Consider the following 72089-nt stretch of genomic DNA (forward strand, 5'->3'; position numbering starts at 1 on the left):
GGTTTATTAATCTTATCAAGAAAATCTTCTTCAAGATTAAATTTATCTGGTAATTGTGGGAATTTTTCTTTAGAAAATTCTGGGAGTTTAAATATTGGATGTTTCTCCATACTGGTGCTAGTTGTAGCTTTTGAAGGAGCTATTTGTTTACTAGTATCTTTTACCAATTGGTTTGATACTACATGTAATAACTGGTTTGTATAATTACTTTGCTAAATCAATTTGTTAACTCTCTGATATCCATGAAATTTCAAATGCATCAAACACCCTTAAAAAGCATAAAAATCTATTGGGAACACATGACAAAATCATGAAACTATGAACTTAGAATTGTCATGTGTGTACTTACTGTAACTAAATTGACACATGAGAAGCCCAATCTTCAAGTCGTCTTGAAAGATTTTCAGGACCTGTCAATGCTCCAAAATCTGTTTTTGGCGATTTGTATTGTTCAAGATACTCATGATCTCAGAACTGCAAATGAAAGTAGCTTTGTAGTCAGAGTGACAAAGTCGTGAAATTTTGATAAAACCACATACGAATACAACCCATCACTTTCATATACCCATACCCATTCAATTACCAGAACCAAAAAGGTAGGGCCCATGTACGATTATCTTTTGAGATTGATAAGAAAAAACATGATTTTGTTCTCCAACCACAATCATATATATATATATATATACAATTGAAGCGCACTAACAGGGTGAAGAGGATAAACAGTACATCAGTGACAACATTTGATACCAAAATGGAGAAATTCTTTTTTATCAGGACAAAAATAGAGAAATTCTAAAGAACAATCCAGAAATAAAGGGCAACATAAAACGCAAAAATAAATAAATAAGGAGAATCAATTGCTATAATGATCTCAACTCAATTCACACAATTAACCAATCCAAATTAAGAACAACAAGTTTTTTGGAACAATTTTCTATTATATCAAAAATGGAAAATGGAACTTAATACGTAGATCTGAAACTGTCTGATAAAAATATACTAAAAGATAACATGGATTCGCTATTGATGAGAATAGATCTCCAGAAGAAGTAGAGAAGAAATATTAGAAAGAGAAGAAGAGAAGATTGGGGAAGAAGAAAGAGTCGAGAATAAGAAGAAATTGCACCTGATTTTTTCTTAATTGAGTTTCTCTCTCCTCTGACAACTTATAACTAACTGCTGATGACGTGGCAAGAACCTGACCATTGTAGCTCATTAATTCCTTTCTAATCTCAGCCGTTCGTTTCAAAAGTTAGTTAATAATACTCCTTGCTTACCCAATATCGAACCCGGCTGGCAGCATACTTATCCCATACTAGTCCTTTATTATTTCTACTAATTCTACTACTTTAATTACTAATATAGTGAGATCATGACATACCCTCCTCCATCAAAACATCCTTGACCTTAAGGATGGGAATCAAAAACCTAGAAATTTGGCCTGAAGGTATTGATAGTCTTCCCAAGTGGCATCCTCAGGTGGCAAATTGGACCACTACACTAGCACCTTAACCGTAGCCACATTTTTTTTCTTTACCAACTGCCTTTGGAGAATGGCTACTGGATGGACAAGGAATTGACCATCATCACCAGTAGCGGGTAACTCAGACTGCACCACCACTCTAGTGCCCACCTTCTTTTTTAGCAAGGAAACATGAAAAACCGGATGCACCTTAGAACTAGGAGGCAATGCTAAATTGTAGGAAACCTTCCCAATCCTTTCTAACACCTGGTAAGGACCATAATACTTAGAACTGAGTTTGAGATTCCTCCTTAATGCAATGGAAGTCTGTCTATAAGGTTGTAGCTTCAAGTAAACTATATCACCAACTATAAACTCCCTGTCAGTCCTCATTTGATCAGCATAATACTTCATTCTTTCTTGAGCCTTACTTAGATGGTCTTTAAGTAGTTGTTGCATTTGTTGCCTCAACATGACAATATCCTCAGCTGCTGGGACTATGGTTTCAAGCAAGGGTCCCAGAGATAGTTGAGGTGGAGAGTAACCATACAAGGCTTCAAAAGGAGTGCATTGCAGGCTAGTATGGAAATTAGTGTTGTACCACCACTCAGCAGCTGACAACCATTGTTTCCACTTAGTTGGTCTATTAGAAATCATACACCTTAAGTAATTTTGCAAGCATTTGTTTACTCTTTCAGTTTGTCCATCACTTTGTGGGTGGTAAGCTGTGTTGTAGTGAAGTTGAGTTCCCAATAGTTTGAACAAAGCTTGCCAAAAGTTGCTAAGAAATATCTTGTCCCTATCAGTGACAATTGACTCAGGAGTTCCATGTAAGATATGCACCCTTTTCCAGAACTTTTCAACCACAGTAACAACAGTAAAGGGGTGGGACAAGGCTATAAAATGTGCATACTTAGTCATTCTATCTACCGCCACTAAGATTACCTCTTTGTTCTTGGATTTATGCAACCCTTCAATGAAGTCTATGCTGATGTGACTCCAGGCCTGATTAGGAATAGGAAGGGGTTGCAACAATCCTGGATAAGCTGCATTGTCATCCTTAATCCTCACACACACATCACAGCTTTCCACAAATTCAATCACAATCTGCTTCATTTTGGGCCAATAAAACAGTTGAGATAGTCTTTTAAAAGTTCCTAACTGACCAGAATGACCACCTAATGGGGAGTCATGAAAGGTGGAGATCATCTGTTGTCTAAGATTTGCAGTATCACCAATATAAACCTTCCCCTTTCTCCTCAGAACACCAGATGTATAATGCCACATACTGGGTCCTTATAAGTCCACAGTAAGTTGAGCAATCAATTCTTTAGCTTGGAGATCATTTGTATAGCTTTCAGTAACCTCATGCATCCAAGTTGGAACTGAAACACTAATAGCCAACAATTGTCCTTGACTCAAAAGAGGCTTGTTCATCCCATCTTCATGTTGCCTAGAAAGGGCATCTGCCACTCTATTCTCTGCCCCTTTCTTGTATTGGACTTTATAATCTAGTCCAAGCAGATTTGTAAGTCCTTTTTGCAGTATAGCTGAAGTCACCTTCTATTCTAACAAGTACTTCAAGCTGTAATGGTCAGTCCTGACAATGAAGTTTTTGTACTGTAGGTAATGTCTCCACTTATCTACTGCACTGAGACAAGCCATGTATTCTTCTCATAAATTGACTTACCCCTATGTTTTGGTGCCAAAACCTTGCTAAAGAAGGCAACGGGTCTCTCTTCTTGCGTTAAACCAGCCCCAATTCCTCCATTACTAGCATCAGTCTCCTCTATAAACTCCTTAGAATAGTAAGGTAAGACCAAAACTGGGGTGGTTATCATTTCCCTTTTAAGAGCTGTGAAAGCCAATTCAGCTTCATCATTCCACCTAAAAGCATCCTTCTTTAAAAGATCAGTCAATGGTCTACAGATGGTGCCATAACCAGCAACATACTTTCTATAGTACCCAGTTAACCCCAAAAAACCCCTCAGACTCTTGATTGAAACTGGTTTAGGCCAATCAACCGTGGCTTGTATCTTGGAAGGATCAGTAAAAACTCCTTCCTTGATGATCACATAACCTAAATATTCCACTTGTTTCTGACCAAAAGAACACTTTGACTTCTTAGCTAAGAGTGAGTGAGTCCTTAGCAATTCAAACACAACAACCATATGAGCAACATGTTCCTCTAAGGATACACTGTATATAAGTATATCATCAAAGAAAACCAGCACAAACTTCCTCAGATAAGGCTGAAAGATCTGATTCATCAAGGCTTGAAATGTTGCAGGGGCATTTGTTAACCCAAATGGCATTACCCTAAACTCATAATGTCCCATGTGAGTCCTGAAAGCTGTTTTGTAGAAATCATCCTTCTTCATCCTGATCTGGTGGTAACCTGCTGTTGACACCCAATTTTGTCCCGCCTCTCCTCCGAAATACATATTTGCGCTTCTAATATTTTCAAAAAAATAAAATAAAATAATAATATATATTATGTTTACTATATTTATTAGTCTCTTATCAATAACAGCATTTTATTATTCTGTTACAACTATTATTATTATTATTATTATTAATAACTATTATTATTATTATTATTCTTAAATTATCATTATTACTAATTGTCATTAATTATTATTATTCTTGTTATCACCATTATCATCAGCATTATCATTATTACCATTATCATTATTGTTATTATTATTAGCAGTATTACTACCGCTATTTAGTTGCTGCTATTATTTGGTATTATTGAAAATTGCATTTCTCAGCGTCTTACCAACTTCCGCATACACATCGCATTTATTTCGCACATTTAAAACGATAGCGTTTATTTGTTATTAAATATTATCGCACGGTCATTGCAACATCATATAATTCTATTATCCGGACCTTTTATAATCACATATTTCCGTATTAGGTGATATTCTGGCACCCTTAGTACATCGTTAATCAAAATGGGTCTCTTATTCAAATTTAGAAGCCAAACTATTTCTTGCACTCGATCCGTATTTTGACTTACCGGACCCCAAATCAAAGTCCGATTAACTCCTGATATTTTTTGGACTAGACCATATTTTTATCTCAATTTTTGGACCGGTCCATGTTTTAATTCACTCGTCCATCCTTTTAATATCCAGTCTAAAAATTGACCCGGTCCACAAATGGACCGGGTCCGATCCATTTTTTCATCCAAATAAGGGAAAAGGTTTCCTCTTCATTTCTTCATTTTCCACCGCCGCTCGAACCCTCCCCCTTCCCCTTTTCTCGTTCTCCGCCGCACCACCCACCTCTGTCGCCATCGCCCACCTCTATCACCGCCGCTTCCGTCTCTCCCCCTACACCACTGCGATCCCATCCTCCCCTGTTCCCCACGTTACCCCCACTGCTTTTCTTTCATCGTCACCCCATACCTCTGACATCCCACTCCCTTCGCTTCCCCTCACGCTCTCCACCATACCTTGTCCCCCACTACGTTCTCTCCATCACCGTGTCACCCATACCCCTGTCACACCCATGCTTCTGCCATCGCACCTCTCCTGTCCCCCCGCTCCTCTCTCTCCTCCTCAAAAACGAAAAAAACCTAGCCTCAGATGGAGAGAAAGGGGGAGCTATAAATAATCGTTCCAAGCAGAAATATGGGAGGTTTTTTTTTTGGAAGAGAAATCTCGGTGACAAAGGTTTTTTTTAGGAATTTCCCAAAAGACTGATACCTTTCTTGAATCGCGAGAATACCATCTAAAAAATACAAGTTTAGCTGTTTGAAACCCTCTAAAATCTAGTGTTCAGCAATAGGACCAGTGGCTTGATATAGAGTCGAACCGTAAATCGCTCTTTCGTTTATTTTATCCCCTTTGGAATCTGTCGGATTCGAGTTTGTGTCGAGGTAGATTTCAAGTGTTCAAGCGGACATCAAAATTCGCGCCCTAGTTCGCTGCACCTGAAGAAGGTCAGTAAATTTCAGTTATTTCCTTTTATTTCAAGTTTTATATATTTGTGTGCTTATACGGTTGGGTCTGATGTTAACTTAGTTATTATGATCAAATGAATCATTATTATGCTCTGGCTTAGTTGAAATCTTGTTGGATGTTGCTATTGTTATTTAGTTTAAGGGGCTCGGTTTAGCCTGAATGTTGTTTGTTCGTATGCTGTTAAGCCAATCTAGTGAATAGCATAGATTCAGTTTGTGGTCTGCTAATTTGATTAGTCCTGTATTTTAGTTTGTAATCTGCTAATTATGTGTATGCGCTTGCCCTTTTAGTTGTTCTGCAGTGGCTTGTTTCATGCTTTGTTTTGTTTGGCCATAAGTTATTTAGCTTGTATCATGTTTAAGCATAGTTTGTATGCTCAATGATGATCGTTCGCAGATTAGTCTAGGTCTGCATTTATTTAGCTATGCCATATATGTCCAGCCTCGGCCAATCCCGCATCAGACAAACCTGTGATTCTGCCCAGCTATGATAACAACATTTTTTTAGGTTTATTTTTATTCTCCATACTGTTTTAGTAGTAGTCCTGCTGATACGATTGCATATGTTTATTCAGGTGCTTTCTTAGTGGTTCAATAAAGAATGCGGATGCATGTTTTTTTTTTATTTCAGTGTCTCTTTTCATACTAGTTTAGCACAGGCATATTGACCCTTTATACCTCTGTTTTGCTGGTTTGTTTAGAGCCTGTTTGACAGTGGTGTCATGATAAATCTCACTCAAAAAAATATGATAATAGCTTTCCTCATTCTCCAGACATTTATATATATCTACCACATCTGAATAAAGTTTACATGTATTCTGAAGCTCATTTTTGACTGACTGCTATTTAGAATGTTGATTGTATGTCCAAGTATGCACTCCCTGTTCGATCTGAATCTATTTTGCTCATTGCTGCATAATTATCACCTTTTAAAGGTGCCATATGAATCTGTCAAATATATATCATCTAGAATACTTGTGTGTCAGCCTTAAAATGTCATTAGTTGCCCTTTCCCTCTATATGAGATGGGGGCACTTGGTATGTATGCCTAGGTGCTATAGAAGACTTAAGAACTTATCTTAGACATGACTACTTGCATTTGATTAGTTCTGTTTGAAACCCGCTGACTTTGGTTTGGGTCACTTGTGTCATGTTGCACTTCTCCCCTTTCCTCTTGGTGTGTTCTTCTATTTCCAGGCATCTGGTATATATCATGTTAAACATGAATCCAGTGTGCGCATCTGGTTGATGTTTACTGGATATTGTGTCCCCATTTGTGGAGTGCCTTTTGTATATCTTAAAATAATGTCACAAGCATGTTAAACAAGTTGAAATCTGTATACTGCTTGAGTTTAGATATGAATTCGTGCGTAAATATATATAAGGTACACTAAATATGTACATATATAATCTATTGATTTGTTCTGAGTTATATTTTACATGTTTTTGACCTCATCCGTTGATCGCATCCTAATCCTTTTCTTTTTCATCTTATGCATGATTATCGCGGACGAGTCCAAGTGACTTGTCATCTCCCGCATTTGGCGTTGGGCTAAAAGCCCAACAAGGTTCCTCTCGTGTCCAGCTCTGTCCGTGGCAGCCATATAAAGAAAATTCATTGGGCCTAAGCCCAATCCTGTTCCAGCAGTTGGGCCTTAGATGGGCCAGATCCATTCTATCTTTTCCTTATCCCTCTCCCTTATTTCCTTGTTGTGTATTTTTATTTTGTCCTTTACAACTAACCCTGTCTTATTAATTTAGATAAATCTTAATGAATTAGTAGATTTAATTGTAGTAATGGGTAGTTAATTTAAAAAGGACTAATAATCAATTCCATAGATTCCATGTTTTCCCCTTTTTTTTTTTTATTTAAGAGGTATTTACAATACCCATAATAGTCATTTATAGAATAATTGATAGTATAAAATTCATATTTCTAATTAAAGTAGTCGTCTTCGTGTTGTCTTAGTTTTAAAGCGTCATTAATATACAAACAAATTCGGATATATCCTTAAAACTTAAAAGCATATATATTCTTAAACCTTAAAAATCAATTAAATACTTCATGGCTTGGTTCGTTTAAATGTTTATTAAACATTACAATGAATTCGCATCTTCTTTATTTATATGTTCAATTATCCTATTTTTTTATAAATCTCGTTTTATTGTGCTACTTCTTTTTTTAAAGTTGTTAACAATTATCATAAATTTTATTTCAAATAGCATTCTAAGATTTTCTTTTATATAAAGTATTGGTTTTATTTTAAATAGCCTTCTTATTCAGAGCATTAACAACATTTATAAGTATTACTAAATTAGCATTATTATATTTTTTTCAAAACCTTAAGCAACATTTATAAGTTTATTTTCAAACAGCATCTTGAAATTTTCTTTTATGTAAATTACCGGTCTCATTTTAAAAGCATCCCTTTTGTGCAAATTTATTCCAAAGTAACATTACTATACTCATTCAAAGCTCTAACAACATTGATAAGTCTCATTTTAAAAGCATCCCCTTTGTGCAAATTACTATATTTTGCAAGTTAGGCCAAATAAGCATTATTATATTTTTCCTTTGAAACCTTAGTAATATATGCAAACTATTTTTTTTCTTAAATTCAAACACAATGTTCAATCTGGATTAATTAATCTAAGTTTGGTCGGATAACCGTAAGTTAACGGATTCTAAAGGATGCCTAACCCCTTCCCTTTAGGATAATATAGAACCCTTACCTAGAATCACATTGGTTAAGCAGACTATTCACGGAGGTTTAGTTAGCTTTACGTTAGTTAATAATTAGGTGTCCTAATTCACCGTTAAAATTAATTAGGTGGCGACTCCTTAAAACAAAAAATAAATAGGAATCACCAATATGTTGTACTCCGCTCTAACCCGGTTAAAATGGGGTATAACAGCTTGGCGACTCCGCTGGGGAACTTCTAGGTTCTAACCATAACAAACTTAGGTTAATAATTAATTCGTTGGCTGTTTGACTGTTTTCTTTATGTTTGCTTTTATTATTGCCTTGTTTGTTTCCTTTATGTTATTTTAAATGATTGCTTTATTATGTGAAATTTTCTATGTAATAATATGTTACTGCTTTCCTTAAATTGGCATTCCGTTCATATTTCCTCCACTTCTGGAAAACTCACACTATCACACGTACACGCGAAGTGTGTTTTGCGCACCCGCGAATTTTTTTCGTAGAATTCAAATTTTAGGAAAGTTGGCGTATGCGCGGGGTGCCCGAGTAACGGGAACCGCGTAGCCTTCTCACTCGAGTAGTCCGCTCGGGAACCTTGTGTCATAGTAAGCCAAATCTCAGAAAACCCTAAGATAGAGCTAAGTTAAAACCCTTTTAAGGACATGCACGAGCCTAGGAGGCTTAATACCCAAGGTGTATTAAGTCCATTAGTAAACGTTACCAAAATGTCCAAGTGGGTTCATGACCCCAAGCGACGCTTATCATACTGGAAATCATATTCAGCTTTTCCTCTTCAGTAATACCATGCAACACCAACTTATTTCCCTTTCTACCAATTTTAACACAGTTTTTCTCATGATCAAACTTGGTGGGATTATGCTTCTTCATCCAGTCAGTGCCTAGAACAATATCACATCCTCCAAGTGGTATGATAAGCAAATCTTCTTGGAAGGGCCTGTCTTGCATCTTCCATTTGAACCCTTGACAATGAGAAGTGCACATGACATAGTTGCCATCTGCCACTGTCACTCTAACAAGAGGACAATAACTAGCTTGATACCCAGTTTCATTACTTGTTCACTAAACCTTACTATTAACTCCTCTTTAAATTCAGCCCAAACAATAGTGCGTCTACTCAACACTAAGGAATGATATCACATTTCAGCTATTCCCTCCAAATAAAGTGCAGCAGCTTCTACTTTTAGATTATCAGGACTTCTGTACAAATTGAAGTACCTTTCACACCTTACCTTCGAAAGTAGGCAGAATCCATTTGGGGATAGGAGCTTGAGCTGCACCTTGAGGCCTGTTTTATTCCTGGACCTGAGGCCTATTTGCACTCTCCTCTTGAGCAGGTATGGGCAATATCCCATCTCCTTGAGGTCTATTAGGCCTCTCCAATGCTATTAACCTCTCAAGTATCAATTCCAATGTTCCTTGGATACCCCTCTGAGTCTGTTGCAAGACTTGTTGACCAGCAGTCAACTCAGTTAACACTTTCTCATGTTAAGTTAGTTTAGCATCCATTGTTTGCAATCTAGTTCCCTCAGCCATTTCTCAACCCACACTCCGTATAATCAATTGCTATGATATTTGTAATGATCTCAACTCAATTCACACAATTAACCAATCCAAATGAAAAATAACAAGTTTTTTGGAACAATTTTCTATTATATCAAAAATGGAAAATGGAACTTAATATGTAGATCTGAAATTGTCTGATAAAAATATACTAAAAGATAACATGGATTCGCCATTGATGAGAATAGATCTGCAGAAGAAGTAGAGAGAGAAGAAGAAGAAATTGCACCTAATTTTTGTTTAATTGAATTTCTCTCTCCTTTGACAACTTATAACTACCTGCTGATGACGTGGCAAGATCCTGGCCATTGTAGCTCATTAATTCCTTTCTAATCTCAACCGTCCGTTTCAAAAGTTAGGTAATAATACTCCTTGCTTACCCAATATCGAACCCGGCTGGCAGCATACTTATCCCATACTAATCCTTTATTATTTCTACTAATTCTACTACTTTAATTACTAATATAGTGAGATTACATTGGGTTTGTTGTTGTTATTGTTATTGTTGTTGTTGTTATATCTGTATAGTAATACTCCCTCCGTCAGTGTTATTAAACGCGAGCGCCTTGTCGCCTATGTCGAGAGGGGAGGGGAGGCGAGGCAACCAGTTACCAAAAAGGCGAGAGAGGCGTCGCCTTTTTTTTTAAAATAAAAAAGAGGCTGAACTAAAACATAATTCTTTTTCTTTCTTCTCCTCTGCTTTCAGTCGATTGGAACTGGGCAGATTCTTTCTTTCTCTTTCTTCTTCTTGCGCAACTTCGTCAGTTCTTCCTTCCTCTGTTTTTGTCCTCTGTTTTCTTTCCTCTTCTGTTCAATTTTCTGCCCAGGAGCAATATACTTTTGAGAATCTGGGAATTCAAGAACTTGAAAATCTTGAAGAAAAATTAGAATAAAATTTTAGTATTGCTTGTCTTATGAATTATTGAGTCATTCAAGTTCTACTCTTTTAGTATCTACTAATCTACTTTTAATCTTTTAATTGAAATATTTGCTAATGTGGTATTGATATCGAGATTTTGATTATTTATATATGCAATTAAATATTTTAGATAATACATACCCCTTTAAAGGTTACGGATGTAGAATGTAATTTTGATAGAGAATCAAACGAGATAAGATTAGGAATGAAATTTTCAGGACAAAGTGGGAGTGGCTTCCGTGGAGAACGAGATGCGAAAGTGAGGCTAAAGGTCCGGGCATGTGAGGAGGAGTTGTGCACAGTGTCGGTGCCAGGATTTCCGCCGAGGGGTTCAAAATATAAAAAAGTAAACATACGAAGAAGCCTAAGGGGGTTCAACATCTACTATATATGCATAAAAAATAATTTTAACCTTATAAAAACATTATTTTTTTCCGCCGAGGGGGTTCGGATGAACACCCTCGGCTCTATGTGGCTCCGCCACTGGTTGTGCAGATGCCCCGATAAGGAGCTGTGAGAGGTTGACTGTAGTGGGCTTGAGGAGGGATAGGGGTGAGGTGATTATGCAGGATATGCCGTTACTTCAGCTCACTTAAGACATGACCCTTGATAGGAGGGTTTGGAGGCCCAGAGTTAGGGTAGATGATTAGTAGGTAGTCAGATGTATACTCAGAGTATTACTAGTATTATTCATGTATTCATTATTTTTAGATGTTGTTCGTTTAGCCTCAGTTATGTTATTATCTTGTTGTCGTTTTTGCTTTTTGCTACTGCCTCTGTTTATCGTTCTTTGAGCCGAACGTCTATCGGAAACAACCTCTCTATCTTTTCAAAGTAGGGATAAGGTCTACGCACACACTACCCTCCCCATACCACTTGTGGGATTACACTGGGTTTGTTGTTGTTATTGTTATTGTTGTTGTTGTCTTATCCGTATAGTAATACTCCCTCCGTCAGTGTTATTAAACGCGAGCGCCTTGTCGCCTATGTTGAGAGGGGAGGCGAGGCAACCAGTTACCAAAAAGGCGAGAGAGGCGTCGCCTTTTTTTTTTTTTTAAATAAAAAAGAGGTTGAACTAAAACATAATTCTTTTTCTTTCTTCTCCTCTGCTTTCAGTCGATTGGAACTGGGCAGATTCTTTCTTTTCTCTTTCTTCTTCTTGCGCAACTTCGTCAGTTCTTCCTTCCTCTGTTTTTGTCCTCTGTTTTCTTTCCTCTTTTGCCCAGTTTTTTCTCTTCAATTTTCTGCCCAGGAGCAATCTACTTTTGAGAATCTGGGAATTCAAGAACTTGAAAATCTTGAAGAAAAATTAGAATAAACTTTTAGTATTGCTTGTCTTATGAATTGTTGAGTCATTCAAGTTCTACTCTTTTAGTATCTACTAATCTACTTTTAATTGAAATATTTGCTAATGTGGTATGGCTATCGAGATTTTGATTATTTATATATGCAATTAAATATTTTAATTTTTTGGTATTAATTGGCGTCTCACTTCAAAAAAAGGCGAGGCAAGTCCTTGTCGCCTTTTGTCGCAGCGCGCCTTCCAAAACACTTCCGTCACAAAGTATCTGTCACTTTCACTTTTCCTTGACTAATCTTCAAATTTAAATTAAACTTTAGATATTAGGAAATTATATGAAAAGTAATATAAATTGCTATTCTTTTCATATCGATATGGTGAAAAAGTACATCCTAAATTGTAAGTGACATATTTGGGGACAGAGGGTGTAAGAGTTAAGAAGTATAATTTTGGACCCGTACAAGACTAAGAGGAAATGATTTACTTTCTGTTTGGTGTGCGTTGTCAATGAGAACTTTGTTGCAGTACTCTCTCAAGTTCTTTACGTTTAAAGATAAGACTATTTAGATACAGTGTGCATTTCGTTGCAAACTCCTAGCATCTTTTGAGATTGACGAAGAAAATCTTGATTAGTCATTAGTGTATCAGTTCGACTACATGGATTGGTGACTGTACTGCTGTGTCAAAAGTTATATGATGATGGAGCATGCGCAAAAATTTAACTGTATTAGACCACTCCTTTCCAGAGTTCAATTTGAAAGAAATTCTAGATCTCATAGGATAACGTGGGACCTAATGACCTATCGTAGCTCATTCCTCTGTTAATCACAATTTGAATTCCAAGTTTCCAACTATAGATTATATAGTGGCTGCACTTGTAATCATCCACATGTTTGTGTATATAATAGGATCGGAAGGGACTCTAAGGAAAGTCAAGGAAGTCTTACTACATAGCCTAACTTGCTTTTCTGATTTAGCTCTCTTTCTTCACTGCGTTTGTGTTTTGATAAAGTGTAGGCCCTCAACATCAAGAGTTTTTAGCAGTTATCAGCCAACCAAAATGACGACTACCAAATTGAGCATGAAGCTTTTGATTGACACCAAGGCTGGAAAAGTACTATTTGCTGAGGCTGAAAAGGATTGTGTTGATTTCCTCTTTTCACATTCTCTCATTGCCTGTGGGAACTATTATCAGTCTTCTTAAGGATAAAGGGATGAGGGGATCGTTGCCTAACCTCTACAAAAGTGTTGAGAGTATGAAGCACACCTATATTCAGTCGAAGGACATCCTTTTAAAACCAAAGTCTTCAGCTGGGATCTCTTCTGTTCCTTTTCTATTGCATAATGACGGTCCAACAGTACGAAAGACTTTTTATAGATGTGGAAATAGTTACCATTGCGGCCATTTCAACACTTATGTTACCGATGACCCTAGTGTTTTATGTCCAAGTTGTTGGAGCCGTATGACATGTCAGTTGACGTATGTTGCTCCAGCAGGAGTAAAGGAAGTTGTGGCAGCAACTGGGGGTTTTGTGAAAGAGATGGTAACCTACATAGTGATGGATGATTTGGTTGTTAAGCCCATGCCCACCATTTCTAGCATTGCCCTTCTCAACAAGTTTAATGTCAGGGATGTTGGTGTGCTGCAGGAGCAAGTAGTAAGTTTTGGAATGGATGAGGTAATCAATTATACTTGGAATTTAAAGAACTCTTATACCATCACTGTGTTTTTAATCTGTTGTAGCATGCTTTGCAGGTTTCTAATTTCATTTAAGTTGTTTTTTAGACGACCTAATAGGATTTGAGTTTGTTTTGCACTATTCATGTATTTGAAATAAACTCAGTAAACTATGCGCATGACTTTTCATACTTTTTTTTTGGTTTGGGTAAGTATTCCTACTTAATAAACTCCTACTACTATCGTTTTGCAGGTGCTGGAGTTGCTGAAGGCATCTTTTGAGTCGAAAACAGTTCTTACGAATGTTTTCATGAGCCGGGTAAAAGTGGAAACTTAGTCGTTACTCTTTCAACACAGGGGGGTTGGATTTTTCAGTTTATTAATTGCAATATTAGTAGGTTGATCTATTGTTAATGTGATTAAGTGCTACAGTTGTCTAGTTTTTCTTTTTGTTATATTTTTCTGCTTTTCATCTTAGATAGTATTTTCTACTTTCTAAATCTTTATTTATCTATCTATACTATCCTAGATATTCATTTACAAGATGCCGAAAATTCTCTCTTCTCTCCTCACAAATTTGAGGGGAATAATGAAGATTATGCAAAGTTCTTTGAATTGATCGAAGATGGCAAGCAACCGTTATATGAAGGGTGTGAGAAGTATTCCAAATTGTCCTTCCTAATTAAATTGTATCATATAAAATGTTTGTGTCGAATGACTGATAAAGCGATGAGTATGATATTAGAATTGTTAAAAGACGCCTTTCAAGATGCCAAGATTCCTGTTTCCTTTTATGAGGCCAAGAAAACCATAAACAAACTTACTCTTAATTATACCAAGATACATGCTTGCCCAAATGATTGTATGTTGTATTTTGGGGAAGACGAGGGCTTGCAAGAATGCAAAAGATGCAAGACATCTAGGTGGAAGAATAATAAAAAGAAACAACCTGCCAAGATTTTGCGTTACTTTCCACTAAAGCCAAGGTTGCAAAGATTGTTCATGTGTTCTAAAACTGCTGAGTCTATGAGATGGCATTCTGTAGGGGGTAACCAAGATGGAGTGATGAGGCATCCTAGGGATTCTCAGGCATGGAAAACATTTGACTTACTTCACCCTGAATTTGCTGTCGATCCTCGAAATGTACGATTAGCCCTATCTAGTGACGGTTTCAATCCTTTTGGAGCAATGGCAACAAATTATAGTATCTGGCCAGTGGTTCTTATCCCGTACAACCGTCCTCCTTGGGAGTGCATGAAACAAACTTCATTTATTCTCTCAATGATCATTCCAGGAAAGCAAATGCCAGGCAATGACATCGATGTATACTTACAACCCCTTATCCAAGAGTTGAGAGAATTGTGGTACGACGGAGTGCAGACATTAGATTCTTCAAAGAATGAAATTTTTAAAATGCGGGCAGCTCTGATGTGGACAATTAGTGATTTTCCTGCGCTTGGTAACTTGTCTGGATGGAACACATACACAAATTTTGCTTGCCCCACGTGTAACTTTGCTACAGATTCTTACAGATTGAAGCATAGTAGAAAGTGGTGTTTCATGGGTCATCGTCGTTTTCTTAGAATTGGCCATCGATTTAGATTGCAACGTACTCGTTTTAATGGGAAAATTGAGCAACGGGAGCCACCAATATTATTATCAGGGTCAGACATCTTGAAACAAGTAGAGGGCATTAATGTCATTTTTGGGAAAGTACCTGAATTGAATGATAATGGTAAAAGAACCCGAGGACAAACTGTTGTTGAAGATAGATCGAGACAATGGAGAAAGAAAAGCATATTTTTTGATCTTCCTTACTGGGAATCTAACTTGTTGCGTCATAATCTAGATGTTATGCACATTGAGAAGAATGTTTGTGACAATGTGATAAACACTTTACTTAATGATATTGGAAAATCAAAAGACAATCTTCATGCTCGGGAAGATCTTAGAGAAATGGGTATAAGGAAAGAACTTTGGGTTGATGAGAATGGAAAATATCCTCCATCTTTGTTTACTATATCAAATTCTAAGAAAGATGGATTCAAGAAAGATGTGTTTTTGCGTACTATAAAGAATGTCAAAATGCCTGATGGATACTCGAGTAACTTTTCAAGATGTGTCGACTTGAAACAACGGAAGTTGTTTGGAATGAAGAGTCATGATTGTCACATTCTCATGGAGCACTTGTTACCAATTGCCATACGTAATGTTTTACCTGACAAAGTGACTGCAGTGTTGATAGAGTTGAGTTCATTCTTTCGACAACTCTGTGCTAAAAGCTTAAGTCTCTCAGACCTTGACAGGCTTCGGTCTCGACATTTTCTCAACATGAATCACCTAGAAATGTTATTCCCTCCAGCGTTCTTTACAATCATGGTTCATTTAACTTCTCATCTAGTTGACGAAGCAAAACTTGGGGGACCAGTGCAGCATCGGTGGATGTATCCAACTGAGAGGTAAACAAAATTTTCTGCTCTTCTTTTTAGAGTTTCATACATTGGATCTTTCTCTATACATTCTGGTCAATTTATTTTTCAGTTTTGTGATCTTCTTTTTAGAGTTTCTTGAGAGTCATACATGGTTTCTTTCTCTGTTCATTCTGGTTGAATTTGTTTTTCAGTTTTGAGCTCTTTTTTTTTTTTAGTCATCACACCAAACCTCTCAGTATTTTGGATCATGGATTTTCAAACATACAACAACCATTTCTTCCTTTATTTAGACAAGGAACTGATCCACATTTTTCTCTTGTTGTTTTTATGGTTCTGTTTCATGACAATCTGGAAAGATGTTATATATGACTTTTATGATGGTCCTTGAGTTTCATATACTGGTTGTGTTTCTCACTTGTGTTTATTTTACATCACCATAATTGTCTCTGTTCTGTTCTTTCTGGTTGGATTTTCTTTCATTTTTCAAGGTACTAAATTGACCTTTTGTTTAGGTATTTAGGACACTGTAAGTCCTATGTGAGAAACATGTCACAACCAGAAGGTTCCATCGCTGAAGGATACCTAGCCGAGGAAGTTCTTACTTTTTGTTCCCAGTATATGAAGCCTCGGTTTTTCTTTAGGATTGATCAAGAAAGAGCAAAGAGTCATGTTGACAGTTCACTCAATAATAAGTGGAAGGAGTTCAGGCTAAAGCTATGGCGTGCGGCGTGGGATCCATTAAAGAGTAAAGAAGAAATCATCAGGAAAGTTCCAACAGGCATTCCCATGGACCAATGGGCATTGTTTGCTAATTATCGCCTGAAAGAAGAAACACAGGTACTTTAAGGTTTGGCACAGTTGGGTTGAATAGTATGGTTGAATTTTACAACTGGGTATTTGTTCTTATTGTTGTTTATTGATGTTTGAATTATATACAGTGTTATATTTCAATCTGAAAATTTTCCCCTCTTTTTTTGCTAGTTACTATTTATCTACTGCTCCCTATTTTTATTGTAGGCACTTTGCAAGAAGAATCAACAGAGTCGACAACAACAAAAGATTCCTCATACCAGTGGGGCTAAGAGTTTAGCTAGAATAAGGGCTGAGATGGTACTTCGATATAATGTGCTTAATGATACATTCTCTATATGGAATACGTTCTTAATCAATTACTAATATTTTACTTCTTGGAAATTTCAGGAAAACATGGGAAAAGAAGTTGATCGAGGCAAAGTGTGGATTGAGACTCATAGGAGGAAAGATGGGAATTATGTGAATGATGCAGCTAGGGAGGTTGGGGTAAGTATTAACTGACTCTGAATTGTTGCCCTTTTTTTTTTTTTTTTTTTTTGAAACTGCTATGGTAACCAGCAGTTTTGCCAACATAGAGAAGTCTAGCACTCTTTCATGACATTGGGTTGAATAGTATCCTCCATTTGTGATGCTTATTGTGGTTTTACCTTTCGTGTAAGAGAGAATTGAAGAAATTCGAAGTCAAAGATCAGAAGGTCTCACAGAAATTTCTCCTCATGATGCGCTTGGTGTGGTCTTTGGTCCGGAGCACCCTGGTCGAGTTCGAGGCTTAGGCATGGGTGTTGTTCCAACTGTGGCATTCAATAAGACATCAAGGCGAGGTGGTCGTTTTTATATGGGTTCGTCTAATGCTAGCGCTCCACCTCCACAATGGCAACAAGAGATGGCGGATATGAGATCACAATTGAATGCGCTAACAAACTTATATCGAATGAACATAGGGAATATCCCTGAGGAGTTTAATCACTTATTTCCGACTCCTCCACAGGTACAAGTACTTATTTTTTTGAGTAACCAAAAGCCTGCAATTCTGGAGGATTCTCCTTTTTTTCATTAATACTTATTTTGTGTGTCAAAAATATATAACTTTTTTGTTAAATGCTCTCTGGTTTTTTAGCTATGTATATGAATGTAAACTATGAAAATCTCTAATTCTTCGGAAAGAAATGAATAATGCAGAATAAAATCACATGGCAAATGTGAAGGTGATAGGAGAGACTCAACCCATATGTTCCTTACAATCATGTAATGTTGACAAAATCACTGGAGTATGTAAACTTTACTGGTGATTTAGTACTCATAATGTTTACCTAGTTTGTGTTAGGTAAGATTATATATTTTTGTAGTGACAGAAGTAAGAAGTATGTTGTGATCTATTACAGAAATAGAAGTTATATATTTTTGACATAATCCTTGGCTTGTTTGATTTTAAATTTAATTTGTAATTCTGACTAATATACAAATGGATTCTTGATTGAATAAGTAGCTACTGTGCATTCTCCAGTTAGTTTCAGTTCTGTCCCAAAGCTGCTATGAACTTGATAACACTTGTTTGATGACTTCTAGTGCTTGTTGGCTGAAAGTTTGAATATTGTTTTTAGCAGGCACAGGATTCAGGAAGCGCTCGGTCGCCAGTTGGACCAAGAAGATTCTCTGATAGAAGTAACTACGGCGATAGAGCGAGCGGTAATTAGTAATCATCTAGGATCAAAACTACTACGGGGATAGAGCGAGTGGCAATTAGTAATCATCATTAGGATCAAAACTATGTTTTTTGGGTATTTTTGATGAATAACTTTGAAACTCTAGCTTGAATTTGGATGTAATTTTGGGATACTTTTGTTTTAGATATTGAATATTTTGTTGATTTAAACCTTTCAAGTGTTAAAATTATTATGGTGTTTGATTTCATAAAACATGAAATTATTATGAATGGTGTTTGATTTCATAAGGTGCAAAAATCGGATCTAAATTTGGCAATACAGAATTGTCAGCTGCTTAGGGTGGCTAGCTGCCAAAATATTGTTTAATAAAATAACAAAATGGCAGTATTAAAAAGTGCACTGTTTAGCAGCATTATGGCGGTTTGAAACCGCCATAATTTTTCATAACACTAACAGCGGTTAAAAACCGCTACAATATACATATTATGGCGGTTTTCCGAAAACCGCGGTAATAGGATTAATGGCGGCAAGGATTGCGGCGGTATTGAAAACCGCCATTTAAGCTGGTTATGGCGGTTTTAAACCGCCGCTATACCCATTAAAAACCGCCGTAATCCTTCCGTTATTTTTGTAGTGAATTGATCTCAAAATGTGTAGAATTCAAGGAGTTTGCAATTAATAATACAGATACTAGTAGTAAAATTTAGTCCAAGGAAATCCACACTGTATCTGAATAGTCATACTACAATAAAATTTTCATTTCCAGCATCAAACAAAAAGTAATCAGTTTCTTTGAGTCTTATGGCCGCTGTGTAAATTTACTTGAATAAATTAATATAGATACTCTGTTAATCTAGGTAAGAGCTTTAAGAAAAAGATTGATTTTTTTTCTTTTCTAGAGGAACTCGGGTGGGTTGTTATAATTGGATCGAGTGATCATCATAACTCATTCAGAAGAAATGAAAGGGACCATGACCCAAACAATGGCGGGTAGAAACGTACGCGCATATGGTCAAAAACTTGGATGTAAAACGGAACAGGAAAAAAAAAGTAATTCTAGAACAGGGAGTGATTTTAAAGGAAAGGCAAAGAGTTGTAGGGTGAAACTTGGCGTGCAAAACATTCTCATATTAGTTGTCCACATTACTATAAATATCCGTTCCAAAATACTTGTCTATTTACAGAATCAAGATAGAATTAATTAAGTTTTTCCTACTTTACCCTTAAAATTAATTATTTTTTTAAGTAACTAATATTGATTAGAGTGTAATTAATTGGAGAGACATAAGGATAATGTAGTAAAAATACACTTTTATTTATGAATTCTTAAAGAGTGGGTAAAAGAAAAAGTGAACAAGTAGGATGGCCGGAGGGTGTATTAAAGGATCTGAAAACTGATTATTGATTAAACATAATTACTGATCTCTTATTGTTATTAAGGTCCTCGATCCAGTCAACTTTTTTCAAGTTGAAAGCTATGATTATGGCAAGATTAGGCATTAACCACTACGGATAGAGGTGGCAAATTAGCCTATGAACGCGTTCAATCCGTATTTTAATTAGCTCAATTCATTATGACCCGCCCAAATCAACTGAAAAGTGGGCTGATATGTAGACCAAATTAACCCATAGAAAACTTTATCAAAATAAAACAGTTTGTTTGAGGTATGTCATATAAAAATACTGCATAATAAAGAAAAAAAAGTGATTATCAGATAATTAAACAATATTTCTTAAATAAACAAAGAAATTAAAATTTGATAAAGATTTAGCGGGTTGTATAAAGACCGATTGTTTAGTTCATTTTGAAAAGTCCCTCCGTACTTTTGGATTTGAGCGTAATAATAAAAATAAGACGTGGAACATAAACTTTTTATATGAAAAAGAATTACAGTGGAAGTTCACGACATGCATATTGGAACTTCGAATTGGAACTTTAAATGACATATCCATTTTTTAAATATATATTAGAACTCTTTTCCTTCTCACATTTATAGCTTAAGACGTAACTTTGTTGCTGCTAATTCTATTCCTGGCACTCCTCTGTTTATTTCTTTTTATTCCATAAAGTCTTCTTGCTACAAATTCCATGCCACGTTTCTAACTTATTTTATTGTATATTGTCTGGGTTAGGCAGACCCGACCTGTATATATATCAACCAAAGGAAAAGACTTACTACTACAATTAGGAGTGTTATCCTTGCTAGTTGCCTCTATGTGAAGTGAAAGGGATAAATAGGCGTCCTCCAGCTTGCACAGTTGGTGTCCTTTATAAATGCTTCTTTCTTCCTCTTTTCTTCTTTTTGTTTTTTGCATACTTTCCTGCTTCATTTCTCTTATGGCATACGTGAATTGCATTTCTTTGCAACTTCTTATATTTCTTATTGTGTGTCCATTATAAATATTATGCCTACCATTTGTTGAATTACTACTATTTATTTGCTTTCACGTTTACTGGCATTTTCTTAGAAGGTCAATAACAGCTCAAGTTTTTCTTTAGCGGTAACATAATCACAAAAGTACAAAGCTAGAGGGGACATGGCAACCTTACCTCTAAAATTGCCTTGATTTCAAAACTCAAAAATATCATCAAAGCAGATTATCAAGTAAACTTTCCCTACTTTGACGACACCAAAAAATTTTGAGTCTTTTTCTTTGGTAAAAAACCAACCAAAGCAATCACAGTGAGTACACAGTATTACTGACATCATGCTGACAGAATATTGTTGAGCTCTTATAATTTGACAACGAATCAAACAACACACCAGATTAAGTCAATTTAATTGGCTCGACGCAATATGGAGTAATAATTTGCATGAGCTAGCTTTCTCATACTTCAAAATTGCCAAGATAACATACCAAAAACGTTTTCAAATAAGATAAAATAAAAGTTTGTATCGTAACTGAATCTACAAATCAAAACCAACGATAGAGGGAAATGAAACAAAAGTAAACAATTAAGAGGCAACTTCATAAACTGAAACATCCAATTCCATTAATATTTTCAAGAACTAGCTATTTCTCTGTTTTTATGGGGCTCAGGAAAACACTTGTCAGAACTGCTTTCGACTCAAAAGATGCTTTCAACAACTTCAGTGCCTGCAAAATGGTAGCGAATTTTCTCAAGTAAGAATATTGTCCAACAAATTAAATAAAAATTACGAAATGCACATAAGAACATATATATGTAACTGTTTCTAAAACAAGTGAAGTTATTTACCTCTTCCTTTCCAAACTGTACAACTTCCTCTTGCAGCACACTAACATCCTTGACATTAAAGTACTTGTTAAGACCGGTAATGCTAGATACGGCAGACATGGGCTTAACCACCAAGTCATCCATCACCATGTATACGGTGTCCTTCAGAAAACCCCCTTTGGCAACCTCAGCTCCCTTCACTACCGGCGGAGCAACATAACTCAACTTGCTTGACATATATCTCCCACAATTTGGGCAGATTACACTGTTATGAACGTCGGTAGTATAAAAGCAATTGGAAGAACATTTATAAAGAGTTGTAACATCGTTAAGCAATAAAGGAAGAGGAACTGAAGAAATTCTAACAGAAGACTTGGGTTCTAAAATTATTTCCTTCCACTGAATATAGGTGACATGCAGATTCTCTACGCTTCCGTAGAGGTTAGGCAAGCACCCATACATTCCTTTATCCTTGAGAAGCCTAATGAGAGTGCCCACTGACAATGAAAGAAGATGAAAGAGGAAATCAACACAATCCTTATCAACCTCAGCAAATAGAACTTTATTAGCTTTGGTGTCAATCAAAAGCTTCATGCTCAATTTAGTCTCAACAGTCGCCATTTCGGTTATCTGAAAATGAAGGGGCTTTAGTATTTTAAAACGCTCAGGCAATTCTTAAATGTTGATCCGGACCGACGCTTAAATAGTGTCGTTTGCTTCATCATCATACTTTTTAACACAGTAGTTTAACATTCTCCAATTAATTGCATGCAGATAGACGGTACACTAATCAAGTATCACTTCGCTGATCTCAAAAGTTTTAGAATTCAAGGAGATACAGTTTACGTAAAATTTCGTCCAAGGAGATGCACAATTTATCTGAATAGTCGTACTGCAATAATTCTGCACTTAACATGATAACACTCCCCTTCTTCTTTAACGAAAATTAATCTAAATAGTGATTTACCCAATCGTTAAACGAAAAATTGTTAGACTGATGTTTAATAATAATATGTACATAATTTATGTATATCGATCAAGAAAAATAAATAATACTAATTGAATTTGACCAACTATTTGGATAAAGACTGCTTTATTTCCGGTGGAGTTGATTCTAGGGGTGGGCGTTCGGTTTTTTCGGTTCGGTTTTTTCGGTTCGATTTTATCAAACTTCGGTTTGGCTATTTCGGGTTCGGTTTTTTGAAGGTGGACGCCGAACACCGAACCCAACTAGTTCGGTTCGATTCTTTCGGTTTCGGTCTTTTAAAGTTCGGTTCGGTTCGGTTTTGATTTTTTCAATTCGGTTTTTTTGATATGATATTAGAAGCGATTCCCTTGACACTAATTCATATTCTCAAAAGCAATATATAAAACATAAAACAGATAAATTGAAATTAAAATCAAACAAATAGGATATACAAGAATAGAAAACTATAACTACGATATAGGATTACTAGGTGTTATATACATACCGTAAGAATAATTAAGAAAACACATAAAGGACATACATTAATCCTAAAGACACATCCTAGTTGCCTTCCTTAACATATTTGATTTTCTCAACTGAAGTAGAAAATTAGGGATACAAATGCAAAAGAGGGCTTGTTACAATTGGGGTTTTTTTGTCTTTAAACTTAATGTGCCTGGACTATTTTAATCTTTTTGGGTAATGTATTAAATTTCGGTGTGTGTTCGGTTTTTCGGTTCGGTTTTATCAAACTTCGGTTCGGCTATTTCGGTTTCGGTTTTTTGAAGGTGGACACCAAACACCGAACCAAAATAGTTCGGTTCAGTTCGGTTTGCTAAAGTTTCGGTTCGATTCGGTTTTTCGGTTTCGGTATTTATGCCCAACCCTAGTTGATTCTGGTTTGTAGGTTAAGCTTTCCATTGCCAAAAAGTACTGTACTTAATGCTGTGCTTAATGTTCTCCTTCAGTTTCAATTTATTTGTCTAGTTTTTTATTTGGAAAGTAAAAGGAAAAATTAAATTTTATATTCTTAAATTAAAGATATATCCAACATACTAAAATGCCCTTTAATCTTGTGGTCTTAAACATATCACTAGTATACGTACCCGCGCGATGCGCGGATTGTCTCAAAGAAAAGAAGAAAAAAAAAGAGCGGAGGGAGATAATTGTAACAATCTTATCTGTAAGTTCTGATGATTTGGAATAGAGCTAACAAAACATAAGTGTACTCTTCTTAAACAATATATATTTAGGTACAACATAATTAATTGTAATATAAATGTGACTAAAGAACTTTATACAACAACGATATACCAGTGTAATCACACAAATAGGTGGGGCCTGGGGAAACAAAAGAACTTTATTTTGAAGCATAATAATTTTAACGTGGGTGAATTACTTTTTAGCATCAAAATTTGATGTCAAAGTGACCATAAATCATTTGATAAAGGAGAATGCACATAGACATGAGCATCATGCACTTACAACTGTAAACATTATATTATCCAATCAAATTAATTTGTGATCCGACATCTTGCAGTGAAATCTTCTTTATAGCATTGTGCAAAGCGCTTCTCTCAACTATATCATTGTCCAAAGAAATTTAAATTCAGAAGTTCACATATCAGAAAAAATTTATGCATGTAAAAATACTTATAGTTACAAAACAGCTATACGAAGAAGATATTGGGAGTACACAACTTTCACGTTATCTCTTCTATGTTTGTATGTAACTAATGTGTGAAATTGTTACAACAATCGTCTTAAACTGAAATTTTAAATTTTGGAGAAACTTAAACTTCACAGACTTCTATTTCGCCCTGAAAATATCCCTGAGCTTCCAATGCATCCTTTGTTGAAGTATTAAAAGAGGTAGTTAAAGATCTTTGCATAAAAGAAGATGATTTGCTTGATGAATTGTTCCTGTGATCATTATCTTCATTCGAATAATTGTAAGCGTAACAATCCCCATGTAAGACAACGCCAAAATCAAGTATTATTGAAAAGACCATATAGAAGTCAACATTTAGCACCAATAATGCCTAAGAAATAATGTCTAATAGCTCTATTGTACCCGTTTGCTGGTACTGTATGAATAACATCAGCAAGAGGAACATCTTCATTTACTTCTCCATATTGTGATGTTAGAAAATCATAAAAATCTCAAGCTATTGGATTAGACCAGTAGTGCTAAAAATTACACATGACTTCATATACATACTTATCACTAAACATTAATTATTTTCATATTTTTTAATTTATAATTTAATCATAGTAAATTATGATTTAGGTTTTCCCAGTAAGTGGTTTACTTATGGTCCAAACAATGTTATGTATTATCGTGATTCCAAATTTGTTTAATGTATAAATAGAGAAGTTTTTTTTATTATTTTATCATAAAATCTATTAATATTTTTAATAATTGTTAGTTTAGTATTATATGCAATAAGCATTTATTTATATTTTCTATTTGAGAAATTTTATTATATTTTATAATTTTATTTTGTTGCTTGGCATTTGTTTTGTTTTTCCATCTTTTATTTCAGTTACATGATCTTATTCATAGTATAACTTTTCTCTTGCCGGTTCAAAATACTTCTTCAATTCAAATTCAGTTAAGTATTATCTACTAAAAAATATTTTTGTATCTTTTTCTCTTTACCTAATTAAACATGTGAACATGATATATTCAGAGCTGCAGTAAATTGAAAAGGATGAATATTTCTCTTTACCTAATTAGAAAGGGAAAGACATGTTTGGGTTATCATGTTATGGAACATGTGATAATCGCACCACAAATCCTATTACATTCCATTACATATTGGTTTAAATTACCCCGTTAAAGAAATAAATCTTTGAGTGACAAAAGCTCCCATTCATTGGAAGGCAATACACAATTCAAATCATTATATTACATGTATCCTTTACAATATATGAAACTTTGGAAGGTGAAATTGCTACTTCAATTGGGCACCCAACCACATGATGTATATTTGTCGAGCATAGAATTATCTACTTTTAACTTTGCACCACATATGATGATAAGGCATAACATGTGAACGTGATATATTCAGAGTTGCAGTAAGTTGAAAAGGATGAATATTCTGTTGTTGTTCTAAAAAAAAAAAGAATTATTAGAGTCCATAGAAGTAAAAAATAAATGAGCTAAAGTCTATAGAAACAGAGAAATAACTTTTTTCTGCTCCGTAAATAGTCTGAAAAAGTAAAAAATGTATTAGGAATAATTGCAAGGCAACATCAATTTAAGCTAAATTAGAGAAAAATCAAATAACTTTATCTTTCATTTCTAATTCATCGTTATTTTTTTTTAATCTCAGTTACAAAGAACTCTTATTAGGTTTATATTACATCTTCAAATTTCAAATTAAAAACTGACCACATCTAATTCAAAGAGTTTATATTTTCATTCAAAATTTAAAATTAATCATATTAAATTCAAAATATTCATACAAAAATTTGGCTATGTGTTGTGTGTTCATTGCTGCATAAAGAAAGTTTTCTACTAATCTCGATTTTTATGAGTTAGCGTGCATTTTTTTTTTGCTTAATGGCGCAAAAGTTACAATGTTATGATAATATGACTTAATTTTATTAATAATCTTCTGAACAATTATTCTCTTAAATAAAAGAGGACAAAAGAGAATACAGATAAATACAATTTAAATTTGTCTTCAGCTTTTTAAACTTTTGGTAGTACTTCATACAAAATTTTTGCCTGTCAAATGTAAAACAAAAAATAATAGAATTTTCAAACCTCTATTTGATTTTTTTGTCATAAGTTTCCAAATCTATTACTATTAATTAACTTCAACTTATAAAAAGGGAGAAAAAAAACTACTATGTCCAATAGAACAGGAAATCGAGTGATTAGTGGTGCTGAAATTGCTTACTCCCATCATCCCATGCATGCCAAGGCACAATTAGTGGTGCTGAAATTGCTTACTCCCAAGCATGCCAAGGCACAAGTAGTGGTGCTGAAATTGCTTACTCCCATGCATGCCAGGGCACAAGTATAAAAGACATTTAAGTACTCTTAAGTGGACAGTAGATAAAATGGAAGTCATGTGAATATGAAAGAAAAAAAAATCAAAAAGAAGAATGAACAAAGTACACTATATGAATTACCCAGAAACCATATGCTGGAGGAGCCTTTAGTGAAGACTTCTCAGCCATTGCAATGCTGATATTATAATTAACCTCTGAAGTCATAATCTGGTGAATAAATTCATGGTTAGCAGTTAAGACATATAGTGCATAAAAGAAATCATTCTACTACAGGTTCTTACTATGTTAAAAGCCCCTAGCAGAGTGTTGCAGAAGCATCTTCATATGACAAAACAACATTCCCTATGTTATATCCTTTTTCATATGTATAACTTTATGCTCCATGGCCACGGGTCTTATATCATCGCCACCTACATATTAATGGAAAAGGAATTAAGCGTCATTCAAAGGCATGGACTAATAGCTAGTCACAAAAGTCAATAACTTCATTGTGACGATAAAAAGTCAGGGCAATATTTCTATGATAAACATAAAAATACCAAGTATCCAGACATGTTATCTTCTTGCTTCAAGTACTAATACCACAGACCAACATGGAATTGTGAAGTAAAAAAAAAAAAGTTAATGTACTACTAACGGAAAAGAAATAATCTTGAACATATAACCAAAAGAATTTACATATTACTTGTCCGATGCTTCCAAAAAGTTCTGGGAGTTCTTCAATGGTGACATGAGGAGTACTGCCATAACTACCTACTTCTTTTTACCATGGGAGAGAAGTTTCTCACTTTTTCCTTAGAAAGGGCTCTCATGAAGAGCCAACCATTCTATTCTATAACTTTTAAAGAAAAATGTTTTTTATGAAAGCACGTCTGCATCTGAATAGAGAAGTTGCCCTCTTATAAATTAATTTTTTTTTAAATGTAGCAGTTAATTAGTAGTTAATCGTGGAAGTGGACAATTTGCAACCCTTCTTTATAGTGAATTTGAATTTTAAAAAAAATTAACCACTTTCAATCAAAAATTAAAAATTCAAACTTTTGAAAATTAATTCAATTCCATTGTAGTTGCCACGTGAAACTTGAAAGACTCTAATGGTGTATATTTGTGAGTTGAAGGTTGTGTGTGATCATGAAAGAGTAAAATGAGGATAACGGGGAAGTTACAAACGTGGGCTTTGGGGTTGGTTTTGGTTGTTTTTTTTTTTTTTTTTTTTGGGTCTTTTAAATGTGAGTTTATATATAGATGTGTCAAGTGCAGTTGAGAGAATTGGGTAAGGAGGAGTCTAGTTGGTTTCTAAGTTTCTGCTTTTGTTGCAATAATGCAACCACAACTGCTACTCCAGACGTGTAATTTAGCAGCAACTTTTTAGGAATAGTATAACATGGATAGCATTTTTAGCAATTTTTAAGAATAGCAATTTCCACCTTCATTTTTCATTTTTCTAAGTAGAATTTAAAAGAAAATGAATTACAAATATTTAAAACTTAAACTTGATTTGGCAGAAATGTGGTCTTCAATTTTTTTCCTCATTGTAAAGAAATGGGTAACACTACAACCACTACTTAAAAAAATAGATATTTAATTATTTTTAAATTCAAACAATAACTAATAACTAATTATTAACTAATTATGTGGCTGTAAATCATCTCATAAAGTTAAATTATTTTTAAATATAGAAAGAGGATAATTTTTTTGAAATAAATTAAAAAGGAAACGGAGGACAATCTTTGTGGGACGGATTAGTTGAAATATTACTTTTGTCCGGTAGTTTGAGATTCTTTTTGTTATATTTTCTGCTTCCTCCGCTGTTATAGATTATCGTTTTCTCGATCAACTTATCTTCAGATGCACAAATTATTTGGGGCCTGTTTGGAATGTTACCGTGCCATTGCAATTGAGGGTAATTATATAATTTTTATATGTTCTTCTTATCAACTAATAATTGTTTAGTCTTTTTTGGTCCATTCTTATCTCCATCGCAGTGAAGCAGAAAAACTTTACCTACTCCGAAAAATGGTTCAGAGACTTACATATCGAAAGAGGCACAGTTATGCCACCAAATCCAATCAACATAGGGTTGTCAAAACTCCTGGTGGAATGCTAATTTACCAGACCACCAAGAAGAGAGCCAGTGGTCCTAAATGTCCAATTACTGGGAAGAGAATCCAAGGGATTTCACACTTGAGACCTGCTGAATACAAGAGATCCAGATTGCATAGAAACCGCAAGACTGTGAATCGTGCGTATGGAGGTGTGCTGTCTGGACGTGCCGGAAGGGGGAGAATCATTCGGGCCTTCTTCGTTGAAGAACAAAAAATTGTGAAGAAGGCGTTGAAGATTCAGAAGGCAAAGGAAAATCTAGCCTCAAAGTAGATAGACTGAAGTCTCTGTCAATTCTATTATGATTTCAGATAACTTAGCTTTGATGACGATGAAGATGTGTGAAAAAACATGTTGAAATGCAAGTACCAGATTTCGCAAGCCAATGAACATATCTAAATCGACATCAATAAATAGTTTTGCGTAAATAAAGATAGATGCCCCGAGTAAGTAGCTTCGGTACGGTAATTTTGGTTTTCGATTTCTAAAAATACTATATTATTGATATTTGGCACAAATATCAATAGTTAGCGTCTTTTTACCTCTCGTTATTAGTACTTTAATCGAAATTTCTATGATGGAATCGTTGTATTCACGCTTATGTTAGTATGGTTTGTGTGTTTAGGTACAATGAGGACAAATGACTAGAAATCGAGCAGTTTGGTCAAGTTTTGGAAGCAAGGACCAAGTGTGCACGAGAAGGAGCAAAGAAGGGAGCTGGACGAAACAAGAAACTGAAAAATCCCTCCTAGGGCGCCGCCCCTGGAAAGGAAGCCCAGAAGGCCGAGAAACTGGAAAACTGTAACGACTCATTTGGTCGTTTAGCACTTTTAGGCCTAATATCCCTAAAACACCCTTTTCGTGGTCTAATTTTGGTGTCTATAGCTTGCGATAACGGGTGATTCGGTTATTTAATTGACGAGTAAATTTTAGAACATATGTATTTAATGTGTGTGAATAGTTTATTCATAGAAATATTATTTGCACACATATAAAGTGTAAGTGGGTAAATATGATATTTGACGGAGTGGATAATTTAAAAAAAAAAAAAAATGGTTGAGTAAAAAGATTATTTTGGACAATGATTTTGTTGGGGAGTAATAGGACAAGCCCATAATTAATTATGTGAGTAGGGATTAAACATTGAATTTTAGTGGCAGACTAAATAATTAATTAGTGGATAGAGAATAAGTGGTATGTTAATAATAATAAACCACGTGGGTCCATAGCAATTAACAATCAGTGACAACAAATTGGTGGCATTTTTGTTTTTTTTTATGTATGCTTCACAGCAATCTTATACTCAAATGCTCACTTTTTCCAAAGTATTGACTTTTGGAAAACCCCAAATGCCACTTTTGCATAATGATCCGACTGCACTACATTTTTTTATTTATGCTTCTTAGGAATTTAGTATTATTATTATTATTATTATTAACTATAGTGGGAGACAAGTGAGGAAATTAAGAATCAAGTGGATAAAATTAAGAACTAACATGTCCACGTGGGACCATGACAAGTAAAGCAACCCATGACTATCCTATACAATATCTGGTGGGTGGACACGTTGGGATAATTATGATTAGTATGTAATAAAGTGTATAAGTGGGTGCCATTATATTCAGCACTCTCATTGTGCTTATAGAAAAATGTTTCAAGTACTGTTTCTTTAGATACCAAAACGTGAGATTATAAGTGTACATAGCAATCTTTTAAGTGAGAAATTTGCAATGGAGAAAAAGGGGGTGGACACCACTGCCCACAATAAAAAATTTATTTATGATCTTGTACATAATGAATATTATACCATGAAGTGGGCAGCACATAATGAATATTATACCAAGAAGTGGGCAGCACAAGACTTTTCATGGAATGTTGGTTCTGTTAAATTGAAAAGTCGTGCAACTTAGAAATTTTCCTTTGGGGAAATTAAATAAGTAATGAAGTGTACTGCAATGGCACTGCAATTTGAGGCAGCAACGTGTAGTTCTTCTCAAGAACAAAATACGGGTGTTGGGCACCGCTTTGATCTCGTTGTTCGTTTTACCGTGTATTGGATTCAGGCTCTCTTCACAATGAAGTAAGGTGGAAAAAGAGAAATTATTGGCATATAAGACTTTGTCCGTTCGGAAGCACTTCAGAAGGAAAAAGCTTTGGCGTGAAAGTTCGTGACACCTGCTCAGCATTGAGGTAGGTTACGGTTTACTTTATTTCTAGACTCTGGTTAGCAAAACGTATGTAGATAGTAGTGATTGACGGGGAAAGCATGATAGGTCTTCAGGCATGATGTGGAGGTAAATTTCATCTAGGTTGATAATGTCAGCTGTACGTGGGCTTGTCGCCATTATTGTGATATCGTTATATAAGCTTGTCACTGTATTGTGATTTCATGTACTTGATATAATTTCCTCTCTCTTGTTATCTCACTGGTCATATGGAAGAGGAAGGTTATTACTGAGAAACTGATTATTGAATTACACTTCCTAGTATGAATCTATGGAATCTATGACTGCGGTGATTATTGAGGTTGATTTCATGCGAGGCATGCATCCCCTATTCTATGTGTTATTTAATGTAATTATCACCTAGTTGTATCTTTATCACATACTAGCTCACTCACCTTATGAAAGAAAAGGGTAATATTGATTATTGAGCCACGGACAATATTATGACTTGTACTTGTTTATTGCATATTGCTGATATAGTTGAGACTGATATCATGCATGACATGCTTCCATATTACTTTTATGTTTTCCTAATGGTGAGGAGAGTGATTGAGAGACTCCGAGGTCTTTGCCGGAGATTGAGAGTGACAGAAAGACTCCGAGGTCTTTCCCGGAGATTGAGAGTGATAGAGAGACTCCGAGGTCTTTGTCGGAGATTGAATATGATTGAGAGACTCCGAGGTCTTTGCCGGAGATTGAGAGAAATTGATAGCCTCCGAGGTTTCTGCCGGAGAGCACGAGTGGTACATGGACTTCGCGGGTCCCCCATGGGTCATGACTATGAGGCATTACCATAGCATGTGTGTACGAGAGTGGAGCGTGAGAGGTGACTACTGCATTGCATAACATTTACATAGCACAACATTGCATTGCAAAGCACTTCATTTGAATTGCTATTCATGTCATTGCATGGCACATTCTCTGATTGATTTGATTTGTGAATTATTGAGTTGTTGTTGTAAGTAATTGTTTTAGAGGCTTGATGGACTCGAGGTTTGGAGATTTCCCCCTAGGCTTATAACCCGAGATATTGAAATCCCTTGAGAATTTCGTTACCGCAAGACTTTCATATGTGCTAGAGTTGTGACTGTGGTTGATTACTTATCTGCTTACTTGTTAGTTGCTTCTTGTTTATATGCGTGAACTAGCCATTGTCGGCCTATGATACCTACGAGCCTTGTGTTGTGCTCATACTACTCTTGCTACACTCATTGTGGAGTGTAGAGTTATTTTCAGGTAGTGTTCGGAGTCTCACGACCGTTTCGAGGCATTCGTCAAAGGCGTTTGGGTGAGCTATTTGAGATCTTGCAACCCAGAAACTCTCCTTAGATTTCTGTTGTTCTCTATCCTTAAACAGAAGTCGTATCCAGTTTGAGTCTGTTAGTTACTTCAAATTGTAAACTTCTTAGAAGCTCTTGTATGAGTCTAGACCAGGTTTTGGGAATTTCTTATACTAAAAGTATTTATTCTGCATGTTGTATTTAATTAAGGTTGTTACCTGAAGGGTTCGCCCACCAGGAAGGGTTAGTGTGGGTGCCCGCATGATCCTTGATTTGGGTCGTGACAAAAACCCTCTTGGGGTGCCGCCCCAGGGCGGCGCACCAAGCCATTTTGCGCGACAGTTCTCCCGGTTCGACCGGGATTAGGATTACTTAATTTATTTTTGCCCTAGACTATAAATATACGTTTTATTTAGCTGGAAATGGTGTGCTGGGATATTTGGAAGACTTGTAAGCCACCGTTCTAATTTCTCTCTCTAGGTTTATTTTATTTTTCATCTTTTTCAACCCTAGATTATTCATGAATTCTTGTTGTCATTGAGAATCATGAGTAGCTAAACTTCTTAATTCTAGGGTTGTGGCGAAAGACATGATAGTTGGTCTGGCGACTATTTCTATCAATTAAATTTCCATATTTTGGGTTGCTTATTTATTCTTGATCGTAATTGTTTGATTATCTGGCCAATATTTAGACACTATCTGTGGCGTGTGAATTGAACTAGGGATAGGGAATTTGCATGCGTAATAAGAATAAATAGGGCTTGTTCGATATAATCGTTTAGCTAATGAGGATAGTGAAAGTGCAAGAGGGGGGGTGAATTGTAAAAATTTCGATCTGTTAGTCGACTAGGTTAAACCAGTAGTCGACTGCTTACTCAGTGAATGCTAAAGTAAGGTGCAGAAAATAAATGACACAAAGTATTTTATACTAGTTCAGATTCAATGTGAATCCTAGTCCAGTCCCCTTGGGTTGCAAGGGTGTTCTCTGCAGCTCTTTTATAAAGGTTTGGTACAATGGAGGTTTTGAGTGGAGTTCCTACGTCTACACTCAAATCACTCTTATTCTTTTTGATACAAAGCCTCACACGTTATACTGTAACTCTCCTTTCTTTTTTTGTTACACTATAAATCACTCAGACAAACAATGTTTATGAAAAGTAAAGCAGAGCACTGAGGGAATGAGACTAAGCATGTTTCTTGTGTTTGTGAAGCAGCCCTTTTATAGCGTTTTAGGCTCTTCACGCAAAGAGATCAACCCAAGGGATTTGATCCTTGGAAAAGGAATTAACGATCCTATTTCCAAGAATAAGGCTGGAGCTTTTGCTGCTTTCCTTGTGCTTTGAGGCAGCATTATCAATCATCAAGATTATTACACTTCATGAGATATTCCTTTTAATGTTGGAGATGGCCTTTCCTTCCTTGAAACGATTTGATACTGCTGGAATATTCCTTCTTTAATGTTGCAGTTATCGTTTCCTTTCTTGAACGATTTTGTACTGCTGGAGAGTACTACTGTTAGCCACGTTAGGGCTGGGAAATCTTCACTTGAGTGAGCCCAGCTCGTTGGGGCTGTTTTGTGGGCTCACATATATTCCTTGTGCGATTCAATTACTATACCTGCACAAGTAAAATTGTCATCATAAAAACTTGACACTAACAATCTTCCCCTTTTTTAGGATGACAATTTTAAATAATATGTAGTCAACTTCCCTGTAACGGATGCTCCCCCTGAATGGGTGGAGGCTCCCCCTGACTAGTCGACTAGTCCTTGTAGGCTCCACCTGAACAGTTGACTGTCTAGTTCTCCCCCTTTGGCATCACTCAAAAATAAAGGCAAAGAAATAGCAAACATAGATATAGACTTCTAACATGTATAAGATACCAAACCAATCAGCACAAAAGGACTAAACCAAAGAGCAGCATAAACACAACCAAACATAAGTCCCACAAAAACATTGTTTAAACAGACCAAAAACAACCAAATAAAAAACTATTCTTGGCGGCGGAAGACTGGACGACGAAGAAAATAGGCTAATGTATTCACAATAGCATCCTTCATTTCAGTCAACGGAGTAGTAAGACGTTCAGGCATGGCGCTAACACTGGCTTGAAGATTGGCGGACAGTTTGACCGCTTCCTTTATAACAGCATCCAGTTTAACCCGCAGCTTAAAGACATCAGCACCAGTTTCCTTAGTCGCATCACGAATCTTCTCTACTTGAAACAATGTGGATGCCATTAAGTCTTTGATGGACTCAATTTTTTCATCCATAGAAGAAAGTTTGGCGAGAAGTTCTGCATAGCATTCAGCGGAGGCGATAGAAGGATCTGATTTTCTCCCTTTGGTGGAGGGACCAGGTTGAGATGCCTCATAGACGTCCTTTAGCACCCAAGAATCATTGCTCAAGACATATCCCATGCTACCAAACGCCCTAGAGTTGTAACACTGCTTAACTAGAGTAATGGGATAGTCGACTAAATCGATTTTGTGGACTTCAAGTATGCGGGAGATGAGCATACCGTATGGAAGGCTAGAAGGATTGGAAGCACACTCAATCATGTAATTGATGATGATGGAGGACAAATTGATTTTCTTCTTGGAGAGAAGGCAAAAAGCAAAGATAGCATCACGTTGGGAGATAGTAGAGTAGGACCCAGCACGAGGAACAACAGTAGTCGCAACCATATGAGCAAGCACACGAGCCTCAAAAGAGATGTTGGACGGACCAATTTGAGCAGGAACAGAGGTGGAATTTGAAAGGATTTTCTTAATATCATCAAAAGACACTTCAAGAGATTCAGGCCAGGAATTTTTGGGTAGTTCGGAAAAACCAGAACAGGTGCAACCAAAAATAGAGTCAAGGACAGAGCAATTTAGCACAATGTGGGTACCAAGAACCATTGTTTCGAGTTCATTCGCCTTAGAAGACCGAAGATTTGCATAAAACATACGAACAGGGGTTTCATACACATGAGGAGGGGTTTTGAAAAAGATTTCCCAGCCTTGATAGACAAATAACTGTTTTACCTTACAACACAGAGAAAGCATACGGTCAAGATCAACAATCCTTCCTACCAGAGACGATGGTTTTGTCTTCAAGAGACGAGAAGAGTTCTTGATGATGGTCATCCCAAAAATTTTTGCGAAGATCAAGGGGTTTATCAGTGATGGTTTTGAGTTTCTTGGAGGAGGTGCAGCATGCAGCATCAGCAAAGGCTCGCTTTCCAAGATTGCAAATTTGAACGGAGTCGGAGGCGTCAGAGGAAGAGGAGTCGCCGGAGGTGACGGAGTCATGAGGAGCAGGAGAGAGATTCTTACCAATTGCCTGGAGCCTTGAGCTTTGGCGTGTGGAGAGAAGAGGGATTTTCGCGTTTTTTGCCATTGGAGAGACGAGAGTACAGACGGAAAGGTTGACAGGGAAAGGTAGAGAGGAAGGTGGAAAGGGTTTATGGGGATACGGATGAAAAAAGGAAGAGATTTTATGGGGAAGGTAAAAAGTAAAATATGGGAAGATGGGACGGTCATAATTTGGATGGGGATACAATTTATGGCAAGGATTTGAATAGCCGAAAATCTTGGCACGGATTGTTACAAAAAAGTTAGACAGATTTATCAATAATTCCCAAAGATATTCTTAGCATGCAGAAACGTTCTTCAAGAAGAGGTTTAGTAAAAATATCAGAAAGCTGGTTTTCAGTGTTAACAAAGACTATTTCAAAATCTCCTTGAGCAACATGATTTCTGATAAAATGATGCTTAATATCTATATGCTTGGCCCTAGAATGATGCACAGGATTTTTGGACAGACAGATAGCACTCGAATTATCACAGAAAATTTTTATAGGTTTAAAAAACAAGTCATAATCACTTAGTTGATAAGACATCCAAATTAGTTGTGTGCAACATTGACCAACAGCAATATATTCAGCCTCAGTGGTAGATAGAGAGACTGATCCCTGTTTTTTCCTATTCCAGGAAATAAGAGATTTTCCTAGAAGCTGGCAAGTACCACTGGTACTTTATCTATCATCTTTATCACCTGCAAAGTCTGCATCTGAAAAACCTTCAAGCGTAAAATCGTTGGTGTTAGGATACCATAAACCATAGTTAGTTGTTCCATGAAGGTATCTAATGATACGTTTAACAGCAGTAAGATGAGATTCCTTTGGAGCAGCTTGGAATCTAGCACACCTGCACACACTAAACATAATATCTGGTCAACTAGCAGTTAGGTAAAGCAGCGATCCAATCATAACGCGATACTTAGTTTCATCAACAGGTTTTCCTGTGTCATCCTTATCAAGAGAACAAGTAGGACTCATTGGATTTCCCATAGCTTTTGAGTCAGACATCCCAAATTTTTGAACGAGTTCTTTAGCATACTTTGCTTGACATATAAATATTCCACTATCAGTTTGATGAATTTGTAGTTCCAAGAAGAATTTTAATTCTCCCATCATACTCATTTCGAACTCGCTTTGCATAAGATCAGAAAATTCCTTGCACATAGAAGGGTTAGAGCTTCCAAAAATAATATCATCAACATATATTTGTATAATGAGATTTCCTAAGGAGGATCGTTTAATGAAAAGAGTTGTATCGATCTTTCCTCGGAAAAAGCCGTGACTTACCAAGAAGGAGCTTAAGCGATCATACCATGCCCTAGGGGCTTGTTTAAGACCATATAAAGTTTTACTTAATTTAAAAACGTGATAAGGAAATTTTAAGTTTTCAAAACCTGGCGGTTGTTTGACGTACACTTCTTCTTCAATGAACCCATTTAGAAAAGCACTTTTGACATCCATTTGAAAAAGTTTGAATTTTTTAAAAGAATCATATGCGAGCAAAATTCTAATAGATTCCAACCTGGCAACAGGAGCAAAAGTTTCATCATAGTCAACTCCTTCCTGTTGTGAGTATCCTTGAGCAACAAGTCGGGCTTTGTTTCTAACTACTTCTTCGGCCTCATTTAGCTTGTTCCTGTATACCCATTTTGTTCCAATGATTGAAGCATTCTCAGGTTTGGGAACTAGATTCCACACCTTGTTCTTTTCAAATTGATCAAGTTCCTCTTCCATAGCCTTGACCCCATCTTTTAAGGCATCACTAACTTTTTTTGGTTCATATTGAGAAATAAGAGCCAGATTTACATTATTTTTACTAGATGCTCTAGTTTTCCTCCCTTTATGGATGTCTCCAATAACAAAAGTCAGGTTCGCTTCTCCAATCGTTTGGAACTATTCCAATAGTAACATCAGTCGACTGAGGTGCATCAAAAGTTGACTCACAGCTTGTCTTTTCTTCAGTGGGTCTTGTAACCACTGCAGTAAGTATTTGACTGTCTTCTTCATCTGAAATTTTCCTTTTCTCGGCCAGGTGATTAGTATCATCAAATACAACATGAATAGACTCTTCAATAGATAAAGTACGTTTGTTATAAATTCTATAGGATCTACTAGTAGGAGAATAACCAAGAAATATACCTTCAGCACTTCGAGGATCAAACTTACAAAGATTTTCCTTCCCATTATTGTGAACAAAACACTTACATCCAAAAGGATGAAAGTAGCTAATATTTGGTTTCTTACCCGTCCATAGCTCATACGGAGTTTTCTTGAGAATTGGTCTGATTAGACATCTGTTCAAAATATGACAAGTTGTACTTACCGCTTCAGCCCAAAAGTGATGTGGTAAGCTTGTTTCTATGATCATTGTTCTTGCCATATCTTAAAGGGTTATGTTCTTTCGTTCAACTACACCATTTTGTTGCGGAGATCGAGGTGAGGAGAAATTGTGTGTGTACCCTTGATCATTGCAGAATTCTTCAAAAGCTTTATTTTCGAATTCTCCTCCATGATCACTTCTAATGGAAGTGATGTAATATCCTTTCTCACGCTGAATTTTTCTCACAAAAAAACTTAAAATTCTTTAGAGTATCATCTTTATGAGCAAGAAATATTACCCAGGTAAAACGAGAGAAGTCATCTATTATAACAAATGCGTACCTTTTTCCTCCAATGCTAGCAGTTCTAGTAGGACCAACTAGATCCATATGAAGTAGTTGCAAAGGCTTGGATGTAGACACAATATCTTTCGAACTAAAAGAGCTTCTAGTTTGTTTACCTTTTTGACACGAATCGCATAAATGATCTTTAGTGTAGTTGAGTTTTGGCAATCCTATTACAAGATCATGTCTTTTCAATTAAGCGCATACTGGCATGCCCAAGCTTCTTGTGCCACACCCACGGATCTTCTCCCATTGATGCCAGGCATATATGACCGTTAGGATTTTTGACAGAGTCCAAAGTGTACACATTTTTGTTCCTGCTTCCAGGAAGAATCTTTATCCCAGAGGAGTCTTCTATGACACAACCTGAATTACTAAAGCTTATCTCAAGATTAGAATCACATAGCTGACTTACACTTAACAGGTTATACTTAAGTCCCTTTACCAACCAAACATTTGAAATGTCACAAGAATTAACAAAAGTAATAGTACCAATACCAATTACCGTTCCAGTTGAGTTGTCTCCAAAAGTTACCAATCCTCCATCAAAGTCAGCGACCGATTTGAATAGACTTTTGTCTCATGTCATATGTCTTGAACACGCACTATCTAGATACCATTTTCCCTTTTTCCTTTTCTTGTGGTGTTCCTGCTAAACAGAATTTTTACTCTTGTTTAGGTACCCAAGAGTTCTTGGGTCCTTGATGATTAGTTTCAAAACATTTATTTTTCTTGGGTTTCCATACCCAACCAGGTGCAGTCGAAAAACGAAATCTATAGTTATGATAGTTATGGCCGTGTTTTCCACAACAAAAACATGTTTGAAAAGATTTTCCTTCTACTTTACAGGGATCGGTTGATCTATGTATTCCAGACTTCCTTTCAGTCGACTTAGAGGTTCTAGTTGACTTATCACTGTTTAAGGAAACAGTTTTCTTTCCTTCAAAATTATTAGTCATTTGTAAGACCTTTTTCCCAGTGGACTTATTTGTATAAGTTGACTGGTTTGACTTGACATAGTTATGGTTGGAAGGTTTCAGTAAAATGTTTATTTTATATTGTAAATTGTAAACTTCATTTTGAATCGAATCTTTTTCTTTTTCGCAAATTTCTAACCTTGATTCCCATTCCTTTTTCTCTCTCTTCAGTTTTCTATATTCATCAAACATATTATTCAGGTCTATAAGAGTTTGATCTAATAATTCTTAAGTTTCCTCACATTTAGAGCAGGGATGGGAACTTACCTTACTGCTTCCTTCGAGAGCCATGAAACACAGATTTTCAATTTCTTCAGATTCTTCATCTGAAATTTCATCTTCACTCCAACTGCTGAAGGCCCTTTGTTTTTGATAACTTCTAGTTGGTTTCTTTCTTGTCTCAGGACATTCAGATGCAATATGGACATATTTTCCACATTCATAACACTTTCCATCATTCTTTTGCTGTCCAGTGGAAGTCTTACCTTTTCTAAAGTTTGAGCTTCCTTTTCTGTTATTTCTTGATCTTCTCATGACTTCTATCACATGCCTAGAAATCATATCCACTTCTTCTTCTTTAAAGTCATCATCAGATTCTTCAACTTGAGCCTTGAAGGCGACCACTTTCTTCTTTCATCCTTCTGATATCTTTGTATGTGATTCTTTTCAAATGCTATTAGATTTCCTCTTAATTCATCATAGGTGAACTTATCCAGATTTCCATCTTCAAGAACAATTGCTTTGGTTTCCCAAGTCTTTGGCTGACTTCTAACAAGCTTTCTAACTTGTTGAGAGTTGGTATAAGTTACTCCAAGGGATTTGAGTTCTCCAATGATCTTGCTAAATCTTGTGAACACTGATTCGATGTTCTCATCATCTTTCATCATAAAGGCTTCATAATCGTGTCTTAGAGCATCAATTTTCGTTTCTCTTACTTTTGATGTTCCTTCATAAGTCACCTCAAGTTTATCCCACATTTCTTTGGCAGTGTCACAGTTTGAAATTTTTGCATACTCTTCTCCACTTACTGCACAGTAGAGCAAAGCTATTGCCCTAGCATTTATTTGCAGTGTCTCTTGTTGTTCTTTGGTAATGTCATGTGACTCTAGATCAATTGTTGAAGTTTATGCGTCTTCCTTGTTTTCAGTGTCAGCTCTTGGAATAGGTTTAGGTCCTTTCTTAATTACAACCCAGGCTTGATAATCAGTTGACTGCACAAAGATTTTAAATCTTTCCTTCCAATGGCAATAGTGTTCACCATTAAAGTATGGTGGTCTTGTTGTGGAGTGTTCATCTTGCAATATTGCTCCAGGAATTTGATATCCAGCCATTTGATCTTTTGTCACGTGCGGTTAAGCAACTGAAAGTGAGACCTTGCTCTGATACCAATTGAAAGTGCAAGAGGGGGGGGGGGGGGGGTGAATTGTAAAAAATTTCAATCTGTTAGTCGACTAGGTTAAACCAGTAGTCGACTGCTTACTCAGTGAATGCTAAAGTAAGGTGCAGAAAATAAATGACACAAAGTATTTTATACTAGTTCAGATTCAATGTGAATCCTAGTCCAGTCCCCTTGGGCTGCAAGGGTGTTCTCTGCAGCTCTTTTATAAAGGTTTGGTACAATGGAGGTTTTGAGTGGAGTTCCTACGTCTACACTCAAATCACTCTTATTCTTTTTGATACAAAGCCTCACACGTTATACTGTAACTCTCCTTTCTTTTTTTGTTACACTATAAATCACTCAGACAAACAATGTTTGAAAAGTAAAGCAGAGCACCGAGGGAATGAGACTAAGCATGTTTCTTGTGTTTGTGAAGCAGCCCTTTTATAGCATTTTAGGCTCTTCACGCAGAGAGATCAACCCAAGGGATTTGATCCTTGGAAACGGAACTAACGATCCTATTTCCAAGAATAAGGCTGGAGCTTTTGCTGCTTTCCTTGTGCGTTGAGGCAGCATTATCAATCATCAAGATTATTACACTTCATGAGATATTCCTTTTAATGTTGGAGATGGCCTTTCCTTCCTTGAAACGATTTGATACTGCTGGAATATTCCTTCTTTAATGTTGCAGATATCGTTTCCTTTCTTGAACGATTTTGTACAGCTGGAGAGTACTACTGTTAGCCACGTTAGGGCTGGGAAGTCTTCACTTGAGTGAGCCCAGCTCGTTGGGGCTGTTTTGTGGGCTCCCATCTTGTTGGGGCTGTATTGTGGGCTCACATATATTCCTTGTGCGATTCAATTACTATACCTGCACAAGTAAAATTGTCATCGTAAAAACTTGACACTAACAGGAATATACCCTTTAGCCTTGCTTAGTTGAATACGGAACAGTAAATGCGTTCTTGTTACCTTTGACGACCATAGGGATATAGGCGCTATAGTAGCATCTACAGGCTTGTGAGCAACTCGGAAGATACTCATAAAGTTATAATTAACCCGTCAACTAGTAACCCAGGAAATAAGATAGGTGGAATTGTCTGAAGATAAACTGCATTGTCGAAAGTCATGACCCTAGAACGTTTTCTCATCTGATAAATCTTACAGTCTTTGTCAAAATACTCTCAATCACAAAAACACTCATCACAAATTATTTACTTTTCAGTTTTAGTTTAGTCACAACAAACACCTCCTTGAATAGTTTTATTCGAATTTGAATTAGTTTGACAGTAGAATCTAAGTCCCTGTGGGTACGATATCTGGACTTTAAATCCTATATTACTTGTACGACCACGTATATTTGCGTGTGCGTTTGAGAGAAACAATCATTATCATACCAAATTAATTCGAGATAATTCGGTATTTTTAAGTTCAATTTTGATATTTTGCGGTATGGTAATTCAGTTATCATAGTTTGTTCGACTTCAACTTACATATACTCATATCGTAGAGAATTATAACTTTGCCTATTCACAATTCATGGAATGTCTCAATTATATCATGCTAACATCTCACACATGTAAAAAGGGTGAAAATGATTTTCACCCCCTAACTTTACTTTAAAAAACAAATTCCCCCCTTGTCATGCCCTATTTTTAACGGGTTAAAACTAGTTCACAACTTATGACTATGTTTCCTCTGGTTTTGTAAATTTCAGAGTCGCCACCTAATTTTAGGAAATATTAGGAAACCATTTGTGAAATGTAAACTCCATTTTTTAGTCTTTGAAACCTGTGAGATTCTAGGTAAGGGTTTTATTTACCCCGAGGGGAAGGTATTATGCATCCCTCAGAGCCTATCCGAGGATAGTCTTTAAACTTAGTTAATTATCACTAGAGGGGGATTATTTATTTATTTATTATCACCTATTTGAAGAATAGCGGAAAAGAAACTACTCTCAAGACTATTTGAAATAAAAAAAGAAGGTTTTTTAATGTAATTGTAACTATGTGGGTAAATGCATATATATAAAGGAAGTAGTTAATGCTAATGTATGCATGAGGAAAATATGTGATATTTATTTTATAACGTGTATAATGTAGAATAAGGAGATGTATACTTTTATAAAAAATAATCTACATATGTGATAGTATATCCTAAGTGAATACTTAAAAAATAGTTATGATAACACGATAATACTATATGTGTACATGAAATGAAAATACGACTAAGGGAATTAATAAAAAATAAGATATGCGCGTATGAAAATAATATGTTGGTACACCCATAATAAAGGAAAGCAATTAAGACAAGATGTAAAATTTACATGTATTAGGAATGTATATTGTTTACAAAAGAGTACATGTATATTTTTTGAAGATTAGGTATAAATATGGCTATTGTATATAAGGACAGTATATATAATGTAGAGTATGAAAATGTATATTTTTTATGAGAAAATAATATATACATGAAATATATTTATCGTATGTAAAAAAAAAAAAAAAAAATATATATATATATATATAGTATAAAAGATATACTTTTAGAAATAGCCATGAAAAAATATAATAATATGTATAAGTACCGTGATATAGATATGAAAAGATTGATTGAAAAAATAAGATAGTATATGTGTATTAAAATAAGTGCGTATCTTATCATTCTTGAAAATACTTAAACCACTATACTTGGGTCCTAATATGGTTTCTTTGTATTAAACTTGCGAAAATAAAACCTGCTCGACATTAGTGCAAAAAGAACAAATTCTGAAAATATGTTCTGGGTCACTAAAGTTTTTATTTTTTTTATTTTTTTTTCTCTCCAAAACTGGTGTTTTTATCATTTCTAAAAAAATCCATGTGTAGGCCTTTGCATAGAATATGCCTAGCTCTTGCTAGAAACACTTGAAAAAAAAAAACGTTGTTAGCAAATTCTTTATTTCGAAAGAAGTCTCCAGTTTCACCTTTTAGAAAAATCCAATTTCTTACATCCTGAAAAAAAAAGGTTGACATCATTTATGTGACTACTCTAATACTCCTAATCCGAATAAATACACTAAGTTCAATATCTTAAAAAAGAGCGTAGAGAAGATAATGACTAAACTTACTAATATACTTAAGTCAAGTTACGCGTTCAAAACAAAACTACAAAGAATACAAATTCACAAGAGTGTTAGTCAAATAATATAAATAGCATGTATCAAACAATATGGAGGCTTGAAATTTTGAATAAGGAAGAAGGACGGAGACTCGAGACATGGACGAGGTGGGACTGCTAGACACGAGCAAATAAATCTGCTGCTGGCCGCTCTCTGATATGGGCAAAATCCAGAGTTTCCATAACTCCAAATGCTCCCAAGTGTACATGTAAATGGAAGGAACACAATAGAAAAATATAAAGATACTAATATTCATGGCTAGAGATGAAGTCATGTTAAACGAAGGTAATCATCAAGACAATACAAGTATTAATTCTAAAAGAAGTAACATTCCACTCCTAACATCACATTGCAATACTTTGAAATGTGCTTCTGATATAACGTGTTCATGACCAGCAACAAAACAACTCGAGGACCAAACAGATTATTTCCATTAAAATTATTGCAGGTCCCAATCGATTCAACAGTTAGATTATTGCTAAAGAGATGTAATTAAGATCAGCCACATACCAATATGTTCTATAACTACGCATAGCACTAATAATTAAACTAGAGCAGCCGAGGCGAGACTTCTACAGCGTGAACAGAGAGTACTCTTCCATTTTTTTTAAAAGTACATTTCTATTTTTTATTTAATTAATACTCTTGAAGAATGAAAACAGTAGGCTAATTTTAACAAATAGGAATGCAATAATTAATCGTTGAATGCAATGTGTCATGATAAATAAATTAAACTAACAAAGCCTAACTACTCCCAGAAACTTGATTAATCTATAGAGAGATTTCCAATGGTAGAAGTACTCCAATACGCTCTTTAAAGAGGTATTCAACACATAAGCGTATACAACAAACAAGATAAACAACATCCCTTCGACTAGTTAGCACGAAAAGAGACAGAAGAAACAGAACCCTAACATTGTATCCAAAATATGACATAAGGCAACTTTCAATCCAATTTATACATTCTGCAACCATGTTTTCTAAAAGAAGATGTGAACCAGACAAGTATTCTCTAATCCATTCCAACAAGCAGTAAAGAAGTTGAAGAAGTTCAGACTTTTCATTCAATATCAACAAACATAGCATGCTAGACCAGTCTCATTTTTAGTAATAGAAAGTTGAACTCTTAGGGTCCTTTAGATCTTATCCCAAATCACCTATTTTCAAGATTTTTAGTAAAGAAAAGCATACAACAAACTAGGGCCAATAACCTAGCGTGACTAATCAATTCTTGATGTAACTTAATGGTTTTAAGCATCTGCCCAGGGGTTCATACATATGGTATTAGACAAGCATAATTCACTTTTAGGAAGAAGCCATCATTTACATAGAGACTTTTTTTTTTTTTATGAAGGCAGCAGCTCACGCAGCAGTTATTTCCCTAAATGATACACGTGCCAACCCTTTCAAAGTACATCAGTTCTCAAGCTCAAATTGCAACCAAGCCGCGGCCATATAACAGCAGGCTTAGAGATTTAAAGATGGCAGCAATTCAGCCATATAAACACAGCTGTGCGTGGCCCCAAAATGCAGCCGTTCATGGCTCAAAACACAGCAGCAGAATGGTAGAAAATGCAACAATGTTTAGGCCCAAAATTCAGCAGCGAATTGCCAAAAAACGCAGCTGTAAAATGGCCTAAAACGCAGCAGTAAATGGCATGAAATGCAGCAGCAACTGACTCAAAAAACAGTAGTTGTCTTAGTAAAAAAAAAGTAGCTTTTTTTATATCAAAACAGCAAACTTTCTAACCAAAAAAAACAGTAGTTGTCTTAGTAAAAAAGGGTAGCTTTTCTATATCAAAAACAGCAACTTTCTAACCCAAAAAAAACAGTAGTTGTCTTAGTAAAAAAGTAGCTTTCTTTTTATATATACATATATATCAAAACAGCAACTTTCTAACCCAAAAAACAGTAGTTGTCTTAGTAAAAAAAAAAACAGTTGCTTTTTAATCAGAACGATAGCTAAACACATTAACATTCCAAAAATATATATTTTGAGCTAATCCCATAACACTACAGAACAGGGGAAACCTTTAGAACCTTTTAACCTGTCATTGACTTAAAAGATTTTAGTTACCATAATACCAATCAGTTTACACAGGATGACATGCTCATTACTACACTTCAAGTTGTTAATGATTCTCAAAAGGTCATTTTTCTTCACTAAGGCATAACTAGGCTTAAATTAAACATAGCAATTTGTAGTGGGAAAAGGTTTATCTCTTTACACTTTGAATACATTTACACACACCTGATTTAAACTCAGCACAGTTAACTCCTTAAGACATTGTCGTCAAATGCTTCAGAAAAAAAACTTAGTTTTAACTTCAAAGGATATTTCCCCCCTCCCAATCACAAGTTTACATACAGATCCTAAAAGACTTATTCCTTTTATCTTTTTCCCAAAAATAAAAGAAATAGTTTACTCATTTGAAGACAACAACTGAAAACAGTTTAGGTTTTAACACCTAGGTCTCATTCACACATAAACACAGAACTTATTTGTATAGCAAGGTCCTATTCCAGGGCAACAATTTCCCCAAGCAGTAGGACAGGGTCCAAACACAAGACAATACTAATCAAGTTTTAAAGCCATACATATGCATATTAAGACTTGCAAGACATACAAACACCTTGAAAGACTATCCCAGAATTATTGAAGCCTATTGTAGCATCTGATAACCTTGACTCAACTTAATTTGAATCTAACTCATGTTTTTAGCCTAAATCAGAGATTACATGAAAGAAGACTGTCCAAGGTTTTCAAAACGTATTTCAAGCTCTAATTCGAAAAATACTCTAAAAGTCTTAAGATGCCTAAAAAAAAAAGATTTTCAGATTACCAAAGAGAAACTGGGAATGAGACTTGATTATTTCATGCTTAGTTTAGGTGAGAGTAAGATGATGCTCCGATATGCCCATTCAAACATTTAAAAGAAACAGGTAAGGGACACATATAAGTGGCAGAATAACAACTAAAAGGAAGAAGAAAGGATCAAACTTTCAATTGCCTTACTTATTCTATCTGGGAGAACTCAAACCAAACAGGGCTCATGATCTTATAAAAAAAAAGAAAGAAGGAGACACAAAGGGAACTGTGGGGAAAGGGATCTGTTTTGAGTATTCTAGAAGTAAAAGGGGGCATATACATGATGAACACCATAAAGTGTTCATCCTATAACACTAGGTGATCATATGAACATTCCCCTTATCCCTTACTCTTGTCTACACTAAAAGATAAACCAACAAAGAAAACAAATACTTAACATAAACATCCGGCACACAGATTTAAGCTAGCGTTAACTCAACTACACAATTAGATTAATGGAGGATAAAACCTAAGGTTGTCCTATCCTCAAAAAGGGGGTTCAAACATGAAAATTATTTTAACAAACAAACTATGCTTAGCTGGAGCCTGAACTACATAAATATGTCGACAGTTACATGTTTGAGATGTAAAAGTCAACTACTTCCCTAGAACAAGGACCTATCTCCAGTTCAAGTTTGTCTCTTGATCTTATTATGCCAAGTATGCATGAGAAGAAAAAGAAAAAAACTAAAACTAATACATAAACACAGTTATGAATACAATTATTCCTCAACAAAAACTTCAGTACATTTCAGGCAGAAGACATTACTTTTTATTATTTATAGGGAAGGAAAATAGTAAAGAGAAATCTCTCATGCTCATAATAAAAAATAAAAAAAAGTCAGCAACCTTATAATGCATACATGAAGTAAAACCAAATAAAGACTGAAACTGATGCATACTAGCAATCAATCAAACATTTTTATGCCAACTTAATCGCACCCTAATCTCAAGTAATCATTATATATATAAAAGAAAGGTGGAACCAACTCATATCAACAGCTAATCAGATCAGTTTTTTTTAGATCAATCATAGGGCTTTACTAGTCTCCAAAAATCAAAAGCTTTGAACTGGACCTTACCCTACCTGATTTATTTAACTAGAAATTAGAAACTAGAACCAGGTCACAAAATACACAATAATCACATAGTTTATACCAAGACAAGATTAAAATGATAGGAATTAATGAAAAGGACTAAAATCGCACATGGAGCCTGCAAGCTTTCAGAGATGGAGTGTGAGAAAAGAGATTTCGTGGGATGTTGCTGTGGTGGTGGTGACGGGGAGTGGGGTGGCAGGTTAACGTTGAAAGGGATAGGAGAGAGGAACGTTAGGGTCTGTTAGGTTAGAGATGAAATGGGACTGATGTTGGGACTTGGCTGGTTGGGGATTTGGGCTGAACGGGTGGAGGGGGATTTGGATTTAATTGGGCTTCAGATTTTGGGTAAGGGGAGAACAGAGTTGGCCCAATATTATGTAGGTAAATGATTTAATTTCTCATCCCTTTTACTTTAATCAATTAATTAAAATATGCTTCTTTGTCCTAATTAATTCCCAAAAATGTACACCTATATAAATTGCAAGTGTGAGTATTTAATATACGTATTTAGTTTTAAAAATAGAATAAACCATGATTAATATAGTAATAAATAGGATTAAAGGAAAAATGCCATATAGAATCACCAATGCTATTTTTGAGTGGTTTAATTGTAAAGAATGATGTTTAGTAATTTTTTTTTTTAATTACAAATATGATCGTTTGGTAAATTTTAAGAAACAAATAAAAAATATTCTTAACTTTAGAGAAATATATCTCGAAAAATAGCGTAATAATTAATGAAAATATTCCAAGCTCATTCTGGCGAAATTTCAGGACTGAGAAGCATAGTGAAATTAATTAAACGAAAAATGAGGGCCAAAATTGGGTGTCAACACCCCTCACCTATCAATAATAGGCATTCTCCCCCCTTATTTTATGTAATGTCTATTTTACCCTTGACATTTTCAATTCTCCATCTATATGATACATTTTTATATTATATATATAAAAAAAATTAACCTAGGTATTTATAAAATTTTATTTAAATTCATATTATAAGTAAAATAATTTTTGTATGATTTTATCACAAAATCTAATGTTATTTTTTATGATCGATATTTTAATAAATATATATATATATATACACACACACACTCGCATATTACCTATTATTTTTACATATATATGTATATGTATATGTATATTTAAGTTTAACTTGTCTGTTATTCTGTATTGTCAATATATAAACGAGTTTTGGTTGTCATTAATGGAATATTTTAAATTATAATTTAAAGTTCATTTATAATATTAATAGATAATCTTTTAGGAATTTGTTATAGAATATACCTCTATTTTTATTAATTACTTTGTATTACCTGCATTGGAAGATATTTATAAAGTTATTATTATCTATTATTTTTACTTGTATAAATAGATATTAGAGTTTTGATTATTATTAATAAAAAAAATCTTTTTCTTCTCATTTATTTCATCATAGAACGGCATTAAGTTATATACTCAACTACTATTTCTCACTTTTCTTTTTCCGTCTTGAAAGTAATATTTATTTTTTAGAGGAAATTTTCATAGATTAAAGAGATAAAAAAATATCATGATTTTAAAGAAGTAAAAGTAAAAAAAGATAAGTTGATAATGTAAGAGTAAAATAGGAATTTAAAAAAATCAATTAGGATAAAGTGGGGAGAATGACTATTGTTCAAAGTTGAGGGGGGAGTTTGATTTTTAAAGCAAAGTTGGGGGTGAAATGTAAAAATATTCAAAAGAAAGTACAAATAATCCCCTTCGTAAATCAATTACACAAAAAAGACATTTCAATCAAAGAAAAGTAATCAAAATTTCAACTTCTAAACAATTAGTCTTATGCTAATATTAGTTTATATATTTGTCAGTATTATAATACTAATATATATGAATTGTATATGTAACTATATACTTCGATATGGTATTCGGTATTTATTTATTTTATATAAATATCAAATATCAAATCAAACTTTTTAAAAATGCATGTCAAATACCATATCAAATAGCATAATACAAAAATTACAATATAAAAAAATTCGATTTTGATACGGTAATCGATAATAGTATATATGGTTTTGAAAACTCCTTATTGAAACTATTGCCTCCTCACTGAAGAAGGTTGTTTCCTCTTTCCAGTTCAATGATACTTTAATGCATGATAACTCAACTTTACTTTAAAAAAAAAAAAAAAAAACTAATAATTGTTTTGCCAACATGTAATTGACGTGTAATGGAGGGGAATAACTAGATTTTTAGTCCTCAAAGAGGGTTGAGCAAGTTTATTACTTATACTAGATGATGAAAGCCCGTCCTAGCATGGGCCCAACACAAAATATAGTAACACATTTTTTTCTTTTAGACTGTCTAAAAAAGAATGATATACTTTTATGTTTAAAAACCACTTAACTTGAAACTTTCCCTTTTATCCTTAATAAAATGATTTACACTCACACAAATATCTACGACTTATGAAAACCTGTACTATCTATGACTTATGAAAACAGGATACACAAGAACGAAAAATCATAACCATGATATATGATTACTAGGTGTTATATACATACAGTAAGAATAACTAAGCAAACACAAACACATAAAGGACACACATACAGTAACTATAACTAAGCAAACACATAAAGGACATACATTAATCCTAAAGACACAACCTAGTCACATTTTTTTGTTAAGGATATTTGATTTTCTCAACTGAAGTGAAAAATTAGGGATACAAAAACAAAAGAGGGCTTGTTACAATTGGGTTGTTTTTGGGCTTAAATTTAATGGATCTGGACTATTTTAATTTTTTTGAGTAATGTATTAAATTTCGGTAGGCGTTCAGTTCTTCGGTTCAGTTTTATCAAACTTCGGTTCGACTATTTCGGTTTCGATTTTTTGAAGGTGGACACTGAGTACCAAATCAAACTAGTTCGGTTCGGTTATTTCGGTTTCGTTTTTTTGAAATTCGGTTCAGTTCGGTTCGGTCCGGTTTTTCGATTTTCGATATTTATGCCCAGCCCTAGTTCGAACCTGAAACTAATGAATTTTTAGCGAAGGACAAAAATTAAAGACCACCAATTTGAGGGGAAAAAAATTAAAGACTAGTGCCTTTGAAGGGCAGTCGGCAAATAACCCTGTTGAGAATCTGCTTTTGATTGGTTGCACTCAATAGTCAATCAATTAGTTTTTCTACTTTCTATCCCACGCTTCAACTATTTATTTATATAATGTGTGAAGTCTAATTAATGAAAAATTCCTATAAATTAATTCTAAAAAAGCGGTTATTCACACCGGGAATAAAAGCAGTTTAAAATTTTATTGTTTGCGCGGATTGCCCTTCAAACGCGCTAGTCATTAATTTTGGCCCCCATATTGCTTCTTTAATTTTTTTCCCTTCGCTTAAAAACGTTGGAGTTTCAAACCTTCCTTAAGGCCAAAAAAAAATTTGTTGGAATTTATAAACCCGTGTCGTAAGGCCTAACGTTAGGCCTTAAGTCAGAGGTTTGCCTTAAGGCTTAATTTTAGGTAAAAGTTTTCTTTAAGCTCTAAGTTAGAGTTGAAATTATGTCTTACAATTCCTGATTTCGAAGCCAAGACATCCGAATGTTAAGCAAAAGGCAAATACCAATTTGAGGAACAAACATAGGAACAAACATTAAAGACCACACCAAAAGAAGGACAATCCGCGAAAAATAATGACTTAACCCCACCTTAGTGGGCTAGCGCTTAGGCCCACTCATTCCTTATTTTCCGTATTAGTACCTCTTTTTACAGTTCTGTAAGATTCTGGAAATCTTCTCACAGAAGTTACCCCTCTTCACCGGAGAAAAAAGAAAAGAAGAAAAACCTTCTTTCTCCAATATTCTACTCCTTCCATTTGCAGTTAAGTTTTCAGATGTAGAATTAATATAAACTGCTTTTAAAAGTTCCTACGGTTACGTTTAATCTAACTTAGAGATTCACAATTTTAAAAAGAAAAGACTAATAGAAGTTAAATTAGCTCAGTAGAATTAAATATACGTAACATTTCGTGTACGTGGGGTAGTCAATGCATTATATTTAATGCTATACTCTCTCTGTTTTAATTTGGTTAAACCTATTTTTTTTAATTCATACCGAAATGAATTACTTCTTTCCTAAGTTGGAAACAAATTCACTTTGTGAATGATTTATAGCCACATAAATTTTTAAGATTTATTTTGAACCACAAATTTCAAAAGTCTTCCTTTTTTCTTAAATATCATGCCCAGTCAAATGAGTTCATATAAATTTTAACGGAGGGAGTATATCTTAGCAATATTAAAATCCGTGTCACGTGAGCAATGGAGAAATAAGTACTCCTGTGATAGAATGTAAAACGTATTTTAGATAAAACATACTCCTATATGGGTTAAAGGATGTAGAATATATTTTTGATTGAGTATATCTGTATAGTAAACCCCACGTTGTGGGATTTTACCGGGTTGTTGTTGTTGTTTGTTATATCTGTATAGTAATACGAGTTAATAATGTAATTTTGGTTCCATATACTGCAACCATAAGACTTAGAGACAAGTATTTACTTTCTGTTTGATTTCATTGCAAGCTCCTTGATTTCTCCATTTCTTTTTTAAAAAAAATGGGATTAGTGAAGAGAATGTTGATTAGTGTACCGGCTTGACTACATGCAATTGGCGATCGTTTCACTACTGTGTAAATGTTATATGATGGTGATGCAAGTGCAACTATGTAAGTTTAATAGCCCTCGGGTGTGTTTGGTATGAAGGAAAATATTTTACACTGAAAATGCTTTCTTGGAATATGCTTTCCAAGAAAGTAAGTGTGTTTTTTACTTATTTTCAAGTAAAAAGTACATCCTAAAATATTTATATATAATTTAGACAAATACTATGAGAAGTGAGGGGTAGGGGTAGGGGTGTCGGATGCTGGTATGGGGGCTACGGGGGTGAGGGTGAAGATGTTGGAGGGTGGAAAGGAAACCGTTAATATGGAATGACATTTGTAGAACTTGCTTTCCCTATTTCCACTAGGAAAGTTTAAAAAATTATTTTCCTAGAGAAGATATTTTTTAAATTTTTTGACTAACCGATCATAGGAAAATTGAACACACCCTACATCTGCACGAAGTTCAATTTGAAAGGAATACCAAATCTCCTACGACAATGTAAGACCTATCTTAGTTGTAGTAACCACAATTTGAATTCAAATTATAGATTATATAGTTGCTGCAATTGTATATATCCGCAAGCCGTAATTTATCTTTGAAAGGGTTGAGATTAAAGGGACTCAAACAAAGTCCCATTGCAGAACCCAACTTGTGCCTTCTGTGTTTTAGCTCTGTTTCTTCACTGTGTTTGTGCTTTGATATGTGATTTGCCTGAGAATTTTGGAACAAAACTTGCAGCAGTAATCAGTCAACCAAAATGACGACTACCTGTGACCCCAAATTGAGCATGAAGCTTTTGATCGACACCAAGGCCCGTAGAGTCCTATTTGCCGAGGCTGAAAAGGATTGTGTTGATTTCCTATTTCACATTCTCTCAGTGCCTGTGGGCACTGTCATTAGGCTTCTCAAGGAGAAAGGAATGAGCGGATGCTTGCCTAAACTCTACGAAAGCGTTGAAAATCTGAATGACACTTATATCCAATCGAAAGAATGCAAGGATATCCTTTTAAAACCGAAGTCTTCACTTGGGACAATCTCTTCAGTTCCTTTTCTATTTCTTAATAACGTCCCAGTCCCGACTCAAAAGACCTTTTATGGATGTAGCTACGCTTCTTCCCACACAAAAGTGTCTGATGATCCTAGTGCTATCTGTCCAGATTGTGGGAGAAATACGTTGTCAAGAAAGTTGTCGTATTTTGCTCCACAGGGAGTGAAGGAACCTGTGGCAGCTACAAAGGGTTTTGTGAAGGAGGTAGTGACATACATGGTGATGGATGACTTGGAGGTTAAGCCTATGTCCGCCATTTCTAGCATTGCCCTTCTCAACAAGTTTAATGTCAAGGATGTTGGTGTGCTGCAGGAGCAAGTAGTAAGTTTTGGAATGGAAGAGGTATTTAAAGAATTTTTATACTATTAATGTATTTAAATATGTTGTACTTGTACAATGTGTTTCAGGTTTCTAATCTCTAACCTAGTTGTCTTTTAGGTGACCTAATAGGCTAATAGTGTTAAAATTTGTTTATGTATTTGAAATAAACTCAATAAACTATGCTAGCGACTTGTCATACTTCTTGTTGTTTGGGTAAATATTCCTACATAATAAACTCCTGCTACTATCATTTTGCAGGCGCTGGAGTTGCTGAAGGCATCTTTCGAGTCGAAAACAGTTCTGACGAATGTTTTCATGAGCCATATAAAAGTGGAGATATAGTAGTTACTCACTAGACACAGGGGAGTTGGAATTTTCAGTTTATTAATTGCAATATGAGTGGTTTTTCTTTTGTTTCATTCTCGCTTGAGCTGATCCTGATTTTTAGGTTCATCTACCGTTAATGTGATTAAGTCGTACAGTTGTCTAGCTTGGTTTTCGAGGCCTAAATATCCTTTTACAAGGTGCAGAATATTTTCTGTTCTCTCACAAATCTGAAGCCGTTCATATTTTGATGTATTTATAGGCAATTAATTTGGATTTAGGTTAACGGTTAGTTAATAGGCTAATAGCTTAATTACCACCACTTAAGTGGACTAGGCCAGTAGGCAATTGCTCTGCTACGACTAAAATTGTACAAGAAGATACATATCCCAACTCTTTACTATTAGTTGGGGTGTTAGTGTAAAGATATAATCTATCTAAAATATATTCTACATCATTTGCTGCTTAACCCTTGTCAATATGCATATGGGAATATGTTTTATCTAAGACAAGTTCAGAGTTACATTCTTTGATGGGAGAAACGCTTCTTCATCAATGTTAAGATGATTTTATAAATTCATTGGCCTCATATATAGATAATCCTTCAAATTTGTGCTTGCAATTTTCATTTTGACAGTCCATATTAGTGTTGTTCCATTTGAACGCCTTAACCTCATCCCTGATGTGTCATTTTATCACGAAAAATGATTTGTCACATTGTGTTAAAATGACATATAAAGAATGAGGTTGGATTGTTCAACTAGAACAAAGCTAAGATGGAGTGTAAAAAAATATTAGGGGCAAGTTAAAGGGATTGTTTGTGTATTTAGCCTACATTAAATGTAATATAATGCAAAAGCAGGGTGGATTTAACAAATAACGCTTTTAACTCTTAGTTAAATAATAATTAAAAATTACAACTTTTTTTAAAATTTAGCCATTTCAAAATCAATTTTGGACATGCAGTCACTGAATGTGAAAAGTTAGTGCCATTAAACAATGTCTTAGCGAAACCTAATAATGTTGCTGATCCAACATAGGGGCTGGCCTTAGGCCCAATTCACTATGCTATTTTTCTTGTATATTCATTTTTGTAAAATTTACACAAATAGCTACTTTTTAATAGTTTCTAACTAGTTATAGCTATAAGTTGAAGATTTACAATTCATAACTGCTTTTGGCTGTATTTCAGTTGTATCTCGCATTTTTGAAATACAGTGAAATATAGCGAAATACAAAACACGTTAGAGTAAATTTAGGCTAGGCTCTATTTTTGGAACATATTTTTTAAAAAAAAAATCGGAGAGAAAAAATAGGCTATAATTTTGTAACATAATATTATTTTCCTTTTTAAATAGTAAGTCAAATTAAATCAACTATATTTTACATAAATCAAATTAAATTTAGGCTCTATTTTTGGAACATATTTTTTTTAAAAAAAATCTGAGAGAAAAAATAGGCTATATTTTTGTAACATAATATTCTTTTCCCTTTTAAATAGTAAGTCAAATTAAATCAACTATATTTTACACAAATCAAATTAAATTTAGGCTCTATTTTGGAATAAATTTAGGCTCTATTTTTTGAACAGTTTTTTTTTTTTTAAAATTCTAGGAAATCAAATTAAATTTTCCCATAAATCACGCATAACTTCCATAATAGGACACTAGTTATGAAATATAGAGAAATACAGAGAACACGTGTATTTCACTATTATGAAATACAGAGAAATACAAAAAACGCGAGACATGGTAGAGTAAATTTAGGCTCTATATTTGGATCAAAAAAATTGATTGCAGCTGTTTTCCAGATCGCATTGTTGTATTTCTAAACGTAATGATGGCCAGCATAACTGCTTTGATCCAACACTCTAGATTCAGATACATTGAAATATACTAAAATTAGAAAAAAAAACACAGTGAAATACACACAATCAATGGCCAGTACACTGTTGTAAACGTAATAATGACCTGTACACTGAAATATACTGAGATTAGATAAAACACAGTGACATACACACAATCAATGAGAAAAATAATTAAAATATAGACAAAAATACACTGAAATATACCGAAGTATATTGAATACAGATACAGTTAAATTGAAATACATTATACAAAATAGCTGTCTCTCTATCCCCTTCCACAACAACACTGAAATGTACCGAAAATATACTGAAATACAGATACAGTTAAAATTGAAATACATTATACAAATAGCTACCTCTCCATCCTCTTCCACAACAACAGTCAAGTCCGGTCAGATCTCCGGCGAAAATACAAAAAATACACCGGAGATCTGACCGGTAACAAACCCGATCCATCAAAGAAACCCGTCTTCCTCACTAAGTCCCAACGTGAAGAACTCGCCTTAACCGCCGTCATGATGAAATCACCGAACAAACATGCCGCTACGATAAATCGTCGAACAAAAATTGCCGAAGTATCTGTTTCAAACACAACCTTTTCTTTTCATCTAAAAAGAAATAAAGGGGTCTGGGAACTCTCACAGATTAAAAAAAATAACTGAAATTAGGGTTATGGTTGATTTTTGAAACCAATTCGGAGATCCAATTGTTTTTTTGGAGAAATAATTGCTACAATTGTTGAGTTTTGAAAAGCAATCCATGTTTTGGGTGGATTTTGCAACCTAATAACGGGGTGTAGTATTTGTTCATTATTGTATTTGACTGGAGCGTGAAGGCACTTAGAAGAAAGAGAAACATATGAGAGATGAAAGAGAAATATGAATGGAAAAAGGAAGAAATCGTATGAAGGGGAGAGAGGCCGTAAAATACGCTTGGGTGGAGGAAATAACCCTGTGTATATTATTATAGCTATGATATGTAAATAAAAAATTCATTTAGCTACTAATAGTTAATTAATTAAATAGTAGTTATAATTCATAAATAACTCTTAGAGATACTTATGCTAGGTAAAAATTCCTTCATTTTTATTGCAGAAAATACATATACAGTACACATTTTTGCAGTTTCCGGAAGATTCTGGAACTTTCTTTTCAAATAAATGAATTGCCCCTTTTCCCTCTCTTTCGTCTTTATTTGACAACGTAGGGTTTATTGTCATCTCTCTCTCTCCAATATTTCACCTTTTCTTTGCAGGTAAAGTTTTCTGATGTAGAATTGTTATAAACTGCTTTTAAAAGTTTCTACCAGCATGCTTATTCTAGCTTCTCACATTCTTAATTTTGGATATTGTAAAATAAAAGGTAAGTTGGCTTAGTAGAATAAAAAATTGGCCGTTACCACGTAATATTTAGACCTGGAGTAAACTTCTAATGCTTGTGATATATATATAATATAATCATGGCATTGTATATTGTAGTAATATATCTACTGTATTAGTCAAATGAAGAAGCGGTGTCGTCTGTGATAGAATGTAACTATGAACATATTTTAGATAATACATACCCCTTTAAAGGTTACAGATGTAGAATGTAATTTTGATAGAGAATCAGACGAGATAAGATTAGGAATGAAATTTTCGGGACAAAGTGGGAGTGGCTTTTGTGGAGAACGAGATGCGAAAGTGAGGCTAAAGGTTCGGGCATGTGAGGAGGAGTTGTGCAGATGCCCCGATAAGGAGGTGTGAGAGGTTGACCGTAGTGGGCTTGAGGAGGGATGGGGGTGAGGTGATTATGTAGGATATGCCGTTACTTCAGCTCACTTAAGACATGACCCTTGATAGGAGGGTTTGGAGGTCCAGAGTTAGGGTAGACGATTAGTAGGTAGTCAGATGTATACTCAAGAGTATTACTAGTATTATTCATGTTTTCATTATTTTTAGATGTTGTTCGTTTAGTCTCAGTTATGTTATTATCTTGTTGTCGTTTCTGCTTTTTGCTACTGCCTCTGTTTATCGTTCTTTGAGCCGAGCGTCTATCGGAAACAACCTCTCTATCTTTTCAAAGTAGGGGTAAGGTCTACTACACACTACCCTCCCCATACCACTTGTGGGATTACATTGAGTTTGTTGTTGTTATTGTTATTGTTGTTGTTGTTATATCTGTATAGTAATACTCCCTCCGTCAGTGTTATTAAACGCGAGCGCCTTGTCGCCTATGTCGAGAGGGGAGGGGAGGCGAGGCAACCAGTTACCAAAAAGGCGAGAAAGGCGTCGCCTTTTTTTTTTTAAAATAAAAAAGAGGCTGAACTAAAACATAATTCTTTTTCTTTCTTCTCCTCTGCTTTCAGTCGACTGGAACTGGGCAGATTCTTTCTCTCTTTCTTCTTCTTGCGCAACTTCGTCAGTTCTTCCTTCCTCTGTTTTTGTCCTCTGTTTTCTTTCCTCTTCTGTTCAATTTTCTGCCCAGGAGCAATATACTTTTGAGAATCTGGGAATTCAAGAACTTGAAAATCTTGAAGAAAAATTAGAATAAAATTTTAGTATTGCTTGTCTTATGAATTATTGAGTCATTCAAGTTCTACTCTTTTAGTATCTACTAATCTACTTTTAATCTTTTAATTGAAATATTTGCTAATGTGGTATTGATATCGAGATTTTGATTATTTATATATGCAATTAAATATTTTAGATAATACATACCCCTTTAAAGGTTACGGATGTAGAATGTAATTTTGATAGAGAATCAAACGAGATAAGATTAGGAATGAAATTTTCAGGACAAAGTGGGAGTGGCTTCCGTGGAGAACGAGATGCGAAAGTGAGGCTAAAGGTCCGGGCATGTGAGGAGGAGTTGTGCACAGTGTCGGTGCCAGGATTTCCGCCGAGGGGTTCAAAATATAAAAAAGTAAACATACGAAGAAGCCTAAGGGGGTTCAACATCTACTATATATGCATAAAAAATAATTTTAACCTTATAAAAACATTATTTTTTTCCGCCGAGGGGGTTCGGATGAACACCCTCGGCTCTATGTGGCTCCGCCACTGGTTGTGCAGATGCCCCGATAAGGAGCTGTGAGAGGTTGACTGTAGTGGGCTTGAGGAGGGATAGGGGTGAGGTGATTATGCAGGATATGCCGTTACTTCAGCTCACTTAAGACATGACCCTTGATAGGAGGGTTTGGAGGTCCAGAGTTAGGGTAGATGATTAGTAGGTAGTCAGATGTATACTCAGAGTATTACTAGTATTATTCATGTATTCATTATTTTTAGATGTTGTTCATTTAGCCTCAGTTATGTTATTATCTTGTTGTCGTTTCTGCTTTTTGCTACTGCCTCTGTTTATCGTTCTTTGAGCCGAGCGTCTATCAAAAATAACCTTTCTATCTTTTCAAAGTAGGGGTAAGGTCTACTACACACTACCCTCCCCATACCACTTGTGGGATTACATTGAGTTTGTTGTTGTTATTGTTATTGTTGTTGTTGTTGTTATATCCGTATAGTAATACTCCCTCTGTCTGTGTTATTAAACGCGAGCGCCTTGTCGCCTATGTCGAGAGGGGAGGGGAGGCGAGGCAACCAGTTACCAAAAAGGCGAGAGAGGAAAGAGGCTGAACTAAAACATAATTCTTTTTCTTTCTTCTCCTCTGCTTTCAGTCGACTGGAACTGGGCAGATTCTTTCTTTCTCTTTCTTCTTCTTGCGCAACTTCGTCAGTTCTTCCTTCCTCTGTTTTTGTCCTCTGTTTTCTTTCCTCTTCTGCCCTGTTTTTCTCCTTAATTTTCTGCCCAGGAGCAATATACTTTTGAGAATCTGGGAATTCAAGAACTTGAAAATCTTGAAGAAAAATTAGAATAAACTTTTAGTATTGCTAGTCTTATGAATTATTGAGTCATTCAAGTTCTACTCTTTTAGTATCTACTAATCTACTTTTAATCTTTTAATTGAAATATTTGCTAATGTGGTATTGCTATCGAGATTTTGATTATTTATATATGCAATTAAATATTTTAATTTTTTGGTATTAATTGGCGTCTCACTTCAAAAAGGCGAGGCAGGTCCTTATCGCCTTTTGTCGCAGCGCGCCTTCCAAAACACTTCCGTCACAAAGTATCTGTCACTTTCACTTTTCCTTGACTAATCTTCAAATTTAAATTAAATTAAACCGAGGGTCTCTCGGAAACAGCCATCCTACCTTGGTAGGAGTAAGGTCTGCGTACATTATACCCTCCCCAGACCCCAAGATGTGGGATTTCACTGGGCTGTTGTTGTTGTTGTTGTTGTATATTAGGAAATTATATGAAAAATACTATAAATTGCTATTCTTTTCATATCGATATGGTGAAAAAGTACATCCTAAATTGTAAGTGACATATTTGGGGACAGAGGGTGTAAGAGTTACGAAGTATAATTTTGGACCCGTACTGCAACCACAAGAGTAAGAGGAAATGATTTACTTTCTGTTTGGTGCGCGTTGTAAATGAGAACTTTGTTGCAGTACTCTCTCAAGTTCTTTACGTTTAAAGATAAGACTATTTAGATACAGTGTGCATTTCGTTGCAAACTCCTAGCATCTTTTGAGATTGACGAAGAAAATCTTGATTAGTCATTAGTGTATCAGTTCGACTACATGGATTGGTGACTGTACTGCTGTGTCAAAAGTTATATGATGATGGAGCATGCGCAAAAATTTAACTGTATTAGACCACTCCTTTCCAGAGTTCAATTTGAAAGAAATTCTAGATGTCATAGGATAACGTGGGACCTAATGACCTATCGTAGCTCATTCCTCTGTTAATCACAATTTGAATTCCAAGTTTCCAACTATAGATTATATAGTGGCTGCACTTGTAATCATCCACATGTTTGTGTATATAATAGGATCGGAAGGGACTCTAAGGAAAGTCAAGGGAGTCTTACTACATAGCCTAACTTGCTTTTCTGATTTAGCTCTCTTTCTTCACTGCGTTTGTGTTTTGATAAAGTGTAGGCCCTCAACATCAAGAGTTTTTAGCAGTTATCAGCCAACCAAAATGACGACTACCAAATTGAGCATGAAGCTTTTGATTGACACCAAGGCTGGAAAAGTACTATTTGCTGAGGCTGAAAAGGATTGTGTTGATTTCCTCTTTTCACATTCTCTCATTGCCTGTGGGAACTATTATCAGTCTTCTTAAGGATAAAGGGATGAGGGGATCGTTGCCTAACCTCTACAAAAGTGTTGAGAGTATGAAGCACACCTATATTCAGTCGAAGGACATCCTTTTAAAACCAAAGTCTTCAACACTTATGTTACCGATGACCCTAGTGTTTTATGTCCAAGTTGTTGGAGCCGTATGACATGTCAGTTGACGTATGTTGCTCCAGCAGGAGTAAAGGAAGCTGTGGCAGCAACTGGGGGTTTTGTGAAAGAGATGGTAACCTACATAGTGATGGATGATTTGGTTGTTAAGCCCATGCCCACCATTTCTAGCATTGCCCTTCTCAACAAGTTTAATGTCAGGGATGTTGGTGTGCTGCAGGAGCAAGTAGTAAGTTTTGGAATGGATGAGGTAATCAATTATACTTGGAATTTAAAGAACTCTTATACCATCACTGTGTTTTTAATCTGTTGTAGCATGCTTTGCAGGTTTCTAATTTCATTTAAGTTGTTTTTTAGACGACCTAATAGGATTTGAGTTTGTTTTGCACTATTCATGTATTTGAAATAAACTCAGTAAACTATGCTCATGACTTTTCATACTTTTTTTTTGGTTTGGGTAAGTATTCCTACTTAATAAACTCCTACTACTATCGTTTTGCAGGTGCTGGAGTTGCTGAAGGCATCTTTTGAGTCGAAAACAGTTCTTACGAATGTTTTCATGAGCCGGGTAAAAGTGGAAACTTAGTCGTTACTCTTTCAACACAGGGGGGTTGGATTTTTCAGTTTATTAATTGCAATATTAGTAGGTTGATCTATTGTTAATGTGATTAAGTGCTACAGTTGTCTAGTTTTTCTTTTTGTTATATTTTTCTGCTTTTCATCTTAGATAGTATTTTCTACTTTCTAAATCTCTATTTATCTATATATACTATCCTAGATATTCATTTACAAGATGCCGAAAATTCTCTCTTCTCTCCTCACAAATTTGAAGCCGTTTATATTTTGATGTATTTATAGGCAATTCATTAGGATTTAGGTGAATGGTTAGAGCCCGTTTGGATTAGCTAGAAAAAAAAAAGTGGCTTTTAATCATAAGTGCTCAAAGTATTTGTAAGTGCTGAAAGTTATTTTATAAATAAGTAGTTACGTGTTTGAATAAAAGTGCTTAAAGAGTTTTTAGAAGTAAGGGTAATATTGAAATTAATAGAAAATATAAGGAATAAAAGGGTAAAGTTGTTGGTCAAATCAAAATGGCTTTTAAGTCAAAAAAGAAAGAAGTTAGAGTTGAGCAATTTTTTGGTTTAGACTTATTTTAAACACTTTTTAATTTAATTTAAGCTATTTTTTATTTTTGTCAAACACTCGATTAAGTTAAAAATAATTTATAAGCTGATATGACCAACTTATAAGCCAATTCAAACGGGTTCTTAGTTAATAGGCTAATAGCTTAATTACCACCACCTTAAGGTTGGACTAGGCCAATAGGCAATTGCTCTGCTATGACTAAAATTGTACAAGAAGATACATATACTTAACTCTTAGGAAAAAGGACACTGTGTTCACTCAGCCAAACTAATTTCATATTTAACCACCGTTTGGGTTTAATTTCACTAGGTGTCCGGTTGGCCCAAATTAATGCCAAAAAATAGTCGGTCGGCCCAAAATAATGCCAAGGTTGGCCGGCCCAACAACCCAAGCGCTTAAAAAAAAATAAAAAAAAATCTGGCGACTATGTCGCCACTAAAGGGCTGCTACAGCATAAATACATATGTTGGAATTATATATATACCTTATATACAAGAATTATACAGTTTATATACATATGTTGGAATTAATCATACATTTATTATATATAAATTATACGTTAATGATACATTTATTATACACATATTATACAATAATGATATGATATTTATTTTCAACATATACAATAGTGATACATATTATATACAAAATGATACAATTTTCTATTCTATACAGGGTAGTTGCACTGTGCTGATACACATTATATACACAAATGATACATACCTTAGTGATTCATATTTTATACAGTTTCTATATATTACAGATAGGTACTGATACATATTTTATACACAAATGACACATATTATATATAAAAATCGCCTCAAACATTTTTGTGTTTGGGTTTTTATTTGAAAATTGTCTTATTTAAGTTTTGACTAATGAATGGGATTTGTTTAATTGCTATATTTTGGGTTTGAAAAAAATTGGATTAGAGGATGGGATTATTTATGGCCGAGCGACCATATATGTCCTTTTCCCTAACTCTTATTAGTTGGAGTACTACTGTAAAGATATAATCTGTCCAAAATATATTCTACATCCTATACGGCTTAACCCTTATCAATATACATATATGTTTCATCTAAGACATGTTCAAAGTTACATGCTATGGTAGGAGATACGCTCTTCATCAATGTGAATATGATTTTTTTAACTCCATTGGCCGCATAAACAGATAACCCTTCTAACTAGCTTGCTCGCAATTTTCATTCTGACATTCCATATCAGTGTTGTTTCATTTGACACTTCAACCTCATTCCTCGTGTCATTTTATCACAAAAAATAAAAAAAAAAGATTTATCACATTGTGTTAAAATGACATATAAGGAATGAGGTTGGATTGTTCAACTAGAACAAAGCTAAGATGGAGTGTCAAAACAAAAAGGGTAAATTATGTATATATACATGTTAAGGAGAAATATGTACGAAACGTGACGATTGTTTTCTATTTACATAACATAACATAACATTACAAACCCTATAACAAACATACTTTTTTTTTATGATAGTTTTCTATTTACATAACATAACATTACAAACCCTATAACAAACATACTTTTTTTAAAAAATATATATATTTTTTAAATTTTATTTTATTTTTTTAATTTTATTTTTTCGCTCAAAAATTTATGTATGAAAGTTGTATGAAATGTGTATATCTCGCTCAAGGCTTAAAAAGTTCGCTCAAAATTTAGTGTAATAAAATGGTATGAAATGTGTATATCTCGTTCAAGGCTTAAAAAATCACCTCAAAATTGTATGTAGAAAACGTTATGAAATTTGTATCTCGCCCAAGGCTTAGAATTTCGCTCACATTTTTGTGTATAAAGTTCATGTTAGATTTCTCTAAAATTAATACAACTACAACAACATTGTGTACAACTTTGATACAACATTCAAGACTTAAAATAATAGCTTAAATTTTTGTGTATGAAATGTGTATATCAACTCAAGGCTTAATAAATTTGCTCAAATTTTGTGTATGAAAAACGTATGAAATGTGTATATCTCAATCAAGACTTAAACATTACGCTCAAAATTTTATGTGTGATATTAGTATAAAATGTGTATATCTCGCTTAAGACTTAAAATTTCATTCATATTTTGTGTATGAAAAACTATATTAAAAATTTCGCTTACACGTGCACATTTCATACAACTTTAATACACAAAAATTTAAGGTAATTTTTTAAGCCTGTGAGCAAAAATATATATATATATATATATATAATATTTTTTTTTAGTTTAAAATATTTTTTAAAAAATATTTTTTAAAAAATAATTATTTTCTGCAAATAAAATTTAAAAATGAAAAATATATGAAAATTTGCCATGTTTGGTAAAATATCGTTATGTTTTGTAAATAAGGAAAACTGTCGTCACGTTTCGTAAATATTTTTCCTTAACATGTATATATACGTAGTTTTCCCTTAAATCTATAAACCAAATCAAACCAACTAAAGTCGGGTTTTTCAACCTCGGGTTTTTTTTCGGTTTGCTTGGGTTTTTTGGGTTTTTTCCGGTAAAATCTTCATACATATAACTTGTACTTCAAATATTTTTTTAGTCCTAGTAAGATACGACTATCTATTTAAGATATTTTTTAAGACAACAACATAAAATGTGATATGAGAGATGGCATTGTACCAAAATATTCAACAAAAAAAAGTAATGAAATTGCATAAAATAATATGATCATAATCTAAACGTACTAAATCATGCTATAATAAGTACGTCTAATTTATAAGGCACATAGAAAATTATCATAGTCATGCTAAAACAAGTACGGCTAATAAGTATTAATTACATGATTAAATATTAAAGAAAAAAATAAAATTAAGTTATGTATTTTCACTTTCTAAACCAATATAAAACTAAAGAATAGATATCCAACATTATTGTCATTCCTAGTGTTAGAATTGAATTTCTTTTGTTAGTTAGTATTGATTTGATTTTTATTGAGTTTTATTTGAGTTACTAATATCTATGAGCTATAAAACTTATTGGACCACTCAAAATTCTAATTCCAAGTGAAATAATATGTTACAAGATAAAAAAAAAACTATGAAAAAGTTTAAGAAATATTTATAAATTACATTATAAATAAATATTTTTATGTATAAAATATTTTTTTAATTTTAAAAATGTAATGTCGGGTTGGTTTGATTCGGTTTGACTTTTTTTTTAGTTAAAACTAAACCAAGCCAATAGTGGTCGGGTTTTTCTTTTTAAAACCAAACCACTAGTCGAATTTTTTACTTGGTTTGGTTCGGATTATCGGTTTGGTGCGGTTTGTTGGTTTCCTTTGTATATCCCTAATTCCAATTAAAGCATGGACAAAAAGAACTTGTCACTAAGGGGGTGTTTGGTTCGAAGACAAGTTATACATGCATTATAACGCAGGGATTAGTTATGTAACGATTAGTAATACATAGTTATTTCTTGTCGGTGTGTTAAATTCATTGTACTAAACTTGGATATACAAGTTATCATTAAATAATTTATTTATTTTTAAACTAAAAAGTAACGAGTTTACAATTATACCCTTGGATGCTTGACCTATATTGATTTCTAGTAAAAAGATAAAGGGAAAAGGGTCAAATATACCCCTCTACTTTAATTTAATAGTTAAATATACCATCCGTTAGTCAAAGTAGATAAATATACCCCTTCCGTTAGTCAAAATAGACATATATACCCCTTCCATTAAGAAAGTACACAAATATACCCCTCAGCCGACACAATCCCCAATTCCACCATTAATTACCCGATTTAACTTTAAGAAAACTATGCCCGACCCGCAAATTAAATTCTTTCCACCCAAATATACCCACCACCGCTACAACCGACCCAACACAACCATCACCACCACTTCAACCACCACAATCAGTAAATTCTTCATAACCATCCTTAACCACAACCCCAATTATTTTGTGCCTAAAACTTCAAGAGATTGTTGATTTGTAGTTTTTAATTTTAGATTGGAGGACCGTTGTTTAGAAAGGAGGCTTGTGGCAGGGATTTTCTAGGATTTTTGAGCCTAAAGTTTTCATTTTTATTGATTTTAATGTTGCTAGCTACCTGGATATGTGATACAGTGATACTTGAAGAAATTTATGTCAGTTTGCTCCAAGCCAAAGCTATCTGTTGGATACCTAAGTATTTTATAAACTGTGAAATATTATAATAATCATGTTTGACTGATGACAATCATGCTTTCTCTGGTATTTTGCATATGATATTCAATACTGTATTAAGGATTTAATATATTTACTGAGATCGAATGATCTTTTTTGTTTTGTTCAGTGATGTCCGAGGACATGGTTAAGGATGGTTATGAAGAATTTACTGGTTGTGGTGGTGATGGTTATGTTGGGTCGGCTATAGTGGTGGTGGGTATATTTGGGTGGAAAGAATTTAATTTGCGGGTCGAGGCGGGGCGGGTCGGGCATGGTTTTTTAAAGTTAAATCGAATAATTAATGGCGGAATTGGGGATTTCGTCAACTGAAGGGTATATTTGTGTATTTTCTTAACGGAAGGGGTATATTTATCTACTTTGACTAACGGAAAGGATATATTTATCTACTTTGACTAACATAGGGTATATTTAACTATTAAACTAAAGTAGAGGGGTATATTTGACCCTTTTCCCAAAGATAAAAGGTAATTCTTTCCTTTTGCTACTTTATCCATGTATTAGTTATACATGGGTTTGTTGTTCCATGTTGTTGGTGGTATAAGTTACACGGATTACGTTATATGTGATTCAAATTACAACTAAACATTGGATAGAGTTATACCAAATTATATACCAGAATTATTTTCCTTATACATCATACCAATGGACCCCTAAATGTATATATTTGTTTCTCATATTCTTTTGTAAGAACCTGAAAAATGTTAGTCATGGCAAGTGAACTAAGTAATTTTTTTATATATAATCATTCATTTAAAAAAAAGGGAGGTTTCTACCGGAACTAAAACCCCAGAACCATTAATTGCGACTCCAATCACTTGTGATTAGGCAGATAGTTCACGTTATATGCTTCTCCGTTTTTGTGAATTATGTGTGTTTTACTTCACTTGTAACAAATGTACAAGTCCAAATTGAATTTGAGGTTTGTAAAACAACTGTTAAGTTGAGTACTAATATACAAGTCATCTGTTGAGGCCAAGATTGGACAGATACCAGGACATCTTTTCCGTACGTAGTTTAAATATGGCTCATGTCAACAGTGAATATATATATATGCTTTTGCTCATTTGCTTGTAGCTCTCTGTTTCTTATTGCATTGCTAAATAAGGTGAGTTTTAATTTCATTGCCAAAAAAAAAAGAGAGAAAAATAATTAGGAAACTACTATTGAATGAAACGAACGTCTTATTAACTGAGTAGATTAGTTAGTTAGTTAGTTGGCTATTGATGAGTGAATAGTAAAAAAAGACTTTTCAACCTTTTATTATACGCAACTTCCATGACTTCAAGATTCAAATTCATTCAACTATAATTTTTTTTTTTTTTTTAAATAGCTTTGATATGATCTTTCTCAATCAAGTCAACTTTTCCAGAATTACCTTAAAATATCTTCACATGCACTATTAAATAAGCTAAACCAAAATCTTAAATTCCGTCTCTTAGTCAAATACGATACATAAAATGGAGCGTACAGTGTACAAGATTGAAATTTTGGGTACATCGAATATTGCCAACGGTCAATTCAAATAAGAAAAGTTTATGAATCACTTAGAAAACCATGAACGCCAAAAAGTTGAAGTTATGCCAAGATGAATGGCTATCTAAGAGACATCAAATACTGTAACGACCCGTTTGGTCGATATAGTTCTTTCGGCGTTTTCGCATGTTCCTCAGCATTGATTTGCTCGCTTTTGACCCGAAGGGACCGTTTATACGCTTCCCGGGGTGCCTAGACCGAATTCGGGCAACTTTGGTGAAAATATAGGCTTAAAGTGAAAAATGGTTGACCTAAAGTTGACTTTGGGCAAACGGACCTTTTCCGGAATTCCGTCAATTCCAAGAGGTCTGGATCGTCGTTTAGAACCTATATGAGTATTTGGTTCAGTTCCCAATGCATTCAGATGCATTTTGGGACTTGGAATGGGAAATTGGAAATAAGGCATCGGGGGTTGACTCGGCCAACAAGGCCTCCATTGGAAATTTCGAAACCACGAGCGCGTTCGCAGCGTAACTTTGTGTGGGTCTATGTGTTTGGTTTGTGAGCAGATGGCCTCGGGAATGACCCGGGATTTCGATTGAAGACTTAGAAAATTCGGGGATTTCTGGTGTCTGGTGCCCGCAATGGCGGCACCGCTGTGGCGGTGTCATGACCGCTGGGGCGGCCATGTGTAATGTTGGCCTTATCGCTGTGGCGGTATACCAACCGCCGTAGCGGCATCTCTACCGCCTTGGCGGTGACAGGCAGTTAAATTTCATTAAATGTGTCTTAAATAAGTCCTAGACCTTGATTATTTCTTATCTCGATATTTGAGTTTGGAGAAACTGTTCTTGAAGATAATTTGAAGAAATTCTTGGAGGTAAAACTTGTCTAATCCTTTATCCTTCCTTAATCACAATCATCTTAGATTTTTCCCTTCCCTTTAACAATCCCTTAGAGATGAAATTTGAAATGTCGTTTTGGAAGAACATTTCCCTAGATTATTAATGATAAATTGATGATGGTTATGCTAAAACTTGATGAATCTAAGCTTATTAATCACGTATCTTCCACTTTTAACATTGAATTTAGGATTTGGAGATTTAGGGTTTATACCCAATTTGGGGGTTTTTTGCTTGAAATCAGAGTTAGGCCAATCCTTGAGTTAAATCAACAATTGGTGGTTGGGTTATGATCACCTAGTACTTAATTTGGTATTTTGCCCCCGAATTTTCCGTTTTACCCTTGTGGGCCCGTTTCCCCAAATTCCAGGGTTAAAGTTAACCTAATTGATACCATAGCAATATTAGTATCATTCTTCATGATTTCTAATATAGAATTCGATTATGCTTAGACTACTTTGGTTCTGAGCTTCAAAGGAAGGGCAAGGCAAAAGAGTGACTTATTGGTGTTGCAGTTCGGCAGTCCAGGTAGGCTATGGTTTACCTTTGGTGAGACTTCGTATAGTGAATCATATATTTAGATTATAATGTCGGAGACAACATGTGAACCTTCGGGTATGAAGTTGGGATGGATATTGCCTTAGGTTGGGCCCTGATGTGTGTTAGGACTAGCCACCCCGTTATGTATGCTTGATTGTTTATTTGTGTTGGCTTGATGCCATGTGTAGTTGGTAGATATCGAGTTGTATTTTGTCGTCTTGATTTGGATAGAATTGACATACCCGTTGTTGGTATTTGTACTCGATATATGTTAGCGTACCCACTGTTGGTACTCCTGTTATTGATGTATGTTGGCGTACCCACTGATGGTACTTGACTTGATATATGTTGGCATACTCACTGCTGGTATTGTGATGTGATACGTTGTTGGCATACCTCGTTGTGGTACTTGTGACATTGAACCTGATTGTTGATGATTGACATATGCATTGCACGCATTCTCTCATATTCATGCATGGCCGATACCCGGTGATGATCCGGTATCGTTGATTGAGCGAAACTGATATTTGATATACTCTTTTACTTGAGTGATTGTGAAAAGGCCGATGTCCGAAGATCCATTCCGGAATCGTTGATTATATGAAACTGATATTTGATACTCTTTTACTTGAGTAATTTTGAGAAGGCTGATGTTCGAGGTTCAATTTCGGAATCGTTGATTTGTGTGAAACTGATATTTGACAGACTCTTTTATTTGAGTGACTGTGAGGAGGCCGGTGTCCGATGAGCTATTTCGGGCATCGTTGTTGCATGGCCGATTCCGATGTTATCTCGGAATCGTTGTTAGTGCATGGACTCCTCGGGTCTCCCAGGGTGATGCCAGTGAGATTCCCCCTGTGAGCAATTAGCCAAGGTCCCGTCTGTCTGTTGGGCAAAGATCCGGGACGAGTGACACTTAGACTTCACGATTCACGCTGGGTTGTGCTACCGAGACATCGATATTTCCGTCTGAAGTACATGTGTACACCTCATTTACATGGCATGGCATCACATTCATACCATTATTGCACTGCATTGCATTATGACTTAGCTTGATTGAGATGTTGTGATGATTGGATTGTGATGATTCTGTTGTGATGATTGGATTGTGATGATTCTATTGTGGTGATTGGATTGGATCGGATATACTCAGACTTATCATATTTGGGTTTAGATGCTTACATAGGTGATGACAGATACTCGGTCACGATTATATTGTCTCATGCTTGGTTGGGTTGTTTGCTTATCTGCTTTATTTTTTGAATTGTGTTAACTATGCTTAGTCGGCCGATGATGCCTACTAGTACTGTTGTTTGTACTGACCTACACTTGCCGCATTCTTTTATGAATGCTGAGTACCAGGTTGGATCTACTTCTCTGACCCGTGGTTAATCGACTCTTCAGCTCCGCTCGAGTTTCCAGGGTGAGCATGGCGTCTGTTGACCTTGAAGACTTTCCTATTATATGTCTTATTTTTATTCCAAAGACATAGACATTATGTATTAGTACTTCCAGACAGTATTATTCTTCTTAGATGCTCTTGTATTATTCAGACTAGACTCTGGGGGTATTTGTTGTCTTCCGCACTTTTTACTACTATCCATCTATATATATCGTGAGACTTACGTATTTATTGATTGTCGCTACTTAACTTTACTCAATTTATGTATTAGTTCATTGTTGGGATAAGAATTCGCTTACCGAGGTGGAAAGGTAAGTGCCTGTACGGCCTAAGCAAAATGGGTCGTGACAAATACTAGATGAAATATTACTATCATTATACTTCTTGTTCATCTCGAGCAATATACTCACTGAATAATAGACTAAATACATTGTACTTTTTAATAAAGGAAGTCTGAAATTATATATTTTTCTTTTTTTGGTCATTTCAATTACTTTCTAAATACTAATATGATGTTATATCGAAGATTGTAATTAACGTTATGTATGATGGAAATTTGGTGTACTTCTCATGCACGGATCCTTTCATTCTATATGATTGTCATGAATATATTATGAAAGTGACTGGGTAGTCATTCCAACGACAATTGATTTGATTTTGGAAATACTATAATATTTTCAAGGATAGGATCATCCTTTTCTCTCATTTACTTTAATAATCCAAGTTGACATTTACTATAGTCTGTATTATAGATGAATAAATTAAAACGGTAGGACAGAATAGCGCCTCAAGATACACTTGACTATTCCTTATGCATGTTTTGATTACAACTACGTTTGTGTAGGTGCAGAAAATCCAAATTCCATCTCATCCAAAAGAGACCTATCATGTGATAATAATGTCCCTACCATATTTAATCACTAGCTACCACTCTACAAGAGGCATTTCTAAAGTCTTAATTTACTAGATGCATATGCTACGTACTAATATATTGACTATAATTACTTTATGGGACTGGTTTCAAATTTAGTTTAGGAAAAAGGTTTAATTTAATTTGTCCATATATATTATTCAAAATTGAGAAACTTTATCCTTTGTTAGATATTT

At 34.8% G+C, this 72089-nt stretch overlaps 4 protein-coding genes and 1 pseudogene across 5 annotated transcripts; 4 read left to right on the forward strand and 1 right to left on the reverse strand.

Moving 5' to 3' along the window:
* Window positions 1-12044: 12044 nt before the first annotated feature.
* Window positions 12045-14153, forward strand: LOC132624773 (uncharacterized; annotated as a pseudogene).
* A 54-nt stretch (window positions 14154-14207) lies between these two features.
* On the forward strand, window positions 14208-18756 carry LOC132600681 (uncharacterized). Of its 2 annotated transcripts, none has more exons than XM_060314005.1 (5): window positions 14208-16077; window positions 16563-16887; window positions 17068-17160; window positions 17251-17851; window positions 18465-18756. In XM_060314005.1, exons 1-4 carry the CDS (start codon window positions 14333-14335, stop codon window positions 17362-17364), a joined length of 2277 nt encoding a protein of 758 aa, XP_060169988.1. In that variant the 5' UTR covers window positions 14208-14332; the 3' UTR covers window positions 17365-17851; window positions 18465-18756. The 2 variants fall into 2 exon arrangements, with proteins under 2 accessions (XP_060169988.1, XP_060169996.1); XM_060314013.1 differs by having other exon boundaries at window positions 18468-18756.
* A 2590-nt stretch (window positions 18757-21346) lies between these two features.
* LOC132624862 (uncharacterized) lies at window positions 21347-22362 on the reverse strand. The gene is made up of 2 exons (XM_060339634.1): window positions 21748-22362; window positions 21347-21626 (listed from the first exon to the last, which is right to left on the reverse strand). Exons 1-2 carry the CDS (start codon window positions 22345-22347, stop codon window positions 21543-21545), a joined length of 684 nt encoding a protein of 227 aa, XP_060195617.1. The 5' UTR covers window positions 22348-22362; the 3' UTR covers window positions 21347-21542.
* A 6125-nt stretch (window positions 22363-28487) lies between these two features.
* On the forward strand, window positions 28488-29806 carry LOC132624944 (large ribosomal subunit protein eL34-like). The gene is made up of 2 exons (XM_060339737.1): window positions 28488-29268; window positions 29448-29806. Exon 1 carries the CDS (start codon window positions 28736-28738, stop codon window positions 29093-29095), a length of 360 nt encoding a protein of 119 aa, XP_060195720.1. The 5' UTR covers window positions 28488-28735; the 3' UTR covers window positions 29096-29268; window positions 29448-29806.
* A 23188-nt stretch (window positions 29807-52994) lies between these two features.
* On the forward strand, window positions 52995-54357 carry LOC132625032 (uncharacterized). Its single transcript, XM_060339831.1, has 2 exons — window positions 52995-53854; window positions 54092-54357. Exons 1-2 carry the CDS (start codon window positions 53222-53224, stop codon window positions 54173-54175), a joined length of 717 nt encoding a protein of 238 aa, XP_060195814.1. The 5' UTR covers window positions 52995-53221; the 3' UTR covers window positions 54176-54357.
* The last annotated feature ends 17732 nt before the right edge of the window (window positions 54358-72089 follow it).

The sequence above is a fragment of the Lycium barbarum genome, chromosome 1 (genome assembly GCF_019175385.1).
Source record: "Lycium barbarum isolate Lr01 chromosome 1, ASM1917538v2, whole genome shotgun sequence".
Lineage (NCBI taxonomy): Eukaryota > Viridiplantae > Streptophyta > Magnoliopsida > Solanales > Solanaceae > Lycium > Lycium barbarum.

Bases quoted from the DNA above. Each gene is read 5' to 3' on its own strand.
- LOC132624944 (XM_060339737.1), top strand. From the start codon at position 28,736: ATGGTTCAGAGACTTACATATCGAAAGAGGCACAGTTATGCCACCAAA.
- LOC132600681 (XM_060314005.1), top strand. From the start codon at position 14,333: ATGACTGATAAAGCGATGAGTATGATATTAGAATTGTTAAAAGACGCC. The intron at 16,078-16,562 runs GTAAACAAAATT...CCTTTTGTTTAG, and splicing joins TGGATGTATCCAACTGAGAG to GTATTTAGGACACTGTAAGT. The intron at 17,161-17,250 runs GTACTTCGATAT...TGGAAATTTCAG, and splicing joins CTAGAATAAGGGCTGAGATG to GAAAACATGGGAAAAGAAGT.
- LOC132624862 (XM_060339634.1), bottom strand. From the start codon at position 22,347: ATGGCGACTGTTGAGACTAAATTGAGCATGAAGCTTTTGATTGACACC. The intron at 21,627-21,747 runs GTAAATAACTTC...ACCATTTTGCAG, and splicing joins TACAGTTTGGAAAGGAAGAG to GCACTGAAGTTGTTGAAAGC.
- LOC132625032 (XM_060339831.1), top strand. From the start codon at position 53,222: ATGACGACTACCTGTGACCCCAAATTGAGCATGAAGCTTTTGATCGAC. The intron at 53,855-54,091 runs GTATTTAAAGAA...ATCATTTTGCAG, and splicing joins TAAGTTTTGGAATGGAAGAG to GCGCTGGAGTTGCTGAAGGC.